The sequence below is a fragment of the Setaria viridis genome, chromosome 7 (assembly GCF_005286985.2).
Source record: "Setaria viridis chromosome 7, Setaria_viridis_v4.0, whole genome shotgun sequence".
Lineage (NCBI taxonomy): Eukaryota > Viridiplantae > Streptophyta > Magnoliopsida > Poales > Poaceae > Setaria > Setaria viridis.
In genome coordinates, this window is record NC_048269.2 from 10,305,595 (window position 1) to 10,377,683 (window position 72,089).

General features: G+C 41.1%; 1 protein-coding gene, 3 long non-coding RNA genes and 2 pseudogenes across 5 annotated transcripts; all 6 read right to left on the bottom strand.

The window, feature by feature from the left end:
- Window positions 1–1,380: 1,380 nt before the first annotated feature.
- On the bottom strand, window positions 1,381–17,374 carry LOC117864575 (uncharacterized; annotated as a pseudogene).
- A 393-nt stretch (window positions 17,375–17,767) lies between these two features.
- Window positions 17,768–21,391, bottom strand: LOC140223417 (uncharacterized; annotated as a pseudogene).
- A 14,030-nt stretch (window positions 21,392–35,421) lies between these two features.
- Window positions 35,422–37,175, bottom strand: LOC117863128 (uncharacterized). Of its 2 annotated transcripts, XR_004642143.2 has the most exons (3): window positions 36,564–37,175; window positions 36,358–36,482; window positions 35,422–35,708 (listed from the first exon to the last, which is right to left on the bottom strand). It is a non-coding gene; the product is annotated as an uncharacterized lncRNA (long non-coding RNA). The 2 variants fall into 2 exon arrangements; XR_004642142.2 differs by lacking the exon at window positions 35,422–35,708 and having other exon boundaries at window positions 36,123–36,482.
- A 5,528-nt stretch (window positions 37,176–42,703) lies between these two features.
- LOC117865159 (uncharacterized) lies at window positions 42,704–43,620 on the bottom strand. The gene is made up of 2 exons (XR_004642462.2): window positions 43,319–43,620; window positions 42,704–43,241 (listed from the first exon to the last, which is right to left on the bottom strand). It is a non-coding gene; the product is annotated as an uncharacterized lncRNA (long non-coding RNA).
- A 6,546-nt stretch (window positions 43,621–50,166) lies between these two features.
- On the bottom strand, window positions 50,167–51,781 carry LOC117862716 (defensin Tk-AMP-D1.1-like). The gene is made up of 2 exons (XM_072295256.1): window positions 51,587–51,781; window positions 50,167–50,373 (listed from the first exon to the last, which is right to left on the bottom strand). The coding sequence occupies exons 1-2, from the start codon at window positions 51,705–51,707 to the stop codon at window positions 50,210–50,212; spliced, it is 285 nt and encodes a 94-aa protein (XP_072151357.1). The 5' UTR covers window positions 51,708–51,781; the 3' UTR covers window positions 50,167–50,209.
- An 884-nt stretch (window positions 51,782–52,665) lies between these two features.
- LOC117865365 (uncharacterized) lies at window positions 52,666–54,247 on the bottom strand. Its single transcript, XR_004642524.2, has 2 exons — window positions 54,117–54,247; window positions 52,666–53,295 (listed from the first exon to the last, which is right to left on the bottom strand). It is a non-coding gene; the product is annotated as an uncharacterized lncRNA (long non-coding RNA).
- Window positions 54,248–72,089: the final 17,842 nt, after the last annotated feature.

A 72,089-nucleotide genomic window follows, 5' to 3' on the forward strand; every position in this document is an offset into this window, starting at 1 on the left:
GGGTATGGGCCGATCGGACGTCTGGGGAAAGTGTACACCTCTGCACAGAGTATGATGTATTCGAATAGCCAAGACTCACGGTCACGAGCTCACTAAGTTAAAGCCCGCATGATTACCTCTGAAACTCTTTGGATGGGAATTAGTGTTTTGGAAATGACGGACGAAGGTCGTGGACTGGATTCCATAGTTAATACCTTGGGACTGGTAGGGGAGGTAAGGACAACAACATTCATTTAATAACATAATTATAACCTTTTTAGAGAGTCTTTGCAAAATTTACATTTTGTAATCCACTTTGCATATGTAGGATGCTTTAGGCATAGGTTCTACCCCTCAACCTTACTCCTTGTCCACCTCCCAAAGTGCATATAATTACCTAGTAATTTTTGGGATTTGCTGAGAACCAACCATAAGTGTACTCAGCCTTGCTTTCATCATGCAGGTATAGATCTCCGGGTGTTCAGACCATCTTGTTACTGGATGGGCACCACTTCGCTGCGCTAAGGTGAAAACCTTTCTTTTATTAAAATATACACCTTTTATTGCTTAAAATACTGAACTATGATGATAACTGTATTAGCCTATTGATCCAGGGACTAATATAGGTGATCAATGGGACTCCCGGAGGGAGGTCCCCACACTACAAGAAATCTGTTAATCTATGACGAACCAAATCTGTCACAGATTGCTGAAAAATCGTCATAAAGCAGCATCTATGACGATTTTTTATAACGTCATGTATTGAGTGTCACAGATTAACGCAGGTGACGTTTTTTTCGCTCCCTTCATTTTCGTCACAGATTAGCACAATCTATAACGATTTTAAACTATCACAAACCACCCTCAGGCCCGTGTAGCCCAGCCCAGGCCCAATGTTTTGTGACAAAAAATGAATGTCACAGATTGTTGCCACGTGGCAGCCAACGTGGCTGTGACTAGTGACGTGGACGTGTGATGTGGACGATGATGTGGATGATGATGTGGGCAATGACGTGGACGTTGATGTGGACATGTGACGTGGATGATGATGTGGCATTCACAGTGACGTGGCAGATGACGTGGACGCTAACGTGGCAGATGACGTGGACGCTGACGTGGCATTCACGGCCCATTTTAGAACTGGGCCACTCAATTGGGCCATTTTTCAGCCCACAAATTCAATCTAAGCCCATATATCACAATGATCATTTCAGCCCATAATACATAGCAAATTATATCAACCCATCAACCAAAATATAATAGGTAGCATACAGTTTGCTTCCTGAAACAGTTATCATGAACAGAAGGTACCAAAAACAGCATACAACTCAGCATACAGTTTGCATAAACAGTTAGAATAAACAGCAGCTACCAAAAACCAAAAATCAATAGCACCAACAGTTAGCTTGGTCGATTTTGACCCAGAATAAGCTGAAGCTTGGCCTCCAACTCAGCTTGCTTCTTGCTCATCTCCTCTTTGTCCCTTATCCTTGTCTGCTCAGTTTCATGCAGTTGCTTTGACAATTCTTCCATTTGTGCGTGCTGGTTGCTGACAATTGATTGAAGTTCAGCATTTTCCCTCTTCTTCATTTCCAGTTGTGCACTCAACCTTGGTCGCTTAATCTGCATTCCCACATTGCGAAGGAACACACTCTTTTTGTTGTTCTGCTCAAGCACTGTAACACACTAAAAAAAAAATCAAAGGCCCAGCCAGCCCAACCCTTTTCCCTGGCCCGTTGCCCCCCCTCCCATCTTATCCAGACCGGTCCTCTCTTCCTTCTCACGTTTCTTCCTCCTTCCCTGCTCTCCCATGGCTTCCCCTCCCTAAATCCCCTCTCTACAGCAGCAAACCCTTGGGGGGAACTAGCAAAACGGATCGAGGACAACAAGAGGAGCAAGAAAGGTGCATCTTCCATGTAGATCGGTCCTTTCCCCATATCTTCCCGCTGCCCTAGGGTTTGGGGAACGACCAAGGTGAGGTGAATCCACTTTAGATCTGCTAATTGATGTTTTTAGGAGGTTCTTGGTCCTGAGGATTAGTGGATTTGTTGGGGAAAACACGGTTTGAAGGTCGATTTAAGGTGTGCTGTCCTGTAGCTCGGGCAGTGCTGATGTCCTTGTAGTTTTGGCGACCTAAACGATTTCTCCTCCAAAAGTGGATCATACAAAAGTTGTAGAGAATTTTGAGATGTAACTGCTGTCCAAGTTTCATATTTTTTGGTGGAGTATACCTTCAGTTATTGAATATTGTTTGGACGCTGTTTCTGAATGTCCAGATTTTTGACAGCAGATGTTCAGAGATGTATTAGATGATCTTAAGGATGGAATTTGTGGAAACCCATAATAACAAAGTTTTAGGTTTCTCAGAGATATATGTCCTGACAAAAGTTTAGAATTTTTGGACAAGGGGTTTGGGAGATATGAATTTTTGTATGCTGCTGCCCGAAATTTCAGACAGATTCTGTACTTCACATTCAACTGCAGTTTTACCCCTCTTTGGATTATGCTAAAAATAAAGGATCTGAACAAAGTTGTAAGATTTCTCCCTTAGTTTTCTAAGATGTATTTGCTTGCTGTCATATCTTTTGTAATTCTAAAGATACAAAAAAGTGAAGCAGCACTGCTGCCGTTAACCTAGGTGATGTTTACCATCGTCGCTTGTTTGACGGGTTGGGCTATATGGGTGCTTTACTTGCTGTGTGCACATGGTTGTTTGAGGATATGTTCTGATCTTATTGTGTCAAAACAGGTGGTAACGCTCCGGATCACGCTTAGAGCGGCTATCTCCTTCTTTGGGAGGCAAGTAACGTAGCGGTGGTTGCTACAAGCTTTAATTTGCTATTTTTCCTACCTCCACCTTAAATTTCAGAATGATAACTTATCCAATATCATCCATTCAATTACAAGTTTATGCACATCTTACTGTTGTTATTACATATGCCTTATTCTTTACTTTATAACTTGGTAATGGCTCTTGTTAGCATAATTATGATGAGGTTTATGTTGTCAAATGAGGAGAGACTTATCTGGTATATGCGGTGTATACTCTCTTTATGCGATCTGTCTTGGCATTGCATTTCATTGCATCACAATGCATGGCATATGGAGTTAATTCGCCGCTTGATAGCCGCGACCGTACCGGTACAGCATCGTTTATTGGGCATAACGGTGCAGCTTCATACTTTGTTGAGTATGAAGGCAGGAGACATGGCATTTGCATTGCATTTGCATTTAGGGTGCTATCGGTTTTCTATGGTATTTATTTGGCAGTGGTGGTGAGAAGTGATTTTTCTCCAAGGTTTGATGACGAATTGGTTTTATTTATGTATGAGGGTGTTGGAGTTATTATTATTATTATTCATTGAGGAGATACACTTACTGATAATAGTTAAACCATGGTCTAATGAACTTGTAGTTTAAATAGCTTGTTAAAGCTAGTTACTTGCTGAGATTTTATATCTCACCCCTATTTTTTTGTTATCCTCTCAGGTACTTGATGGATGGATGCTTTGCTTGGGGGTTGGGAAGTAGCAGCACGTCACACACTTCTCTTTAATCAAAATCCTCTAGTGTGATACTGTAATATTTAAGTCCTTCTCTATGAGAGTCTATTTGTTGCTTAATGATGGTTAAGCTTTGTTAAACCTTGCCTTAATCGTTTGAATATCATGTTAGGATCTTTTATTTATGCTAGTATGCTTTTTCTATTTTCATATCTTATTGTTTCTTGCTTCCGCGGTGTTCCTGATTTAGGGAAGGTGCTGTCAAAAATCTATCCCTTTTGTCCGGTGTGGCTTAGTAGCATCCTAAGGTGGCGTTTGTTTTTTCTTGGGGTGTTACAGTTGGTAATCAGAGCTTAGGTTAATTTAATCCTAGGAAAAATAAAGTCTAATTTGACACACTTGCACTTGTAGGTTGGGTACGGGTACATTGGTGTGTATGGATTATTTTATCTTTATGCATACTTTAAATTGTTGGAGCTTGATATTTGTGTTGTTTGTGTCTTATGGTGGCTGCAGTTATGCCGCCTAAGAAGCAAGGTCGGGCACGACCAGCGAGCGGTGCCCAAGCTGATGGCACTAGTCAAGCAGAATTACTTGCCGCAATGCGTGAGATGCAAAATGAGATGAGGACTTTGAGGCAGGCTGCTCGTGCGGGTGCAGCACAACCTAATCCTACTACCTCTACTCAGGAAGTTGCTGCCCCAGTTGGCCCTGAGAGTGGTGTCTCGCTGAGAGAGTGGGTTGGCATGAAGCTGGATAGTTTTGATGGCAGTGGTACTCCTATTCAGGCTGCTGATTGGTTGTCATATGTGGAGGATAAGATGGAAGCTTTTGAGGTGTCAGCTCATGATCGTGTTCGTTATGGGGCACAATTACTAAAGGGTGAGGCACAGATTTGGTGGAAGGGTGTGCAGTCAGCTCGCACGGCTGCGCATGGTTCTTTAACTTGGCCTGAGTTTGTTAGGCAGTTTGAGAGGAGGTTTTACCCAGTGACCTTCCTGGACAAGATGAAAATTGAGCTAAATAACTATGTGCAGGAAAGGAAGACAGTGGCTGAGTATGAGGTGGGGTTCAACCAGATTGTTCGCTTTGTTCCACATGTGGCCCATGATGATGCAGAGAAAGCAAGGCAATTTCGTCAAGGCCTTAAGCCTTCAATTCACCATGTGTTGGGTGCCTTTGAAGTCACAGACTTTCGCTCCATGGTAGAGAAAGCCTTGGGAGTTGAGATGCAGCTTCAGGTCACAGCTGATCTAAATAAGTCTTTGAGTGGTGACCAGTCTCGTGGTCAGGGTGACAAGAAGGTCCATTCTAGTGGTCATGTTCATAGGAAGGGCAAGTTTCAGCGTCACCAGCCGTACCGTGGTGGTTCGGCTCAGTCTCGTACTCCAGGAGGGAGTACTCCTCAGTATCGTGCCATTCCCAAACCTGGCACGGGGATGGTGTGCTTCAAATGTGGAGATGCGCATCGTCTTCGAGAGTGCCGATGGTCCGGCAAGTGCTCTATTTGTGGTCAAGATCACAAGGACGTGGTTTGTAGGAAGAATCCTGATGCCAAGCTTCGTTGGGAGCTAGTGTCTTCTTCAGCTCCCAATGGTGCATTCCATATGATGGCGGCTGCATCTTCTACTCCTCACCTACCTGCACCGCCACCGCAGCAGCACCTACTTGCACCGCCACCGCAGCAGTACCTACCTGCCCCTACACCTCAGTACTTCCTAGCGCCACCGGTGACTCCATCGGCTGCCCCTACACTTCAGACTGGGGCTTACTGGATGCCCCATGCTACTCCTTCAGCACCCATGGTTCCATGGGCTCCCACTCCGACGGGTCCTACTTCGGGTGCCTCTTCTTCGTCTGGCGTTCCAGGGGCATATGTTATGCCTGCCACTAACGCTAGAGATCGTGGTGACGTGGTAACAGGTATCATCTCAGTTGATTCTTATGATGCTCATGCTCTTTTTGATTCTGGAGCTAGTTTCTCTTTCATCTCAGAGGCTTTTGTTGGTCGTTTGGGTCTTTTTGTTGAAAGGATTGGGGAGGCTATCGTTGTTAGTTCTGCTAGAGGGCTTGTTTCGAGTTCTATAGTTTGTCCAGGCTGTGTTGTCACTCTTGCGGATGAGGATTTTATTGCTAACTTAGTGGTGATTCCGTTGGAGCCTTTTGATGTGATTCTTGGCATGGACTGGCTCTCCCAGTATAAGGCCGTTATCTCTTGTTTCTGGAAAACAATCACTTTGCAAGCACCATCAGGACGAGAGATGATCTTTCAAGGGAGTGGTTTGAAGTACTCTATCTCCTTGTTGTGTCAGTTATTTCCTAATCGATGGACACAAAAAACTGGTATTCTTTTTGTGATGATTGGTGATCAGGAGGTTCCCTTGCGAGTGGATGATATTCTAGTGGTTTGTCGCTATCCAGATGTTTTCCCAGATGAGCTCCCAGGTTTGCCTCCTGAAAGAGAGGCTATTTTCCACATAAAGTTGGTTCCTGGAACGCAACCTATATATAAGACACCATACAAGATGGCTCCTGTGGAGCAGGTGGAGTTAAAGAAGCAATTGGATGAACTTCTTGCTAAAGGGTTTATCCGACCAAGCACGTCACCTTGGGCTGCCCCAGTCTTGTTCGTAGAAAAGAAGGATGGCACTAAAAGACTTTGTGTTGATTATCGAGCACTTAATCAAGTAACAATCAAGAACAAGTACCCTTTGCCTCGTATTGATGCTCTCTTTGATCAATTGAGAGGTGCCAAGGTATTCTCTAAGATTGACTTGCAATCTGGTTACCATCAACTACGTATCAAGGAAGAGGATATTGAGAAGACGGCTTTTAATACCAGGTATGGGCATTATGAGTATGTGGTTATGTCTTTTGGACTAACAAATGCCCCTGCTGTTTTTATGGAGGCCATGAACAGGATGTGCATGAGTACTTGGATGTTTTTGTTGTGGTATTCATCGATGATATCTTAGTTTACTCCAAGTCAGAGGAGGAGCATAAGGTTCATCTCAGTCTTGTCTTGGATGCACTCCGGAAGAACAAGTTCTATGCAAAGTTGAAGAAATGTGCATTTTGGCTTTCTGAAGTGAGCTTCCTTGGTCATGTCATTAATCAACATGGCATTAAGGTGGATACTAAAAACGTTGCCTCAGTGGTGGAATGGCAAAGACCGACCAATGTAACAGAAGTTCGGAGCTTTCTTGGGCTTGCAGGTTATTATCGGCGTTTCGTGCAGGGTTTCTCAATTGTTGCTAAGCCAATGACTAATCTCACTAAGAAGGGTGTTCCATTCATATGGACTAAAGAGTGTGAGGCCAGTTTCCAAACTCTAAAGAATAAGTTAGTGAATGCTCCTATATTGACATTACCTGAGAGCGGCAAACGCTTCACTTTGTATACAGATGCTTCTCGAATCGGGCTTGGTTGTGTGCTTATGCAAGAAGGTAAAGTGATTGCTTATGCATCAAGGCAATTGAAGAAGCATGAGCAAAATTACCCCACACATGATTTAGAGTTGGCTGCAGTTATTTTTGCTCTAAAGATTTGGAGGCATTATCTTTATGGAGAGTCATGTGATATATTTACAGATCACCAAAGTCTCAAATATATTTTCACACAAAAAGAACTCAACTTGAGGCAACGGAGATGGTTAGAATTGATTAAGGACTATGATCTCACTATCCAGTACCATCCAGGAAAGGCAAATGTGGTGGCAGATGCTCTTAGTAGGACAGGTGTTCCTAAGACAGTGATGTCCTTGATTGTTGATATGGATCGCATGGGGGTTTCGTTTTGTTATGCGGGCGTTGCACATCAAGAGACTCAAATGCTTATTCAGTCTCCCATAGTTGATCAGGTGCGTGAGGCTCAACAACATGATCGTTTGCTTCAAGAGGTTCGAAAGAGAATTTTAGGGGGTAGACCACGGGAGTTCACCATAGATGAACATGGTGCTATTCGCTTTAGAGGGCGTCTTTGTGTGCCACAAAATTCTGATGTGAAGATGGATATACTTAGGGAGGCACATCGAACACCTTACACAATTCACCCTGGTGAGACCAAGATGTATCGGGATTTAAAGAAAAATTTTTGGTGGAAAAGGATGAAAGTTGATGTTGCCAAATATGTAGCATCTTGTGGAATTTGTCAGCAAGTTAAGGCAGAACATAAAAAGCCTGCGGGTTTATTACGGCCTTTGGAGATCCCTAAGTGGAAATGGGAACATATCACCATGGACTTCGTGGTCGGGTTACCTCGCTCACCTCGAGGGAGAGATGCCATATGGGTTATTGTGGATAGACTCACTAAGTCTGCACATTTCATTCCTATGAAGTCAACTAGTTCAGCACCAGATTTGGTTCCCTTATACATGAGAGAAGTGCTAAGGCTTCATGGTGTGCCAAAGTCCATTGTTTCTGATCGAGATCCCAAGTTTGTGTCTAACTTTTGGCGAAGCTTGCATAGTGCATTGGGCACAAATTTGACTCTTAGCACTGCTTTCCACCCTCAGACTGATGGTCAGTCGGAGAGGACTATTCAGACCTTAGAGGACATGCTTCGTGCTTGTGTTCTTTCATGGAAAGGTAGTTGGGAGGATCATCTATCTTTGGCAGAGTTCGCTTATAATAACAGCTATCAAGCTAGTATCAAGATGGCTCCATTTGAGGCTTTGTATGGTAGAAAGTGTATTTCTCCCATATGCTGGGAAACTTTGGGTGAGAGATCTTTGATTGGTCCAGATTGGGTCCGAGAGACATCTGAAAAGGTGCGGGAGATACGACAGAATCTGTTGGCTGCTCAGAGCCGGCAGAAGAGTTATGCTGATGTGAGGAGGCGAGATCTAGAGTTTGCAGTGGGTGACCATGTTCTTCTTAGGGTATCGCCAACCAAAGGTGTTGTGAGGTTTGGCACCACAGGAAAGCTTAGCCCAAGGTACATTGGTCCGTTTGTGATCACAGCCCGTGTTGGCAGTTTGGCATATCGCTTGCAGCTTCCAGAATCATTGAAGCAAGTGCACAATGTTTTCCATGTATCTATGTTAAGAAAATATTTGAGGGATCCTGAGCACAAGATTGATTTGGAGCCACTTATTGTGGAGCCAAATCTAATTGTGGAATGTCACCCAGAACGTATCTTAGACTCATCCGAGCGAGTCATGAGAAAGAGGACCATCAAATATGTCAAGGTTCTATGGAGTAATCAGTCTGAGCGTGAAGCGACTTGGGAGCTCGAGGACCAAATGCGCAAGAAGTACCCACAACTCTTTGAGAGCGGTAAGTTTTAATTTATCAAGTTGGTATACCTTTGAGTAGTTAAATTCGGGGACGAATTCTTTAAAGGAGGGGAGAATGTAACACACTAAAAAAAAATCAAAGGCCCAGCCAGCCCAACCCTTTTCCCTGGCCCGTTGCCCCCCCTCCCATCTTATCCAGACCGGTCCTCTCTTCCTTCTCACGTTTCTTCCTCCTTCCCTGCTCTCCCATGGCTTCCCCTCCCTAAATCCCCTCTCTACAGCAGCAAACCCTTGGGGGGAACTAGCAAAACGGATCGAGGACAACAAGAGGAGCAAGAAAGGTGCATCTTCCATGTAGATCGGTCCTTTCCCCATATCTTCCCGCTGCCCTAGGGTTTGGGGAACGACCAAGGTGAGGTGAATCCACTTTAGATCTGCTAATTGATGTTTTTAGGAGGTTCTTGGTCCTGAGGATTAGTGGATTTGTTGGGGAAAACACGGTTTGAAGGTCGATTTAAGGTGTGCTGTCCTGTAGCTCGGGCAGTGCTGATGTCCTTGTAGTTTTGGCGACCTAAACGATTTCTCCTCCAAAAGTGGATCATACAAAAGTTGTAGAGAATTTTGAGATGTAACTGCTGTCCAAGTTTCATATTTTTTGGTGGAGTATACCTTCAGTTATTGAATATTGTTTGGACGCTGTTTCTGAATGTCCAGATTTTTGACAGCAGATGTTCAGAGATGTATTAGATGATCTTAAGGATGGAATTTGTGGAAACCCATAATAACAAAGTTTTAGGTTTCTCAGAGATATATGTCCTGACAAAAGTTTAGAATTTTTGGACAAGGGGTTTGGGAGATATGAATTTTTGTATGCTGCTGCCCGAAATTTCAGACAGATTCTGTACTTCACATTCAACTGCAGTTTTACCCCTCTTTGGATTATGCTAAAAATAAAGGATCTGAACAAAGTTGTAAGATTTCTCCCTTAGTTTTCTAAGATGTATTTGCTTGCTGTCATATCTTTTGTAATTCTAAAGATACAAAAAAGTGAAGCAGCACTGCTGCCGTTAACCTAGGTGATGTTTACCATCGTCGCTTGTTTGACGGGTTGGGCTATATGGGTGCTTTACTTGCTGTGTGCACATGGTTGTTTGAGGATATGTTCTGATCTTATTGTGTCAAAACAGGTGGTAACGCTCCGGATCACGCTTAGAGCGGCTATCTCCTTCTTTGGGAGGCAAGTAACGTAGCGGTGGTTGCTACAAGCTTTAATTTGCTATTTTTCCTACCTCCACCTTAAATTTCAGAATGATAACTTATCCAATATCATCCATTCAATTACAAGTTTATGCACATCTTACTGTTGTTATTACATATGCCTTATTCTTTACTTTATAACTTGGTAATGGCTCTTGTTAGCATAATTATGATGAGGTTTATGTTGTCAAATGAGGAGAGACTTATCTGGTATATGCGGTGTATACTCTCTTTATGCGATCTGTCTTGGCATTGCATTTCATTGCATCACAATGCATGGCATATGGAGTTAATTCGCCGCTTGATAGCCGCGACCGTACCGGTACAGCATCGTTTATTGGGCATAACGGTGCAGCTTCATACTTTGTTGAGTATGAAGGCAGGAGACATGGCATTTGCATTGCATTTGCATTTAGGGTGCTATCGGTTTTCTATGGTATTTATTTGGCAGTGGTGGTGAGAAGTGATTTTTCTCCAAGGTTTGATGACGAATTGGTTTTATTTATGTATGAGGGTGTTGGAGTTATTATTATTATTATTCATTGAGGAGATACACTTACTGATAATAGTTAAACCATGGTCTAATGAACTTGTAGTTTAAATAGCTTGTTAAAGCTAGTTACTTGCTGAGATTTTATATCTCACCCCTATTTTTTTGTTATCCTCTCAGGTACTTGATGGATGGATGCTTTGCTTGGGGGTTGGGAAGTAGCAGCACGTCACACACTTCTCTTTAATCAAAATCCTCTAGTGTGATACTGTAATATTTAAGTCCTTCTCTATGAGAGTCTATTTGTTGCTTAATGATGGTTAAGCTTTGTTAAACCTTGCCTTAATCGTTTGAATATCATGTTAGGATCTTTTATTTATGCTAGTATGCTTTTTCTATTTTCATATCTTATTGTTTCTTGCTTCCGCGGTGTTCCTGATTTAGGGAAGGTGCTGTCAAAAATCTGTCCCTTTTGTCCGGTGTGGCTTAGTAGCATCCTAAGGTGGCGTTTGTTTTTTCTTGGGGTGTTACAAGCACACCAGCTACAACTTGAGCCGCAGATTTGGGTTCTTCACCTTCTTTAGGTTGTGCAGCCAGTTGGTTTTCCATTTCAGTCTAGCAAGCAAGCAGCTAACATGATTCAGGATCATGGGGCAGTTTAAAATATCCAAATAAATATGGCACCATTAGGGAGCAGACTTACAATAACCGATTGCACAGAAGGCATAAAGCCTTTCCTTTTCTTGCTGAAGTGGCACGCTTTGAACAAATCGAACGCATCAGGTTCCTTATCCTCGTACTCATCTCCCTGCAAAATTTAGTGTATGTGCTTCAGGATGTGTATAATGAATAATGCACTACAGCAATGTAAAACATGAATAATGCATATGGCAAACAAATGTAGTTGTTCAAGACATCTGCCAGCATCAACTCAAATCCATGATGAACATAGGAATATACCTATATCAAATATGAGCACAAAACAAAAGGTAGTACAGAAGCATAGCATCAACATGAATAGCCAAAGTTGAGATAGCCATCTATTCTTCAAAATCAGTACTTACTGCTACTGAACTGAATTTAACATCATTAGCAGAGATAATTTGGTAGCTTGCATGCAATGATATAAATAGAACAGGAGAGCTTACTGCTACGGAACTAAACTTAACACAATTAGTAGAAATTCCACAACTCACGGAAGGTAACCAAATGAACAATCCTGATGTAGATTCACCATGCAGTCACCATATCAAATCAGCAAGAAAACTCACCGTGTCTCAACATCCGCCCATGTGGCCACACGCCCATGTGCCTCAAACAGGTTAGTACAAGAGTTAATACTATGCATATGAAGCAATGGAATTTATTGGATTTCAGCAGTGGAAATTATTCTGCCCACAAGGCAAGCAGTATGGGGTCAGTTCTTAATGGAGATTAGATGCAGGGTATGTGTTAAGTGCAATTAGTCGATGTCACATGTACCTCCTTGTGCCAACCTAGAACTACATAGCAGCACACTAAGAGATGCTGCTACCAGACAAGTAAGACTAGTTTACTCCATTTTGTATAACCACAAAGCAATCAAGTCAATTATATACTAGTCAATGGTTCAAGAACTTGTTTAGACACACTGATGTTTCACAAGCCCAGTTTCTAGTAAAATAAGTGAATGGTCTTGCCACATCAAGCAAGAATGTACGCATATCATTATGGAAAATAATCTGTAGCAAGAACTAATAATATGCAGTTATACAAACTGATCTATGCAGTTACTACCAAGAACTAATAATATGCAGCAAGAACTAATGATCTACAACAAGTACTAATAAACTGCAGCAAGAACATCATTTGCTAAAATATGATAGAGCAGCATGACAGAATGGATATGCAGTTAACATTATTGAATGTTTAGGCAATACACCACACCCTGAGAGGAGGGGGGTGACCTTTCATGTATAGATGCCAATAGGCTGATAGTACAACAGGAAGCTGTATAGGCTAGAAGTACAAAAGAGAGTGGGAGAGTACAACTGTACATATCTAATAAATATGATAGAACATCGACATGGCAAACTTACCATATTTTCTACAAAAACCGGGTAGCTACGGGAGCCAGTTGTTTGATGTAAGGAAACGTTGCCTCGGTTGTCTTTGTTCTTCTGACATGCCTCAATCCATTCTTCATTACTTGTTGATTTCACAGGAGAAGTCTTTGGAACCAAATGCAGTGGAAAAGGATCAAAATATTGTTGCTTCAGCTTGTGTCGTTGTTGGCGAACTGCAGACTTCATCATTTCAAGGCAACCGTGTTTAACCACATCATCATTTGTGTCAATGTTGAACTTTGCCTATTCAGATAGAAGAACATATATAAGAAATCTAATATCTGATAAAATGAATAGCTTTCAAGACATTTATGACCAGATCGTATAGGATCAAACCATGTAAGGAGCAAATCAAATCTGTAAATGGCAATAAAATTACTATACAACATCTGTTTATGCTTATAATAATGCATATTTTCATGTACTAGGTAGCAGGGTAGTATGCATGCATGGTTCAAAACAGGAAGATGGGGAAAGGCCTTGGAGAATTTACTTACACGAAGTATTCCCAAAAAAGTATCAATCACTGCAGAGCGTCTCTTGTACTCCTTCCAGTGCGTGAGCACAGGCACATGGTTCCTGACTGCAATGTTGCATTCACTTGCAAACTTTGCAGCAATAAGAGGTACCAGGGGCCTGATATTCCCTTCAGGTATGACAATTGGCAGCTTGCCCCGATGAGATCGGTTCATCCTATGGAGACCATGTCCCATATTAACTCCTCGCTTCCTTCGCTCCTATTGTCCTGGTTGTAAATGGCCATTGAAAATGCAATTAGCATACACCAACCAAAGTTGTAATGCAATATCGAATATGGCAAACCATGGTAGACAAACAAACACCTTCATTGGTCCTTGGGTTGCCAGCAATAGGTTGGGCAATGACATCAGTTGTGTCAGCCATGGTGTTGTTGTCATCATACAAGTCAAAACCATCTAAAAATGGTAGGCAGTAAGAACACATTCACCATGCAATCAAAGGCATTTGAATGATAGTTAGAAAGGCTCACCTTCATTGGGCAAATTGTTGTGACCATCACCTGGCAGAATGACATCAGCTCCATCATCTAAAAAATAGTAGGAAGTAAGAGTGCATTCATCAGAAAATCGAAGGTAATAGGATGAAAAAACATGGTAGTAGAACTAGCCTTGAGCATCAGCTTGCAGAATGGCATCAGCTCCATCATCTAAAAAATAGCAGGAAGTAAGAGTGCATTCAACAGGAAATCAAAGGTAATAGGATGAAAAACATGGTAGTAGAACTAACCTTGAGCATCAACTTGCAGAATGGCAGCAGCTGGTTCAACAGCTTGGCTCACATCAGGGTGTGATGGAGGTGGCACATGGTTGTCACTTGGTGCAAGACTAGCCTGTGGAGGTGGCACATGGATGTCACTTGGTGCAAGACTTGCATCAGGCTGGGAAATGCGTCTATTTGACTTTGGCTTTGTAGTAGTTGGGGCAACTGATGCATAAACTCTCTTACGAGAGTGAAACGTGACTCTAGTAGGTGGTGCATCTGATCCCTGGTAGAAATGGAAGCCTAGATTAGTGAATAGAATTTCTAGATAATTATATTGCATTACCAAAAAGATAGCAATATAAGCCCTGACAGGATGGAAGAATTATCACCTTAGCAATGTCATCATCAAACAAATCTTGTTCATAGTCAGATCCAGAATCTTCTCTATTTCTCCATTTTGTCTTGTTATTGTCTTGAGAATTTGTTGTTTTGCTTACATGAATGGGATTGTAAGGAAGAAGACCAAGTTGCTCTAGCCTTTCACTGTTCCTCATGCATTGTCGGAAGCGCAACTCTTCATACGGATGGAGTGGTGCTAGGAATATGTAATGTAACAAGAGATTAAAAATGATCAGTAGAAACAATAAGCATTGACACTAAAATATCAGTACAAACAAAACTTGCTGAGCAAACACTCTTAGAGAAAAAGGGAAAGCTAATGCTGCCAAATTCCAACTAGATTAAGTGCTATAACAAGAGCCTATCCACGTAAGAACAACTCACTTAAGGATAATCTTCAGCCATTTACTACACACAAGAAGCGACTAACAAACACGTGCAGTAAGGTTCTTAACAGAATAATAGATAACCATAACTTAAACTTGGACATGAGCATTCAGAGATTACTAGTTGTACTGCAGAAAGAAGAATTAGGAATGCCCGCACCATGTCACAGATAGCACTACTAAGCAACCAATGTGGACATGAGCACATATACCTGGCATCCCAAGTCCTTTTGTTTTCTTGGGCTAACCCTTCATCGGCATGGTTGGGTGGCGGCTAGGGCTTGGCTTGCAACGGCGTAGTGGCGGATGTGGTGGCAGCTAGGGTTTGGCTAGGGTTTAGCTAGGAGTCGTGTCCGCCGCGCCCATGGAGGTGAATGGAGGAGATGGGGCGAGGCGGTCGGCGGTCGGTAGAGGAGGAGATGGGGGCGCGGCGGCGGCGGCCGAGGAGATGCGGTCGGCGGTGGGAGAGAGAAATTGGGAGAGGTCTGGTGGTAGCCTGGTGGGTGGAGGTGTGGGATTAGATTTAGGGCGCGGGTGGTAGGAGGAGGAGATTACCGAGATACCCTAAAAAATGTGGTGGGATTTTTGGAGGAGGAGGGTACTAGCGTTAATTGGCTCTGCGAAAAAATTTGGGCTGGCGCCATTGGGCCGAAGAAGGAGGCGGGGTGGCCAACTGAATTCAGCCCAGCGCCTTATGTGAAGCAATTTTTTTAAAATTCAAAAAAGGTACTTTTGTGAACCAACTTGTACATAAACTATATTAAATACGATGAATACATTTTTCTCATGTAGTAGGCAACATATAAAGTTATCATGTAGGAGTTCAATAAATTTCTAAGTAGATTTGGTATTTTCTATCAATTAATTGACTTTCAATGTTTTTATTGAAAGTAATTATAAGTTGAACTATGTCCCTCCAATAAGATTTCAAAAATTGCACAAACAATTTTTTTAGGTTCATAAATTCCATTACAGACCATGTATTGGAGATGGAGAAAAATTATGTTGTCTTCTAGAGACAATTCAAAATTTTATCTCCAAGTTAGCATGTAATAATTACAATAATATCTAAATTTGTTCTAAAAATTCTACAAATTGATGTGGCATCATATTTTTGGTTTATAATTAAGCTTGTAAAAAATTAACTATTTTGACAAAGTTGGAGCAAACATTGTTCACAAACGGAGACATCTCTCACATAGTTCATAGTAACTCAAGTTAAACTTTAAGATTTAAGTAGCACTTTACATGTTCGAACTTGTATTCACCTCAAAATTGGATAGAACATTATATTTACCATGAAATTAGTAAATATTAAGTTATGTTACCAATTGTTATGCAAAAAACATGTTTTATCTACTTTATTTGGTGGAAGAAAAGGAGCTATATAAAAACGATACATAAAATATCAATTTCGTAATGTAGTATGCAAACAAATGAGACTACATGAAATTTCATGATTTTACAAAAATTTAGAAAAAAAAACCAACAAATTTGAAGTTACTATGACCGAGAAATACTAGTTACAAGTTCTAAGTATAGATTAAAAAGAAAAACCTACTGCGGGGAGCAACCTCAGCGCGCCACATAGTCTAGGTTGAAGCAACTCAACCAACCCGGTGCCGCCACATGGTCGCGAGATGTCCACTAGAAATTTTGTATATAAAATAAACCATCTTCATTTCAACGCAAGTGTAGTAGTGGTCCAGTGGTACTTCCTGCACTCTTCCTTGACTGAGGTCGCGGGTTTGATCCCTGCGGTCTGCTTCTTTTTGGAAATAAAAAAAAAATCCTGCTCCATCGCGGAGCCGAACTGTGGCCTGCCCTGTCCCAAGAGCACAACCATTGAGCTAATCACGTGTATTCATTTGTTAGGGATCTAAAATTTAGTTTTCACTAATAACGAGTCCATTTGGGCCAAGTTAGTAAACATACTGCTTTCAGACTTTAGTACGTATGAAATTGTTGTCAACATCCGCTGATTCTGAAGTTCATGAATTCAGCAAGAACATGTTGAAAACATACTGCTTTTAGTAAACATCATCACAGCATTATAAGAAATTGTTGTCAGAACATGCAAATCAGCCCCAGACATGAGCATAAAATAAAAATATTTAGCCTCCAGAATCTGAACACATTTTTCGCATCAAGGTAGCTTGACCACTTGGCCGTAACAAAAATATTGAGCCCCACGTCATGACGCCTCCCTAAATTGCTAACCCTACCGGCATCGACGCACAATGCAGACAAGGCATCGCAGAGCTTCACCTCCAATCCTCCACGGCTCCACATTCTGTAGGATGCAAACAAGTCAGTGATCAACCAGCAAAATTTAAACAATAACCAAACTTGTGAGTCGAGGAGGTGAGAAACAAAAGGACATTTAGTGAGAGAGGATTGTTTGGGTAGCTGCATAGTTCTCTTAAAATTTAAACACTTTTCTGAAAAGCACACTCATGGCAAAAATAATAAATTATGAAACGCATTCTGTCTCCACAGCTGGTAGTAACAAATTATTATTGTGTCCATTACATCAATGATGTAATCATGATCAGTAAAGGAACTTGTTGGCAAAGATACACTCAAGATCCTAAAAAAATAAACATTGTTGAACTACTAGCCATTTGACGACATTAATCAGAATGAGATACAGGACATCAAGTAACTTTTCATCGACATTAAATAAAACCAGAGGATCATTACCTTTCTTGATTATTCTCATTGATGTTTGGACCATACTCCAACTTCTCCAACTTTGTATCTAGGTCATTCTCCATTTTGCCACACTAATTGCTGGATGCGATGATTCTATATTGTTTGCTAGCTTCTCAGATCTCTCAGCTTTGACATGAACATCACGGCAACAATAATAAAACCTGTGAGCTGAGAAATGACAACACAAAAGGACATTCAGTGAGAATAATCCAGAAATATAAAATAATTGTCCAACAATAACAAATGATCAAGTGCAGAAAATGCCCAATTTATCCAGAAATATAAGAAAATAATTGTCTTGGACTAACTGCTTATCTAAAATACACATTCATCGGAAACAGTAAGTTAAGGACAGCATTGCTTCTTTAGAAGTGTTGCATAAAGTTATGTGCAACACTAACAAATACTCAATAGAATAGAATTAGTTATGGAGATGAACAGAAGCTTGCAAAAAAGTGACAAGAATCCTCACCACTGTCAATTTAAAAACCTAGCACAACCCTTTGGTAGCAGTTATTCGTCATCACTGTCAACATCAATTGTAGCACCTCCTTCATCATCGCTACAATACTCGAAAAGTGTGTCATCTTCTTCCTCTTCACCATCAGTGTGATGCCCTTCTTTGTGGCTTTCTTGAACCAACCGAGCAATTTCAGCAGCTTCAAAGATAGGGCCTTGTTCATCATTTCTATTCAAAGGAATATCATATGACATGTCTATCACTGATTCTCTCCTTCCATCCTCATCACAGCATTCGTCCTCTTGATATGCAGCAACATTATATTGTGCGGACTCGGTTTCCCTTATAAAGATGCCTATGGTCATATGTCTGCACAACTTGCCAATTTTTACCCAACTTGGTGTCTGCCAAATAGAAGACCTTCCTAGCTTGAGTGGCCAAGATTAAAGAATCATCCTTATACCATAGACTTCCAACATTGATGCTTTTAAAGAAGCCATCATATTGAAGTTCAGTCCTCTTCCCATCAAGTTTAAACCAATCACATTTAAACAAAACTACTGTCCTCTCATCAGAATGATATTCTAACTGAATTATCTCTCTCAAGGTTCCAAAAAAAAGAATGAACTGACCATTATGTGTACCTTCTGTCATTACTCCACTGTTCTGTGTTTTCTTATTCTTGTCACGATCAACAGTGTTAAACCTCACACCATTCACTATGCATGAGGTGTATTTCTTGACTCTGAAATCAGGACCACATACCAAGGAAAAGATATCGTCATCCACCTCTTCTTCATGAGTATCCCGCCACCTAATGATCTGGCACATGCAACACATACACATTAGAATTTCAGGAAAAAAAGCGAGAAATATGTGGATGTAAACTAACATGATTCCTAACCAAGCTTGAAATCTTAGTTGAATTATTCTTTCAATGTTAGGCACTCCTTCCCTCTCTAATTCATCTCTAAACATTCTGAAAAAAAAATAGAAGTTACCATATGTGCAACACAAAGGTGGCAAAAAAAATAAGACAATAATTACAACTTACTTAACATATTTCTCAACTTGACTACAGTTGTTAAGCACATACCACACCATTTGATCAAAGTTATTTTCATCATATTTCAGTTCAGATGCGGAAGTAAAACGAACTCCATGCCCAAAAACATCAACACTGTATGCCTCTTCATCAGAAAAACCTAAATTCCTTGGTTCCCGATTAAATCTTGTTTCAACATCATCCATGTATTTAGAGCAAAATGTCAGGCATTCATCAGCAATATATGCCTCGGCAATTGAGCCTTCTGGCCATGCCCTATTCCTCACATAGCGCTTCAAAGTGTACAACCGCCTTTCAATTGGGTACATCCAACCATATTGCACAGGACCTCGGAGTAATGCCTCATCAGGTAAATGGACAGCAAGGTGCATCATGACATCAAAGAAAGCAGGGGGAAAAAATTTCTCAAGCTTCACCAAAATAATAGGGATCTCTTTCTTCATTTCAGCCAATACATCCTTGTTAAGTGTTCTGCTGCATAATTCCCTAAAAACTTCCCTAACTCCGCTATTGCTTCATAAATGTCCTTGTCCGAAAATCCTCTCATGGCATCAGGTAAGATTCTTTGCAAAAGAATGTGAAAATCATGTGTTTTTAACCCTTGTACCTTGGTTCCATTAGCATTTACACATCTTGAGATATTGGAAGCAAATCCATCTGGAAACTTCACCTCATGTAAAAATTTACAAAAGGCCTCCTTTTGTTTTGTGGACAAGGTATATCGAGCACGAGGCATCTCACCATCCTCTCTAAATTGCAGCTCCTCTCTAATTCCCAAATCTTTCAGATCAAGTCTGGCTTTAGCTGTATCCTTTGTCTTCCCAGCTATGTTCAGAATTGTCCCAATGAGGGCCTCACATATGTTTTTCTCAATATGCATAACATCAAGATTATGTCTCAACTTCAAATTTTTCCAATATGGTAACTTCCATAAACTAACCATCCGGCTCCAAATTCGCCACACATGACCCCCTTCCATGTCAGAACGCTGCCTCTTCCCACATTCTTGTTGCTTCCCAGGTCTAACATCTTTAACTTTCTCCAATTCAGCTAGAAACTCTTCTATAGAGAATTGACTTGGTTGGTCATTGCTTTCATGAAGTCTAGCAAACTCATTGTTTCTCCGCAAACGATGTCCTTTTGAAGGAATCGAAAATGCCCAATATACCCAATTTTGCTCCTTAGTCTGTATGAAAGAGGGTGGTTGTCACAATGAGTACATGCAAAATAGCCTTTTGTGGTACGCCCTGAAAGAGTACTCAAAGCTGGGTAGTCATGGATGCACCATAGAACTGCAGCATGAAGGCTAAATGTTTGACGAGTATTAGCATCATAAGTACGCACACCCTTCCAAAGCTCAAGTAAATCTTCTATAAGAGGCTCTAAAAATACATCAAAGTCCTTCCCAGGTGATTTAGGTCCTGGAATAAGCAAAGCCATCATGAAGTTTGACTCCTGCATGCATGCCCAGGGTGGAAGGTTGTATGGCACAACAAGTACAGGCCACATGTTGTATCTTGAGTTCTGTTCTGAAAAAGGATTGAACCCATCAGTAGCAAGTCCAAGTCTAAGGTTTCTTGCATCTTTCACAAAATCTGGATATACTCGGTCGAAATGTTGCCATGCCTCGCCGTCAGCTGGGTGGCTCATTTCCTTCTCACTAGGCTGCCTTTTTAACTTGTGCCATTGTGCTTCTTCTGATGCTTCTTTGGTTGCAAACATCCTTTTTAACCTAGGTGCCAATGGAAAATGCCGCAACACTTTCTGTGGTATCTTCTTCCTTTCTGGGTCTTTCCATCTTGAGAGACCACAAACAGGGCAATTGTCATACTTGGCATATTTCTTTCTGAATAGCACACAATTATTGTAGCACACATGTATTGATTCATATCCGAGACCTAATTCTTTTAGAAGACTCTTTGCATCATTATATGATTTTGGGAGTGTATTGCATTCCGGGAATGCCTCAGCCAATAGCTTCATTACTGCAGAAAAAGCAGAATTGCTTATCCTATATAATGACTTCATATGAAGCAGCCTTACCACAAAAGAGAACCTTGAAGATTTGGTAAAACCAGGATAAAGTTGACGCTTTGCCTCTCTCATGGCCATTTTAAAAAATGAATCTTATTCCTGAGGTTCTGCATTACCTTCCTGAATTTCTCCATCATGTCTTGTTTGTTCTTCTGCAGTGTGTAGGCCTCCTAAAACCGCTTCTAAAGGATCAACACCATAGTTGTCATCCTCTGTCAGTTCTACATCATGTACAGAACAATCATCTACATCATGCACATGAATAGGATCATCAATAACATCTACATTCAAGTTCTCTCCATGATGAATCCATCGAGTATAAGTATTGTCCATTCCATTCATCAATATGTGCTTCTTCACTCCAGCCTGACATAGGTATTTCTGATTAAGGCATCTACCACATGGGCATAGAATTTCAACATTGTCACTGAATTTTCCATGAATGAAGCTCATAAATTCTTTCACACCAGCAATGTAGTTAGGGGAAAATAATTTTTTATGCACCCAAGATCGATCCATCTGTTCAACCATAGCACAACAACCAAAATGAACAAGTCGATCTACACCAATTCAAAAGCAACACTCAACACAGCTTACAAAAAAATTACAGATACCTTTGTCAAGGCCGTTGTTGAGGTGGGGGAAAGGGATGCCTCGAACCAGCAGGGTCGCAAGCCTGTGATGCCGTCGCTGTCGTGCTCCCGAGGCCGTTCATGCTAAGACGGCAATGGCGGGCAGCGGCCATGTGGAATGAGGCGGCAGCAATGGCGGGGACTGGTGCCGCGGATGGCGTGCCAATGGTGGGCGGCGGGAAGGGGACGGAGTGGACGGTGGCGACCCTGCTGGTGGATGGTGGACGATGGCAATGGTGGGATGATGGGGACGGAGTCCACGGCGGCGCAGCAGCAGGTGGAGACGGTCGGTAGATATCAGATCTCGATCCAATCGATTTTCCAAGTCGTGTGTAGTTTAACCAATGAGACAAATAGTATATATAAGTGAATTTCATCTATTGAACACAAGAGAACAAGTAGCTCAGTGGTTAGGCCAGCTGTCCACTTCCATGAGGTCGCAGGTTTAAGCCTCTTTGGTCCGCACCTTTTTTTTGGTTTTTAAACAATATAGTGGCCGACGTGGCCCATGAGCAGCAGCGGCCGTCGTGGCCCGACGTGGCGGAGCGTCCGCACCTTTTTTTTTGGATTTAAATTAAAGTGGCCGATGTGGCCCAAGAGCAGCAGCGGCCCAAGCCGAGCAGCAGCACAGCAGCAGGCCCAAGAGCAGCAGTGGCCCGACGTGGCCGAGCGGCCCAAGAGCTGTTAGATGACGTGGACTCAAATACAAGCACTTCTTAACAAACCAGAAACAGTCATAACATCACATGTAGCTTAACGGTGAACATGTGTGCCTCTCTCACATGAGATCTTAGGTTCTAATCCATTCTACGACACTTATTTCCTTTTCTTTTTCCCTATTTTCAGATTCAAATATTATATTTGCTTTTCTTTTTCCGGTTACCCTCATTTTTTTTCCAAAAATTAGTGTCATGACAATTCTAAATTGAATTGATAATCACGATGAATTTATTATAATGTTACTGATTTTGGACCACTTCGTGACGAATTTATTATTACGTCACAGATTTTGGGCCGCTTCGTGACGAAATTGAAAAAACATTACTGTATTACGGGCCTCATATCCACTATGACAGATTCATGACAGGAAATTGAAAATCATCACAGATTGTGTACAGTTAGTGACGTTCTCTGAAATCGTCACAGAAAATTCATCATAGATTAACAGGTTTCTTGTAGTGCCACACATAGGGACTTCTTTCTCTTGAATATGCATCAACTGTCCAATTTCTTCTAAGAGCAGTGTAATTCACAATATCAATTTCGTCATCATCTGCATTACTTTCTTCCATCTCCTCATCACTATCATCACCTACCACTGAAGATTTAGCCTCCAATTTATTTGGATTAGGATTGTAATCTGCATCATTTGGGTCATCATCATCCTTTCTTGCCCTTAGATGAACTTCCCACTTTAGGCTTGCGAGTAAAAGTCTTGACAACCCGGCAAAGTGCATCCCTGTCATAAACATGTCACGTGTATAAGCAATGATTGAATCAAATAGATAAGTGAACCTCCAAGTGCTAGTGTCAAGGCTGTAGGTGCCAATGACCGGTGGACCATCCGCTAGGGAGGGGCAGATGATCTGTCACTTACTGTGCAGCCGCGAACAACAATAGTAGCTTCCCAAAATTAAGCCCATGAATCTTGGGTTTTAGACCAAATTGATCAACCAAATTTTGAATATATCATCTCCTCAACACTAGTAATCCATTCCACCAACCAATTTCATAAATTCATGGATGAATCTTAGATCACATCATCAAACCCTAGCCATGTTCTTGCTTGAAATCCAACAAAATAGGGAGGGTATTCAATGAAATACCAAGAGGACATGATAGAGAAGCATGCGGAGAGTCCGGGGAACACGCCAAATCTCTCCCCCAAGAGGAGGTGCTTTTCATGGTTGAGCTGATGATAGAGAGAGTTGAGAGCTCTTTTGGTCAGGTGGAGAGGAAAGGGATGGGTGAGGCAACAAATAAAGGTCAGCTGGCCTGGGCCCATGCTTGACCAACAAGCGCGGACGGTCTGCCTCTCAGGGGCGGATGGTCCTTCATTAGAGTTTCGGCAACCACCAATCACGAAATGTTTCTGTCCACTTTTACATTATCACTTGCAGATGATCCACTTAACAAAGTTTCTCCCAAACGATTTCTGCCCAAATTCTATCCAGAACAGTCATGTGTTCAAAAAAATTACTGCAGACGGTCTACCTTTGACTATCTAGCATGACCCGAGAACTGTTACTTTGAGATGATTTTTGAGATTCAACTTGGGATCATTGCTCATGGTTGTTCTCTACACTTCCAGTAGCATCAATAAATCAATCAAAACTATAGTAGGAGTGTCTTGAACCAAAATTCATTGAAATTTTGCATGACAAAGGATAGAATCAAAAATAGCTGAAAAATGAACCTAAAATACTAGTAAGGTATGCTCATGAATGCAATATACACAAGCAAACACATGTACTAAGTTTCAAGCCACATTCGAGAAGTCAATGACATTAAGCTCACTCCTCAACTTGCAAAACTGTTGCTCATCCAAAGGCTTGGTGAATATGTCCACCAATGATCATTTGTACTAATTCTATCGATCTTGATATCTCCCTTGCTCACATGATCTCTAAGAAAATGATGTTGAATATCAATATGCTTAGTTCTAGAATGTTGAACCGGATTGTTATCAATCTTCACGGCACTTTCATTATCACATAAGAGAGGTATTTCCTTAAAATCCACACCAAATGAAGAAGAGTTTGCTTCATCCATAATAATTGAGCACAACAACTACCCGTCGAGATATATTCCGCTTCAACAGTGGAAAGAACCACTAAATTTTGTTTCTTTGAAGACCATGAAACAAGTGACTTTCCAAGAAGTTGACAACCATCGGAAGTGCTCTTCCTATCAACCTTGCAACTGGCATAACCAAAGTCCGTATAACCAATTAATTCAAAGTGAGCACCCTTTGGATACCAAAGATCAATATTTTGAGAAAACTTCAAATATCTCACATGCACACTCATGCTTAACGGTAGTCAAATGGCATTCTTTGGGTGTAGCTTGAAACCTTGCACACATGCACACACTAAACATGATATCGGGCCTAGATGCGGTAAGATAAAGCAAACTACCAATCATGGATCTATAAAGCTTTAAATCTACCGGTTTACCTCCCATATCAAGATCAAGAGGTCCATTTGTTGCCATTAGTGTCTGGATTGGCTTTGCATCTTCGATACCAAATTTCTTCAATAAATCCTTCACATATTTAGATTGGCAAATGAATGTGCCTTCCCTCAATTGCTTGATTTGAAGACCAAGAAATAAACTCAATTCATCAATCATAGACATTTCAAATTCCTTAGACATCATCTCACCAAATTCCTCACAAAAACTTTCATTAGTAGATCCAAAAATGATATCATCAACATAAATTTGACAAACAAAGATATCTTTGCCCATTTTCGTAGTGAACAATGTAGTGTCAACTTTTCCAATTTTGAAGCCCTTAGAAATGAGAAAGTCTCTAAGCCTCTCATATCAAGCATGATGAGCTTGCTTTAAACCATAGAGAGCTTTAGAGAGCTTATACACATGATTTGGCTTCTTAGGATCCTCAAAACCGGGAGGTTGTTCAACATACACTAGTTCACTAATTCTACCATTCAAGAAGGTACTTTTCACATCCATTTGATAAACTTTTATATTATGTGAGCATTCATAAGCTAACAAAATTCTTATAGCTTCTAATCTAGCAACAGGAGCAAAAGCTTCACTGAAATCCAAACCTTCAACTTGAGTGTAGCCTTGTGCAACCAATCTTGCTTTGTTTCTCACAACAATACCATATTTATTTTGCTTATTTTGGAAGACGCATTTTATACCAATAACATTGTAATTCTTGGGCCTCTCAACTAATTCCCAAACTTGATTCCGGGTGAAATTATTTAATTCTTCATGCATAGCATTCACTCAATCCGGATCTTGAAGTGCTTCATCTACACGGTTAGGCTTAGAGAGGATACAAAAAAATAGTGTTGACAAAAAGAAACAACACGAGATCAAGTTTGAGCATCCTTACTAATGTCACCCATAATTTGATCAATGTGTTGATCCTTTGCAATACTATGATGAATTCTTGGTTGAACAACCGGCTCTTGAGTTGATGTAGATGGTTGAGTAGTAGAAGTATTCACCAACCAACCAATTGAACATTTTCTTAAGAAGTATCATCATTGCTTACTTCACCAACTTGTTGGTCTTGATCATTTGTGGTAGAAGTAGATGGGTTTACTCTAATCGAAATAGATGGACCATCATCCTTATCTTCTTCTCTTGGTTTGATATCCCCAATAGACATAGTCTTGATAGCCTTGCTCAAACCTTCATTTCTTACATCATTTAAGTTTTCTTTCTCTTCTTGAGAGCCATTAGTTTCTTCAAATTCAACATCATAGGCTTCCTCAACAAACCCTTTTGACTTGTTGTACACTCTATAAGCCTTGCTACAAGATGAATATCCAAGAAGAAATCCTTCATCACACTTGCTTTGAAACTTGGACAGCCGAGTACCCTTTCTTAGAATATAGCATTTGCAACCAAAAATCCAAAAAATGAGATATTTGGCTTTCTTCCAATAAGAATCTCATAAGGTGTCTTGTTGAAGAATCTATGATAATATAGCCTATTTGATGCATGACAAGCGATGTTGATTGCTTCAGCCTAAAAAGAATCTGAGACATTATATTCCAAAAGAATTGACCTTTCCGTGTCAAAGTCCTATTCTAACTCTCAAATAGACCATTTTGCTCCAATGTATAGTTACTTGAGAATTCATGCTTGATGCCGTTCTCATTACAAAATTCCTCAACTCTAGTGTTATTGAACTCATTACCATTGTCACTTATAACTTTATTCAATTTAAAATCAAACTCATTTTTAGCCCTTGTCACAAATTTCTTGAATATATCACAAGTATCAGCCTTATCATGAGAAAAAATATGCAGGTGTGTCTTGAATAATTATCCACAATGACAAGATAATAGCAATGTCCACCAATACTTCTATACGTAGTTGGGCCAAATAAATCCATGTGCAATAATTCCAAAGGTGTTGTGGTTGACATAACACTTTTTGATGAATGAGAATTTGCAACTTTTTTCCAGCTTGACAAGCACTACATAATTTGTCTTTCTCAAATTTCACATCTTTCAAGGCAACAACTAGATCATGTTTCAATAATCGATTGAGTTGTTTCATTCCAACATAAGCAAGTCTTCTATGCCATAACCAACCCATGGATGATTTAGAGAATAAGCAAGTTGTCAACTTGGCATGGCTAGATGAAAAATCCACAAGATATAAACTCTCATGCCTAAAACCCTTGAAAAATGCAATTATTTCCATATATACTAGTAACTTCAAATTTATCACTAGTAAAAATGCACTTATAGCCAAGATCACAAAGTTGAGCAATCGACAATAAATTGAACTTGAGGGAACTAACCAATAGAACATTTGTGACTAAGTGATCATTTGAGATAGAAATTAGCACATTTGTGAGAGTGTGATCATTTGAGATAGAAATTTTACCCAATCCTTTCACTTCACCCTTGCCATTATTACCAAAAGTAATGTTGTCATAACCGGATGCTTAATCATCAAGAGAAGAAAACATTTTTGCTTCACCAGTCATACGTTGACAGCAACCACTATCAACTACCCAATGTCTTCCTCGAGCCTTGTAGTCCACCTACAAAAGAAGATTAAGCTCTTTTAGGTACCCAAACTTGTTTGGGTCCCTGGATGTTAGTGACCAAGACCTTTGGCACCCAAATGGCATTCTTTTTAGCACCAAATGTAGGCAACCCAACATATTTTGCACAAATACTACTGTTAGCATTTTTCTTAAGAACATATCTAGAGTCAGAGGATATGGCCTTCTTCTTCTTACAATATTTCTCAATATGACCAACACTCTTACATTTTTCACAATATTTGCCCTCACTCTTTACAAAGATGGTCTTCTTAGAGACAAAAGCTTTCTTCCCTTTCTTAGGAACATAGCCAAGACCTTAATTGTTCAAAGTGAACTTTTGGCTTGTCCAAATGTGTTTGAATTGAGCTATACTATCATAGCACCTTTTCAAATCCTTAACAAAAAAATTCACTTCCTTTTTAAACATTTCATTTTCCATGATGAGAGAAGAATCAAAATAAAAGCCACCACTCATGCAAGATATATCACTTGAGCTACAACCTGGGTTAGATGAATTAGGTGCACAAGATTCATCATTTAGAATATCACATCCAACACCCATGCTCACTTCACCTTTGACCTTATGTGCAAGAGAAGAGTTCTAAGCTTCCTCAACCTTCTCATGAGTTTCTTTTAGATTCTCATGAGAGGTCTTTAGCCTCTAATAGGAAACTTGAGGAGATTGGTATTTCATCTTCAAGTCCCTCAACCTTTCTTTTTCTTTGCACATATAGTCATCGGTATCATTGAGCATTCTCACAAGATCATCATAAGTAAGTTATTTATCAAATTCATCATCTTGTGATACCTTTGTGTCACCTTTTGCCATAAGACAAAAGGGCGTAGAGAAGAGTCATGGTGCTTCCTTGATGGCGATGCCGGCAATTCCCTTTGAAGGCTTCTCATCATCATCATCCGAGTTGGAGCAAGCATCGGAATCCCATTCAACATAGTAGGCTTGACCATTACTCTTCTTGTAAAATTTCCTCTTTTTATTGTCATCACCTTTCTTGTTCTTCTTCTTCTTGTTTGGGCAATTCATCGCAATATGACCAATTTCATCACACTCAAAACACTTCTTATCTTCAAATGGATTCTTCTTTGATGATTGGCCCTTCTTATCATAATTCTTGTTCTTCATGATTCTTTTGAGCCTTCTAACAAAAAGAGCCATTTCTTCATCAGAGTCATCATCATTACCATTTTCATCATTAATGTTCTCTATTGATGATTGAGCCTTGAATGCAATACTTTTCTTCCCATCATCTATTGCTAGGCCATGAGCTTTCCTTTGTGATTGCTTGAAAATGTCATGAGTGAGGACTTCACCTAGCACTGGAGGATAACCTGTGGAGTGCTCATCAATGCCATGATGCCACGGACTGTCCCAAACTCCCTTCTGGAACCGCTCATCTACGAAAGGTCACTGACATTTGGGTCCGAGTCCCAAGTGGTCCAACGTGCCATAACCCATGTCTCATGGCTGTTTTCAAAAAGTTCCGTCTCCCGCTACCGAACACAAAGGCGGGATCTGAAATTTTAAATTTCCTGCTCCTGCTCCAGTTCCTCCCCCGTTCCATTGATCCTTTCTGCTGAAAGTTATGGGTACCTTAGACCATTTTAGTGGTGTGGGAGCTGCTGGCTCAATGGCCATAATCTCTCTGAGTACTAGTTTGTTGGACTGCTTGGACGCGGTACTCGGGATTCTGCCAAAAATGACGTTAACTATTTTAGAGGCGGTCTGGAATTCTCCTTCGCCTTCATCATCCTTATTGATTTTCCTTTACCCTTGTTTTTCTTCTGACCAAAGTCTTTGGGAGGAGGTGGTGCAGGTAGTTCTTGCATTACTCGGCGCATGTTGTAGCAATCTATCACCGAGTGTTTGCTGTTTGGATGTCATGAGCATTGTTTCTTGAGTAACTCGGTGAAGGTGGGCCCGTCATCGTGTTTGCGTGACCCTTCCTTCCCTGAGTTGGTCATAGTAGCGACAGTGTTGTTGGGTTTGCGCTTGCGGTTCAGATTACCCGAGTAGTTGTTTCGAGTATCAGTGTTTCGGTTTTTGTCTTGTTCATGACTATTGTTATTGTTGTCATGACCGCGGTTTCAATGGGACCCGAATCTCTCACATTCTTTATCTTCTTCGTTTGCCCATTGTTGTACCATGATTTTGAGATCTTTGACGGTGGCTGGACGACGTCTGCCAAAGTCTTGGTATGTTCGACGATCATAGAGGCCATTTTGAAAGCACTCGATGACATCTGTTTCTAAGATGTCAACTATTGTAGCCTTCTTTTCGAAGAAACAGCATAGATAGTCACAGAGTGTCTCGCCATCTTTCTGTTTAACTTAGCTTAGATCAATTTTATTGCCTGGGCGAGACATGGAGCCCGCGTACTTGTTGGTAAAAGCTTTTGTCAAATCTTCCCAAGAGTTAATGGCGCAGGTTCCATGTATATGGGGAAGTGAATGACCTCTATATCTTCGTTGCCTCCAGCTGCTTGAATTGCTAGTGAGTAGCACCGTAGCCATTGAACTAGGTCTTGCTTGCCATCGTACTTGGTGATCCCTGTTGGCTTGAATTTCTCGGGTAGTCTAGTCCTCATTACCCGTGTGGTGAAGGTAGGGAAATGGTTATAGTTATCGACTTCGCGTTCGCGTTCACGGTGACGGTTGCTATTGATTACTTCTCTTAGATCACTGAAAATTGATGCTTCGCGATCTGTTCTGTGATGGCGAGGGCTTTTTGTGGAATTGGTGCAGCTGGCATCTCTAGCGTCCCTATTTCATATTGGGGCCTCTCGTTCATCTCTATTTTGCCTCTGGCTATGTTGCCTTGGCTGGTTGACTACTTCGTTGCTTTTTCTTTGAGCCTCACGATGGCCACCATGGACCGCGATGTCTCTGTTGCTGTCTTGATGGGTCGAGTTGCGAGGAATAGATGGGATTGGAGATTCTTTGTCGAGTAGTTTGTAAGCTTGCTCTGCGAGTTGTGCAATTAACCCGTTGCCCCGCTACGTGAGTCGTGCTGTTAACTCATTGTCTCTGTCATGAGGTATGAGAGTTGATATGAGATTGATTAAGGCAATTGCTGCGAGTGGAGTGTTGTGCTCTCAAGCTTGCACTGCATCGAATGCTCGTTCAAGGTTCACAATAGGGATGTTTGTAGCTAGTAGTCGGTGACGATCCACTCGAACAGCATTGCGTGCTCTTCTTTGATTTGTTTGTTCAGAGGTTTCATCTTGTGGGGTGTTAGCCGATGACTCGTCTTCTGAAATATCATCGGGTTGTGTAACCCGTTGAGGAGTTCTCTGGAAACTGGCACCCGCATCATTGTTTTGTGATGTGATGACAAAGATTTCCCTATCCGGGTAGTAGCTTCCAGAGCTTGACATTGCAATCTCTATGGTGCTTCATTCCTTGTAGGTTGAAGTGAGCAGAGTGCCCTCTTGATACGGGAGGTTGTCTATGTGAGCGACAAGGCGTGACTCGTAATCTTGAGCCAAGAGAGATGGCTTCATACCAGGCCAATAAACGAATCTTCCGATGGAGTTGAAGTAATTACCAAGCCTTGAGCTGGGCCTGATAAAGGAACCTCTTGGACGTAGTCCTAATCGTAGTCGCAGTCCTTGACTGACTCGAGTTGGGATTGGATTCGAGTAAGAAAACCTTGGTGGACTACGACTGCGTTGCGGAGTCCGTGCGGGAATGAACTTTGACTTGAAGTCGACCTATGGGGTAACTTGGGCGTCAACCTATGCGGACTAGTCCGAGTCAAGGTCGAGTCCAAACTGTAGTTGATCTCATTGTGGTAGACGTTGAAATTTTGGATTTTCTTGGTGGGATTCTTTGTTTCTTGAAGAAAATTCTCATCGAGGCGTTTCTTTTCCTAGTCACTGATGATGTAGCGTTCAAAGGATCCAGCGTCATCAGCGATGCAAAGCCAGGAGCCGAAGACGAAGGTTGCACCCACCTCAAATGAGAAAATGGGCTTGATGGTGACTGGTGCCATCGAACTCGCGTGGAGAAACTCAGTGACTCCCCCTACTTGGCGCGCCAGCTGTCTGTGTTTTAGACTGGCAACCTGCCTAAGGGGTATCCTAGGTGGTCTTTTGTGCGGTGGGTGTTGTCAAGAATCAAGGAGTTGATGGTGACGCAAGGAGCACGATTTAGATAGGTTCGGGCCACTAGATCGCGTAATACACTACGTCCTATGTGTTGGTTGTATTGAACTTGTTCTTCGTCGTTTGGAGGGGATCCCTGCCCACCCTTATATAGTCGGGAGAGCAGGGTTACAAGGTGGAGTCCTAGTTAAACACGTTTACAGAGTCCTACTCTAACTCCGTAGAGTAACCCTCTTCGTACCCGACTAATCTTCGGGGAAACCATGAAGCCTACGCGCCCTGCAAAGTAGTCTTCATATCCGAGTAGCTTTCGGTTACGTCCCCTTTGAGTGGGTCCGTAAGTCTTCTGGCAAGCCCAGGGGTGCCTAGCCGACACCAAGCCTCCCACATCCCTCCTGGTAATTCCAAAATCAGCCCCCTCTCCTCTTCCCACTGAATAGCCCTAGTAGATCTGTGGCAACAGCATCAAGCGCAGTCTTGGCAGCATCGTCAAGCTAGACAGGCAACAGGCTACCTAAGCGACTTTTGGCGGGCTACCTCGGTGATGAGCGACAGGCTTCCTCGATGACAGGCTTCAAGCTGCAAGATGGTTGGAGGCCATCGCTCCATCGGCTTCCCAGAGGCTACAACCAGTGGTTGCCGTGCTCGAGTATGTGCGAAGAAGATCGATGAAGCGGTGCATGCCAAGGCTTCTCCATCGAGGTGGCATTGGCACCACCTCCTCTCCATGTTTATTAGGCCAACGATCTCCTCCCCATACTACTAAATTCGATTATTAGATTGCTTCCCATGCCCTTTGGCTTTCAGTATTGTAGATGGTTTGGGAAATGTGGATCTGCCATACACTATTGTGAGAGTCAAATTATTTTTATGCCAAGTCAAATTATTTATGTGGTTTGTAGAACTTAATAGATAAAATTATCAGATTGCCTCCCCATGCTCTTTGGCTTTCACTATAGTAGTTAGATTGGGAAATGTGGATCTGTTGTACCCTATTGGTAGAGTTGGTGAAAAATTATAGCTCCACCAGATCCGTTTATCTTTCATATTTTTCAATAATTATTTTTGTGCCAAGTCAAATTATTTATTTGGTTTGTAGAACTTAGTAGATGAAATTATTTCAGTTTGCGAATGATCTCAACCTTTGCCACATGTTCTTGTGCTTGTTTATTTGTCCGCTCTTAATTTATACTTAAACAAATGCATCAACTGAAGTTTGGCTGTATCCTGTTCAGTCCAACTCCAGGGTTACAAACTAAACACATGATGATTATTGACGCTCCTTCTTTCCTTAGGTTAAATCAATTACAAGATCACAATCTGACTTCAGATCCACTATTGCTAGCTGGAAGTTCTCAAATCAATGGTGCTTCCTGCAAAACAAGAACATGATGTGGCAGCGGAGTACTGAAGAAGCCCTACCAAATCCTTATGCGGCAATATTGATGAGGAGCAAGTTGATGCCAACAAACAGGATGGGGTATAACGTCGACAATGGTTTGTTTCTCACCAGTAAGAGTTATGTACCTTAAAGAAGATGAAGAATCAGAATCAACTCTCAAATTGTAGTCAGCCGAGATTGAGAACTTGGAGTAGGTAGCACAAGATACTGAAGCACTCCTTCGTAAATTCCTAACCTCTTAAGACCAATGCTCTACTTTGTCTCTTGAGCTTATAACCTGGATGCAGCTTTGTTTATCTTTGTTCTTTGTGAGATAGTTATCTTGTAATAGTTTATGATCTGTGATGAACAATATGGTAGTGCTTGTTTCTATAGGGAACAACAATTTGTTTTCTTGTATACATAAATATGTGTTGTGTTTATTATTTTGCCAACCGGATCAGAATTCCAATAAAATCAATTATTTTTTAGGCCAGTTAGTTAAATTTATGTCTGCCTTAAGTGGGCTTAGCCCGCATATAATTGGGCCAAAAGTGTATTTCATTCATAATTTTGGAACTAAAAGGGCCGCAAACAATATGCATAACTTTTGGGCTTGATCTAACAACAAATGGGCTACCGGAATCAATTTTGAGCTATTGGAACAACATTGGTCTGTGGGGATAAATTTGGATTCGACCCAACGCCAAATTTATTTTATGACCAAATATTTTGTCACAATTGTCATGCCACATCGGATGGCACATCAGGTTCTGTCCGTCGTGGCGAAATAGTAGGAGCCAATTTATGACATTTTTGTTGATGGTTTCATAGGCGTCATAGATCCAATGACACACCGAAATAAGGAACGTCAGTAGTTGCGGTTTATGATGCTCGATTAATGACGGAGGGTTTTCATCACTCGAGCGTCATAAATCACGGTTTATGATGAAAAAATACGTTTATGACACTTTTTGGTTTGTCATAGACTGAAAGATTTCTTGTAGTGCTATCACGAATACGAACCCACATATGCAAGATACATAAATCTACTGCAGTAACATAACATTGTATAACTAAAACTGCATTTGGTGGTACGTAGATTATGAGTCGAACAAGAGCGTGCGGAAGCAAAATTAAGTGTGATTTTGCTACGGCACTCTGAAATGATTGTGGATCGTTGATCTAGATGACTTTTTATCATATATCACGTCCTATATATGTTTTTCATTTTAGGAAGTTTAGTTGTGACGTCAATGTTTATTTGTTGTAATATGTTTTTTTAATGCACATGATGGATCCCAATGGTGTTTGATTACTCGCTGCAAGTGATGGTGTGAACACGTGTGTAATGGTTTTTAACATGACAATTAGATCTATTTAGCCTAATGGAGATCGAAAATTTCATGACCTGCATTGGATTTGTGTGAGGTGTCCTCCTCATTCCGTGCATGAGGAGAAAAAGGTAAGGAACGAGTGTTGAAGTTAAGCGTGATTATTACTGGGATTTTCTTTTCGTCTTTTCCTAATTATTTTAATTTCTTAACTGTTTTAGCTATTCTAAAAATCGACGGATGTGGTTTCTTTGAACCTTTACCTCCTAGAAAGTACCCGGAGTACTTTTGCAAACCCTAAATTAAATATGTGCTTCCTCTGTATGCACTAAATTTTACTGGAAAAGTGGATAACACCCGTAAAAACAGTACTCTCTTGGTCTTTTGCATCATACGGGATCTAATGTCGCTAATTGATCATGTTCATTTTCTAACTTTTGCATGCAATTCAACCTGAACAATCGAAAAATAAAAGCCAACACAAGAAAACAGTGCCATTCAGGAAAACCTATCCATGGGAGAGTAAGATGGTGGCGAAGCTAAACCAAGAGACAGCAACTTATTGTCTCATGGGACATGGTGTAGTATGAATAATGAATGTGCAAAGATGCACGAAATACAAATATTGCAATATACACGTAGTTTACAGAAATCCTTAATGTATCAGATCGGCTTATCAAAATAATGTCACATAAAACATATATATTCACCGTTATTGTAGAGCATAAACACCTGTTTGTTTATTCGTTCTAGTCCAATATACATGTTACAAGTGTAACATCCCGGATTTTTTCCAAAACCTGAAGGCTACCCAAAAAACATAAAAAAAATACAAGTATAGAATTTATTGAAAATTTTGAGAGAGTTTCCACCGTAAATTGGGCATCCGAAACAAGCCAACCACAGGTAAACCACATTGACAGCTATAAGCAATAAGTAAGCATCACAACCCTTCCCTAAAATCAAATCAAAAGATGAGATCAGCCTCAAATCAAAAGACGAGATCAGCCCTAGGACGACTAACCATCAACCAACGATAAAGGAATCCAATTTAACTAGTTACAGTGCTAATAAGTGAAGAGAATTAATTAAGCACGAATAAAAGGTGTGTGCTCTGGATGAATGCTACTCCCACTCCCATGCATGCTCGCGGTCACTTGGTACTAAAAACCAAATAAACACAAGGGTGATTAAAATACTTAGCAAGTACAATTAGAACTGCAAAGAACATAAATTAATCCAGAAATAGCGAACGGGTGAATAAGCATGAAAAGTAGTTTCCGTTTGAAACGAACACAACCTGAAACATCTTTAACATTTACTGGTAAAGCCGAGCAAGTGAGGCCAGCACTTACTCACAGGAACATGAATATAAGAACCAAATTACACATCCAGATCCATCGGAACATGAACTGAATATAAATGGACAACTTGAAATTTGAATCATGAAACAGATAAAATCATGAACATGAATTTCATAGACACTGGATCAAAGAACAATAGCTGAGGAAAATAGTCGACAAGCAAGACAAAGGTTCGTCATGCACTTGTCTTAACCTTAACGAAACTTGACGCCTCTCGCTTAGCTCTAGAACTCTCCAAACCTGTGGAGCAAAATCGCACTTAGGAACTAGTGATCGCAAGTCTATTTAATCGAAGAAATCACTTGCCCAAACTCTAAATCGCCACTTCTTAAATATTAAATTTCGACTAAATTACTGCGTCGCTCACTGTTTTGATCATAACTTTTGATCGTCTTAACCAAATGCAGCAAGTAAATACATCTGATCATAACTTTTGATCGTCTTAACCAAATGCAGCAAGTAAATACATCTTGGATATCTACACAAAATTTCCAACAACTTTCGTATGGGTGACCAAGACGATTTCTGACCCTACGTCGAAAACCCCTGAACAGATTTCTGTGCGAAACATCACAGCTGAGACAGCAGCACGGTTTTGCGCATAACTCGTAGACCGCTAATCAGATTCGAGTGAAACCAGCGCCATTGGAAAGATAACAACAAAAACTACAACTTTTGTTATTGGACTAGGTTGAGGTTCCTCACCAATTAATTCCAGAAATTCATCGAAGAAATCAGCTTAATTCATCTAACATAACTAAAATTGAACTTCGGGCTAAATTGAATCTCCAACAAAATTCCCTGCTCCTAGGTTCTGATTGGAGGTCAGGATCTCAGCATAGTCTCACTAATTAGCGAAGGGCTCGGATGAGATTAGAGAAATTCTAACCTCCTCTTCTCCCCCTTCAATTCTCTCCCGCTCCTCTTTGCTGCCTCTACGTTCCTGGAAGTTTACAACAGCAGGCCACATCCAGCAGCAGCACAACCCTCTTCCCTAATTCCTTGGCTCCGTGCCTACAAGCAGCCACACCCCGCAGCTCAGCAAAACACACGAAGGTAGCCCCGTGCAGGACAAGGAAGAGGAATCAAGGGCACCTGAGAACAGCTGTTGTTGCCGGTAGTAGATCCCTGATTGAGGCAGCCTAGCGACAGCAGCTGCAGCCCAGGAGCAGAGGCGGCGCTGGGAAGGGGACGACCGGTTGCGAGAATTGGAAGTGGCGACGGCGGAAGGATTGGCCGAGCCTGATGCCGAACGGGACATCCTACAAGATATCACACGGTCCAAATTTGATGGGCTCACCATGGGCCTTTCTAATATCCAAATAGGGCATGTGAGTAGTCAAATGGATTCATTTTGACGAGCTCTATGCATCCACGGTCTCCGATCATCTATCCGGACTGCAGTTTTAAAAGTCAAATTTTTGGCTCACTTACCCAGTCAACACTTTATATTTTATTTAATTTTGGGATGTTACAAGAAGCATGAGGAAAACCTTGGGAATCCAATGCTTGAGATGGATGTATAGTACAAGGAAAATACTGTCACACATACAGTAGACATCTTGTATTATATGTTTTGTTACGCACCTTTCCACAAAAGAAAAGAGTTTATTTGCACACCCCCACACAAGTTCAACTTACGATTAAAGTTGCAATATAGTTGGTTCCTTCATAGACAATTCTAGTTATTTGCTAATGTGTCCTTCATCACGGTTTGATCTGATTGTTGTGGATGATTCTTCGGTACTGATCCACTGAGAGGTCATGGTGGGAATCTGTAGTAGAGGCGGTGGTCGGGGTATAAGCTGCACCAGTGCCAGCCATATCAGTGTTCGTGCTTTCAGTGTTGCTGTAAACACCATTAGTGTTGCCAGATGCCAGTCCTGACAAACTGCTAGCTGTTGGACTCACTCCGCTAGTGGCTAGCTTGCGTTCTTCTTTTAGACCTTTGCCAGAAAGTGCTGCATGGCTCATGTATGCTGCACCCTCCACAGCATTGAAGGAGAGCAGAACCACCATGCCTAGTGCGGCTATAAGAATGTCGTGTCCCTTCGTCATTTCTTTCACTGAATACACATATACGTAAATTTCATAAGAACAATCTAATCGCATGTTGTTGAAGACTTGAAGTCAAGGGAATAAGTACTTTTAAGATAAACTGTCTTCCTAATATACAAAGTAAACCGTGCTACAAAGAATAGCGGACAGAGAACAAAACTAGACGGTAGATGATTATGAGCATTTGCATTTCTATTGAAATATTGGATCCAATAGTGCAATGCATTGACACGTGTTAATCAACAAATATAAGTAAGGAAATGATGTTATCAAGGCTTCTCCAGAGAAAATCGAACATCATAATATTGCAACTGACAAATAAAAAACCTAAAGATGATTTTTTTTGTGAGTCATAAAGGGGAAAATTTAAGTATGTTGGTACACTTTAATTAAATTATTGCCAGTCAAGTTGGGTTATTTAATTTGTATACCAGTTATAAAAAAGCAGGAATTACATATATAATTGAACAAATGATTGTGTCTGCACACTCTGAATACTGTGGCAGATGATAATTGATCATCGTTATGGCCTTTGGTAAAACAGTATTAACTCATTTTTACACATTCTGAAATAGCTAGCCTATCAACGTTAACATACTCAGAGCCTAACGCACATGTGCATACTGATTTATCCCTAATTCCTTCTGCTCACTGCTCCCATGAAATATATTTTTATTTACTAATACAAGAATTGATAACTGATTCATAGCTGAATGCTTTTGACCAAAATAAGATATATGGATAAATTTTATGTTGGCAAAGTCCACCTGAAAATCATTCCAAATAAATTATCTAAAACATGTTATAACAGGCGAGAGCTTAGACAGAAGAAGAGCTTATGACAATAGCACGATATGGGACAAGGGAAGAAGATTGTGAGCCCTTACATGTTGCAAGTACCGTTGTAGCTTGAAAGTATGAATATGTACTAAGAGAGTTATGATATATATAGGAGAAAGATGGATTGACATCACATGACTATAAGAGCGCAATCTCGCAACTAGGGTAGTGGGTTTTGTGCACGCGCACTTTTCCGTAAATAAGGATCATAAAGCACCTCTCGAATATTTTGACACGTCAAACACGCGAATAAAGCGAGTGGTATAATTATGTCGCCAATAACTAGAAAATGACGGAATGGCACGCGTACCGAACGCACACTTTGGATGTCTAGAACTATCCCTTATTCATACCATTTCATATATAGATAATAATCTCTAGACATTACTCGCCTGAAAGAAGGATCAAATAATGTTGATGTCCACTAAATAGGTGATCATGATTTCCAACATAGCCTAGTAACAGATCACCAGGCCTAGATTGTACATTTTCTTATCAAATACTCATTGTATGCAACCATGATACTCAGAATTCTATTTTTATTGTTATGCCACCTTGAACACCATAACCTATCAACACTAGCTAGTCCTTTCCCATTCTAACTGATATGTATCTATATCATGTCAGTTAGCGTTTATCCATCAACATATATATGCTTTACGAAAACATCTCTAGTTAGCACAATCCATTAAGTGATGTATTCCTTTTTTCTTGCAGCTATGAGTCAGCTACGGAGAATTCAGGGATATATCATGATCACCAAGATAATTCCATGATGGCTTAATTCTAATTAAGAATCATGATGTACACTGGTTTAATGAGCAACTTCATATAATCTTTAGTGCTGTTAAGATGTAACTGCTAACATGAAAATTATTAATCACATTAAATAAATTTCAGTTGAACAATCTACACAGAAACAATTGAAAATAACATGCTAGATAACCGTGGCCTAACTATCAGCACTAAATATGATGTGAATCGTGCACGCACAGAGCTGCATTCTATAGCTTTCTGCTGCATACATAGCTTGATCATGCAGATTGCAGTAGAGGAAAAAACATGTCTACAAGCTTGACAGCATTGTCGACTACTTGCGGCTTTCATCAATCTGCGGCAGCTTCATTGCCCCTATACATGTAGGGATTCGTGAGACTTGAAGTAGACCGACAGAGTTCCTTCAAAGGAGCTTTGCCTGCATAAGCAGCAGATCGATCAGAACTTTAGTTCTATTCTTCAGACAACCTTGCCAGTGCCTGTACAAGCCGTAGATCTCGTTGAATGATTCCAGAGACAGAATGATTGATTATAATAAGATCACCACTGTGTCTGAAGCATGCAGATAAATACTGCAGCCACCGTGTGGATTAGAAGATGTATCCAACTAGCTCGAATTCTGCAATTTTTTTTCTAATTGACTTCATGTCATTCATGGATTCCAGCTAAGTTAGAGATTCCTACCAGGTAGAAAGAAAAGGCAGTATAGCTAGCTCATGAGATAAAATTATCCCACTGTTCATGGGCAATCGAGTACACACCTTGCCTCTAGCATTTTTTTTGTTTTACCAATTGCAATTATGGTTACCTTTATTGTTTGTCACTTGGTAGTCGGCACCATATGCAACATGATTCCCTCTAAATTTGTAGCTGTTCAAGCTGTAGTCTGAGCTTTTACTAATACCAACAAGACATCATGGTTTTCACAAACCTAGCTATTGCTACGATTTATAGGTTCAAAAGAATTATTTTTTAACAGAAATATTCCACCTGAAGAAAGATCGACCTCTGTAATGCTTCATTTAATATGAGATTATGATGTGATTGGATAGTTTAGTACGATAGATCAAGTACTACTCTTTTCCTATTATAAACACCATCATGGCTGAAATTAATCTTGTAGTAATACATTGAACAATGTAACTACTTTGATTTGTTTTCATAGATTCACTTTACATTTTGTTCCTTTCTCAAGAATAACATCAACATGCAAATTAATGTCATTTAAAACAAGTGACACTAATATCGAAGCATGTATATATGCTAACTTACAAATTCTAATATATGAGCAAACATGCGAGTGGAACGTTTTGGTTAGATAGTGCATAGCGATAAAGACATGTAGTAGCACAGATCACATAACTTTTGATACATCTACAACACGATGAAGTGAATATTAATAATTTTGTCTACTGTAGAACTGCAAATGATATAGTGACACATTTAGCAAACTCCCCCTTTTCTCGATGGAATAAAAGAGATGTATCATGTTTATATCTTATTTGGCATGAATATGTTGGATTTCAATACATGACAAAAATTGAGCGTGCTTTAAAAACTATTTTTTTATTTGCCTCCTAAAACTTTGATTTACTGACTAAAAAGATCCCTCATGAGGAAATTATCAGATGTTGCATGCCTCTAGTGCATAACATTATAACGTTGAAACCATATATGATACAAATGAAGTGAATCAGTAGATTAGTTTTCCATTCACCCTTAAAGGATTGACATACAAGATCCTCATTTTAAAATTTGCTTGGCATGACCGCACATGTCCTAAATGTTTAAATATCCTAGAGTAGAATTGGATACCAATGCCACACAGAGGGTTATAACTGCCGGCTCCAAACCCTACATCACCAATGGTTTGGGGCACTGTTGGATTTAAGTCACCGTCGGACCATGAACCGGCGGTGATGTGGGTTTATCACCGCTGGCTTGAGCCACGAACCGATGATGGTAACTTTTTGAAAAAATGTGTAAAAAAATGTGACAATGGTAAAAAAAAATTTCCACCCAAGCGACCACCGCACCATCAAGACAACACATAATCCAATGCCCTCAATTTTTTTAAATTCAATACGTGAAGGGCACATCCACGGTGATTCGAACGTATAATATACGAAATATGCTCATGCGCAGTCCGTAGAATTCAAACTCGCGCGTAGCCTCCTTAGTCCTTACCATCTCATGTATGTCGGGGATAGATCCCCAGTACCTGCAAGGAAGGAAGAAGACGGATTCCTACTAGGATTCCTCTATAATCCTACTAAAACCTCATACCATGTAATCCTGCTAGAACTCCTCCTTGTAACCGACTAGTAATCTTACCCCTGAAGTATATAAAGGAGGGCAGGGATCTCTAGATCAGTAGGTGAAGACCTCATAAGGAAATCAAGTTGAAAACCTTCCCCCCTTTTTCTATTTTTCAATTTTCAGGCAGCACCTCCCCCGACCAACTGTGTGCTGTTGGGAGGAGGAAGAAGACCTTCGTGGCCTTTTTGTCACTCATTTCCAGGGGTGGGTCTGATGCTATAGTAACCCCTCTCATTTTGTATGAGCAGGTCACCTTTCATGCCGCCCTAAAAAAATCGGACGCCCCTACAAATTGTTTTTCTAGTAGTGATGGATTCGTGCGTGGACAATACTAGCTAGATGGCAAACTGAATAAACAGGGATTACTTAGGATGAGGAGTCATCTAAGGATGAGGAGGACACATCATCATTGCTAGTAGAAGCAGGCAGGTTGCTACAACCCATGGATGATGCCATGGCTCTAGCCAGCCTCCTGATGACGCTTAGGAGCCCATGCTAGTCTTAGACCTTATGCAGACACCTTTACGACCGATGTGTCCTCCACCGTGACAAGGATCCATAGTCGTCACCTCCTTTTCTTCATCATCGACCTTGTCCTCCGACTTTTGAGATGATAATTTGAAGAAATCTTGGTTCACCCCATATTGTAGTTTCCAATCCCATATTAGCAAGGATAGATTCACCCGGGTATACAACTTATTAAACATTGCAAAGAAAGATTGACCTATCTTTTAGCCAGTTTTTGTTCTAGGGTAGTAAGAGAATTTCCCAAACAGAGGCACATCATGTTAATTTTCTCTCTCTAGAACTAATAATTGTGCCGGTTTGAATGGATGAGGGTTTATGTAGAAGTGCACATGTATGCATATACCAAATAAGGTAAAATGACTTGTTTGTTGGGATGATTTTTGAATCTCAGAATGACTTATTTTTTTGGGATGGAGGGAGTAGATTTTTTATGCTCATCTAATAAAATTTACTCAACATTTGAATATGAGAAATTAAATAGCATTCATGTTGGATATTTTAAATTCAATATTGGATGGACCCTGCACAGAAATGAACTGCTCCCTTGGGACCATTTAGTCTTCCTTTAGTTTTCCTGGTTGTCTTAATATGGTAGGTCACAAATTATCTAGAAACAAAAAAAAGAGAAACCAGTAAAGCTTACCATGAAAATTTATATCAAAATCAGGAAGAACTTCATCAAAGGATTTATCTGATGAGAGGCACTTGTTAGCTAGCACACAAGACATCTTTATTGATTTAATATGCTCATGACTATTACATGACTATTACATGACATTTGATGGAGCCCTAGAGATTATTTAGATGGATATAAAATCCGATGACACAAGGGCCATCAAACCTGCTGATATATATGCATGGAAGACGTACATTTAAGGACTTTAGGAAACACAGCCATTAATATAAGACCAAAGCTACGGTATATATAGATCATATAGCAGTCATGGACGACGTGCATTTCTTATGAAGTCGTTGTACCAAGTGACAGAAACTGTGCGGCTTGAATCAGTGGAAACAGCAGCTGAATTAATACTGGTTTCTGCCATCAGCTTCCTTCCTAGAGTCATGTCCCCTGCAAAGCTAGTTCCATCACTGCTTGCATAAGACTTTGAGAGCAAGGTGGTTTCTTCATCCTTAATTCCTTGAGAACTTGCATGACCAAAGTAGGGAATTGTGAACATCATGTTCATCAAAATGAGCAGTGCCACTGTAGTGGACTTCATCTGTGGAATATATGTTGGATACAATTATCTGACATAACAAATGAAGATTAGTTTGAGTTTTATTGAAGAACCTGACGGTGCTCACAAAAGAACAGAAGGACTCACCCGGGTTATCCTGATTAATTGAAGGCTTGTGTTGGTGATAACCAAGGTCACACTTGGGCGTGCTATATATAGCCATATTGATAGAAATGCACCTGTCTAGATGATGAGGACACTCATGAAATTAAGCAATTGGGGTGGTGGGCCAGGCAGCCAACTATTATTTGATAATAGGTTTTGGCACATTATGTCCAGAAAATAGCAACCAGTCACTACATGAGAAATAGGATATTTGGTAACGTCCGAAGATAAGCAAAGGTAAGCCACGTTAGCAAAGATGGGTTACTTGTAACACCCCAGCCCAATGTACCGTAGTAGCTGAAGTTGTTGGTCTATGTAGCCTAATCGTAGTACTTATAGTTTGTGGGTTTAGTACCACCTTGGAAGCTTAGGGGTTGAGGGTCAAATTATAATCCCGTTACCTTTAACCATCTTAGGGGTTGAGGGTCAAATTATAATCCCTGTCGCTCCAAACTTAGCACCTCCGGATTATTAACCCTTTTACATGAAGCGACGACAATAGTGTAAGAGTGGTGTTATGCGTACGTGGGCTCGTTCCACGTGAGGAGTTGGGCTGTAAGCAGATTTTGGAGCAGGGTGTTATATTACTAATGACTTATCAAAGGTAACTGGCAAAATTCCCGTTACCTTTAACCATCTTAACTATCCAGCTTATAGGTACTAGTACTCTTGAGCGATATTATCGGGCGTTGAATGCGTACCGTTACCTATATAGCACAATCAGTAACAGACTTGATCTTTGCCCGTTACAATCTGATGAATTCAGTGGTAATGGGCAAAGAATATTGCCCGTTACCTATGTTCTGTGCCCCCCTAGGTAGAAGCAGCCTTATTCCTTCCCACGTACTGCTAAAATGGCCATGGTGAGAATGGGATGCTAGGTTGGGTGATATTAATTAGGCTAAAAGGGAAGAGTAAATTGGGGCGTTTTATATGTGTTTAGGTCCACAAAGAATGCTTAGATTTTTAATTATTGGTTTTCAGACTTAAGAAACTTTATGAATTGAAATGAGTTTGAAATTTTAGTTAGAGAGGTGCCGAAACATCAGGAACTCTGTAAAGTTTCCTTGGGAACTATTCAATTTCTTAAAATAGTGTTTATCTACATATGAAAATACTTAATTACGAACTTTATCTAAAAAAATATAACAGCGTGACCTTGCTCGTCGTATTTGAAACTTGGTTTAGTTTATACCAGCTTTAATTTTCTTATCTTTATTATAAACTTGGGTGACCGCGTGCCCTAACATTTAGCAAAAAGTTAATGGAACGCTGCAGAGCTTTGTCTTTCTGCGTTACTTTACTGTGGCGAACAATAACTGAAAAGCATATAGGATATGACAGGCTATGCAGTGTCTCTGTAATTTATGTTTGAGATGACCTACGTAAACAAAATAGCAGACAACTGAACACCAGACCCATTTCCCCAAGGCAAGCTGACAGGCACAAAGTGAATTATGTCATAGCAACAAGAGACCAGAGAGTAACGAAGGGTGTGTATGTATATGCTGATTGCTGAACATCTGACGCTGCATTCTAGAGACAAGAATGACATAGTTGTCAGTACGCCGGCCATTGTTTCAGTGTGCACAGGACAGTTACATGATTACATCTGGAATTCAGTGATAAAAGGTAAAGTGCAGAGTCCATGGTAAACGTACTGCTGTCGTTTCCATTTCTCACCTAGCTTTTCTCTCTTCTTTTCTTCCAGGATCAGCTGAATAATATATTACCGCAAAGAAATCACATCACTACATTTCCAGCGGTGCATGGAAACCCTCTCCAGGGTATGTAACTGCAAATCAGGATTCAAGTATACCCATGAAATTAGAGAGGGACAACAATAGGACATGCATAGGTGTACAGGAAGTAGTTGATCACGATCACCTCGTCCTTGTCCTAGCAGCAACAACCTCGTGCCACTGTAGACTACTGAAAAACTGAGCATTAGTCCTAGCCCATAGTACCGGTTAGCTTTTGACCCGCTACTAATGTGAGCATTAGTTCCGGGTCTACCCAGGAGCCCCTGTGACCCCCTTTAGTACCAGGTGGAGGCTCCACCCGGTACTAATGTGCCTGAGGGCCTTTAATACTGGACCACCCGGTACTAATGGGTGACCTTTAGTACGGTACCAAAGGAGCTCCACTCTCCTTATCCGTTCCCCCTCCCTCCCTCTCTCACTCTCGGCCCACGTGCTGGCCTTCTCCCTCTCTCAGCTCATTCCCTCCCTCCCTCACCCGGTGGGTGGAAGGCACGGCGGCCGGCCCATCTTTTAGCACGGGGAGGCGAGGAGGCATGGCAGCGGGAGGGCGGCAGGGCCGAGCAAGGAGGGTGGCACGGGGGGGGGGAGTGCAGCAGGAGGGTGGCGGGGGCTGGGCGGGAGGGCTGGCGGGAGGATGGCCTCGGGCCGACGGGGCTCACGCTCGGGCTCGGGCGGGGTGATTTTTTAATACCCCTTTAGTACCGATTATTTGAACTAGTATTAAAGCCCCCCTAGTATCGAAGTAGCAATACCGGTTGCACAACATGTACTAAAGGAGGGTTAGGAAACGGTATTGAAGGAGCTTTCCCTAGTAGTGATAGCAATAGCAGCAGCATCTCCATAGAGTCCACACGTACGGAAGTGGAATGATATGCGCCGGTGTGCTAGCACCACACGCTTGGCTAGGGTTTCAGGCTCAGGCCTAGTGGAGGTGGTGGGTAGGGTTTCTAGCATGTGTAATGACTCGCCCCTAGCCCCCACGCCACATATTTTAGAATACGCTAATGGGCTTTCACATTGCACGCCCATTAATACCCTAATCCCTCATGCATGAACATCCATTGGGCCATTAATCTGAATTGTTTATGATTGGCTCTTGGGCATATCACCAACAATAACATCATAGCGTTTGACTTGCTAGAACCATAAACCATTATGTCCAAACCCTAGTTAGACTGCCCATCTTCCATAGTTGGACCGACATCATTGTGCATAACTGATGCATATTGCCACAAACTCTTGATTTCATTGTGAAGCTGTTTAACTTAGCTAAACTCGCTTGGCTGTTCAGACCGACACTGAGATGGTTAGATCACCGAACACCCCTTGCTTACTTCTCATTGTTACATGTTCTTGTTCCATCCCATGCCGCTATGATTGCATGACAAGAGTATATCCCACCATCCTATCCTACCCTCTTAAATCCAGTGAAAAGTTTATTCATATATTTTTTCTAAAACTTGGCAGCTGACACATGAGACAATGGAAGAGCTTTATAAAAACATCAAATCAGGAATTTGAAAGAGAGGAAGATTTTACACATTTTTGTGCATCTCCCCTGGCTTGGAAGTATATATGGGCAATAATTACACGAGAAAGATTGGTTGTTGTTTCCCAATAATAAGACTATCATCTCGCAACTATGATAGTCGTTTTTGTGCATGCGCACTTCGCCATGAAAAAGAATCATAAAGCACTCATTGAATATTTTGATATGTCGGACACACAAACAAAGTGAATGGTATAATTATGTCACCAATAACAAGAAAATGACTGAATGGCACGCATAGCGAATTTGGATGATGTCTAGAAGTACATAGAAACTATTTCAGTCATATGACTGTGTATAAGCTTGTTTGGTACTAGTCCCTCCATTTCAAATGAAGGCGTGGTTTGAATCAGCATGGTCACAAAAGCTCTTTGATTCTTAGTTTGTTTTGTATTTCAATGTTTGTAGAGAAAATCATAACAAAAATAAAGTACAATGAAATGTGAATACACTGATACGTTTTTCATACAACGAAAACTATACCATGCGTGGATAAAATTGTTGGTTGAGTGTTAAGACGTTTGACTCTTAATTTCAAGCTTGCCTTAGAATATGACATGTGATACTAGTTAAATTCTTTATTAGATATTATTTGCTCGAAGAATCATGAGCCAAAGATTGTGCAATTTGTTAGATTCCTTCAGTCAAGTTAGTATATAGGCCAACCATGCCCCAATAAATCTATTTTCCTTGTTCTTCCTTAACACTAAAACACATTTTCATTAATCATTAGTCCTTATTCTATCTGATATATAGTTATATCTAAAACTTAGGAAGTTATCATAGTCCACAAAATAATACTTTCACTTCCACTTTATGAGGGGAGATGTGGAGAATTCAGGGATATATCATGAACACTAAGAAGGTTCCAAGGTTAATTATGGATAGTCTTAGAATAATAGGAACAAAGATAGGTTAGAAGATGTTGCATTAAGATGCCAAACTATTAATGACATCAATCTGTTTTTAGCTCCATAAGCTACACAGCCTGTATATACGCCTATCTGCTGCATGCATAGCTTGATCATGAAGTATTATAGAACATTAATTTGTTTGATATGCTCGGTACATTGAAGATATATTGCAGGCTGTCATCAATTTGGTAGAAAATATGGAAATAATGTCAGGAAAATTAGAAAATTTATAAGTAGTGCTAGAAAATGTACATTATCGCCATACATTATTTTAATAGTGCTAGAAAATAGATGAATCGGGCTGCAAAATATTGAAATAGTGCATGAAAAAGAAAATTGTTAAAGCCTAATAAATCTTTGAATAATTCATTGTAAATATTTCTGTATTCATTTATTGCTACACAATTCACAAGTTACGCTAGAAAATGTACATTATTGCCCTAAATTATTTTAGTAGTCTTAAAAATTTGATAAATACTACAAGGAATTATAGAAAAAGAGCATAAAAAATTAGAAAATTTTTGATGCCTAGTTATTCTTAAAATAATTCCAGGTAAATGATTTGTAGTCAATTATGCATAGCAACACTTGGAATTGTTTCTTTTCTAAAATTATATAGTTACAATGGGACTATTAGCTTAGAGGACGACCAGTACTAAAGGGACCCCCTTTGGTACCGAACTACCAATACCGGTTGCGAAATTGGTACTAAAGGGGGGGTTCCCAACCGATACAGAAGGCCATTTCTCGAGTAGTGGTAGCGCTACCACCTCCCACGCTGCCCCCGCCACCGCTCCACCGCTGGACCATCACACGCCATGATAGCCCTATTGCTACTAGTAGAGAGAGAGGCGGCGCGCTAGGATGAGCCCTAGCTGGATAAGAGACAGAGAGTGAAGCACACCAGGGAGAGAGAGGTGGACCTTCACCACACCGCCCTGCTGCCTAGCCACCGCTCCTCTGCTGCGTCGTTGCACGCCTCTATGGCCCCAATATGTGTCATCGCCTCCGCTGGGCCTTTGCGGTTCCCCACCGCTGCAGCCCCGTTATCCGTCACCACACCTCGCGTTGCCACCACTCCTCGCCATAGGCAGGAGGTGAGGGGTGAGTGGAGAGGGGAGAAGAGGAGCGGTGATGGGATCTCTGCCGGTGAGGGACAAAAGTGGAGAAGGGAGGAATAGATGAGTGAGGGATATGGGTACCCCATGGGTCCCCATCGACCAGAATACTGGCTGGCCCTAGCAAGTGGGTCCGCCAGACCAGAACGTGCGGGCCAAGGACGTGAAGATACTTGGAGCGCAAGTCAAGGAGGCCGGACGATTCAAATCAGCCCAGATAATATGGGATACTTGTTGTAATCCAACTCAGATTGCTTTCCATGTAACAACCGACAAGGATTAGATTCAAACCGACCTGTAACCCTAGGTTGTCAGCCTATATAAGGCTTCCGAGGATGCCTCCCGAGGGCATCCCATTGCATCTCAACTCTCCACATACTATACCAGCAATACAATCCAGCAAAATACTAGATGTAGGGTATTACTCTTCGGAAGCCCGAACTTGTCTAAACCCTCGTGTTCTCATGATTACCTTCGAGTTCTTGATCTCGCAATTCTCCCTGCCTACAAATCTACCACTTGGGTAACCCCCTGGTGGACTGCCGAGCTACTAAATCCGATTACGAGGGATGAGAAGTATGAGCGCAAGGGGAGATGAGTGGATATGGTGGATGAATTAATTCAACAAGAGTTTCGAGTCCGCAGTCGAACTGTTCACCGATGGGTTTTATAACTAACCGGTGGTGACAATCATTACCATTGGTTCGCAGGGGAACTTGCGGTGATATATGTTTTCACTGCTGGTTCCAACATCCATGATGTGATTCTACTCAAGAACCAGCAGTGAAACCGCTTTTAACATAACCGGCGATGATAGGCCGTTGATGATAGCTCATTCTGTTGAACACGCTTTAGTTAGGGCCCAGCTGCTAGGTATACAAGAAAAAGGAAAGAGAGGAGAGGAGAAGGGAGGAACTTCTACATGTGAGGGGTTCGCACTAATTATTGCATATCGCTCCCACCTGCTAGGTATACGAGAGAGTTAGAGTAAAAGAGATTTTAATTCTGATCGGCCTTAGAAATGAGTTATAGCACAGTGCTTTGGGTCCAGTTTTACTCTACCGCTTCAAAGATCCCCCAAATAACATTATGCAAGAGAGAACCACTCAAGTAGAAACTCCATTTTTTGAAAAGGAAAATTGTTCGGGTTTCTGCGACCGCACACAGCTAAATTTTTACATAAGCTGATCACAAAGAGAAGTGAAATGAGCTCGCAAATAGAAAGAGAAATTATAAGCACCTAATATTTCTTCTCTATGTTTATATAATTAAATATATTGTAAACAGGAATACAAGAATCGATGTTACAATGAAAACCCAGTGTGCTAGTCATACTGACAGGAAATTAATTAGCTGAATTTGGTGCTTGGACCTTTACTACTCATCAAAGGAAGTACATATTTGCCAGTTTTACTTTTGAACGAAGCAAAACATAAGTCTTTCAATAAGCTGAAGACTTATTGAAGGTGTGCCCTACATGCAAGACGCAGGCATCAGCATAGCAATTAACAGGCACGCGTCCACTTGATCTAGCACTCCTTAATGCAGACGCAGCGACGGCGGAACGTGCTGCACCGGGCAGAGGTAAAACCTTCACCACGGCACACGTTTTGGCAGTTGTCTACCTTCATGCATAGCCCAACGAATTTGTCGCTATCCTTCTCGCATTCCCTCGCCTGTACCGGCGCCATACCTAAACACAGAGAAGCACAAAAGAAGGGTTATCAGTATCATATGCATTGTATAGACACATACGTGAAATGTAAAAGAAAGTCTACTGCCGACAACAGAATCTTTCATCAATGCTACGTATACCGTGCTTCTCTATCAAAATATTAGCGTGGAGTTTGGGAATTAAAAACCAAACCTGAAACTAATCTAAATTTACATTGTGAATGCCAAAGGTTATTTATATATAGTCTACTAAATATATGTATTTTTGAAAAACAAAATGCATTTCCAAAATTGTAATGGATTATTAAATTTAGTTGCACAACAATTGGATATATCTATATTTTAGACAACCTAAATCTCAGTCTACCAACATTCAGTTCTGCACATAAACTAAGGTTTGCCTTATAAACCAAAGCTGTAAAATAAGGACATATGACATCATATTGAGTAAAATAATTTAACCAAAAAGGTATGTAATGCCAAAATTATTTAGAAATTCAAGTGATTGACACATAAAAAAACCTGCAGCTATCGCGACTACAAAAAAGTGCATATAGATAATCGCTGCAAACAGTATCATTATCAAAATGTGTTACTTAATCAAATACGAGGATCTGATGATGTTCCAAGAGGCTATAGTTACTAGAACACGAATCCTGACGGAAAGGTACATACGGTTGGGACTTTCTAGAAAAGCAAACATACTAAATGAGCACATGCACACCATATAGCCTACAACCATCAAGATGTGGTACGGTGCTAAATGTGAGGAGCCCATTACAGGCCAAATTAAAGTACCCACCAGTCAGCCTTCACATATATATTTTTTTTAGAACCTATACAGCATCTACCACTACAAATCCCTCTAAACTGTAAAAATATTGACTATTAAATATTCTCAAAGTGCATTCTTCATTGGTTCAGAATTATGTAAGTCTTCATTGGCGTGCCATTATAGTAAATAGGCTTTTCATGATTTTACCTCATGCAATGTGTAACACATTCAAAATCTACCTACAACCCATCTCCGCACATGGAACGACCACATCCAAGCACCTCAACGAGGATTATAAGCTAGCCCTAGCATTAAACCACCACCACAACAACATCAGCGGGCAAACATGGGCCAACACAACAGTACTAACAGGCTTTAATGGGATGTGGTATTACACACTATTCCTGTTAGCTACATAAAGTGAATAAAATCAAGAGCGCACACAAACAAAGTGCACCAGTAGTACATGATATACCCTTCTTTAAGAACATACCGGCGGTCGCAACGAGCAGAAGCAGGAGGACAACGGCCGGGAAGAACTTGCGTGGCGACTCCATTATATTACAGAGTGTTTCCATAGGAAAGTACTCTTTAGGAATTTGTTGAACAAAATTTATCGAATGCCTGTTCAGAAGTCAGAACTGCAGGGGCATGGCTTCCCGCTTACATACACATAGGCGCAAGGCACCGCCACCACAGGAAGTTGTCAACTCTCCCTATATATAACCAGCTAATTATATCAGTAGTGGTGGAGATTAAACTAAAATTTAGGGAGTGTGAACTTTAAAACATAAATTGATTTGAAGGTCAATAGTTAAATAGTCCAAATATTACGACATATCCAAAACAGCATCCTAGTAAATTGGACGTCAATAATTGTTGTCTACGCCAACATATTTTGTGGCGTTCAGACTTAAACGTGGGTTGGACACTGGATACGCAAATGACAAATATGACTGCAGCTGGTTCCTATATATCACGAACACAAACACGCATATATATAGGATATAGACATATCTACTGCAGTATGACAACAGTGTATAACTAAAACTTCATTTGGTGGTATGTAAATTCTGAAGTGCATACAGTTGAACAAGAGAGTACCCAAAGAAAAATTAACATGTGCTTCCCATGTATGCAACTAAATTTTATTGGAGAAGTGGAACACCCGTAAAAATAATACTCTCGTGCTCTTTTGCTTCCCGTGGGAGCTAATAGTGTCACTAATTGCTCATGTACATTTTGTAACTTTTGGATGAAATCCAACCTGTACACCAGAAAACAAAGCAACAGAAGAAAACCAGTTTTATTCAAGAAAACCTATCCATTGAGAGCAAGATGGTGGTGGAGCTAAATCAAGATACGTCAGCAAACTATTGAGGATTTCGAGGGACATGAATGGTATAGTATGAAAGAAGAATGTGCAAAGATGCATGAATCTACAGTTATTGTAATATATGTGTGTACTGCACAGAAATCCTTAATGCATCAGAATTATCAAAATAGATTCACATAGACATAAATTGACAATTAGTGTAGAGCATTGACACCTGCTTTATTTATTCTTGTCCAATATACATATTACATGCATGAACATAGGAAAACGTTGAGAATCCAATGCTCGAGGTGGATGTATAGTACAAGGAAAATACTGTCACACATACAATAGACAGCTTGTAGTACAAGTTTGGTTACACACCTCCACACAAGTTCAACTTACGATTATAGTTGCAAACTACAGATAGTTGGTTCACTCATAAATAATTCTCTAGTTACTCGCTGGAGCCTGCTCTGATGTATGAGTCCTTCATCACGGTTTGATCTGATTGTTGTGGATGATTCTTCGGTACTGATCCGCTGAAAGATCATGGTGAGAATCTGCAGTAGTGGCGGTCATCGGGGTATAAGCTGCACCAGCACCTGACATATCACTGTTTGTGCTTTCAGAGTTGCTGTTAGCACCATTAGTGTTGCTAGATGCCAGTCCTGACACATTGCTAGATAATGGACTCGCTCCAATAGTGGCTAGCTTGCGTTCTTCTTTTAGACCTTTGCGAGAAAGTGCTGCATGGCTCATGTATGCTCCACCCTCCACAGCATTGAAGGAGAGCAGAGCTACCATGCTTACTGCTATAAGAATGTCATGTGCCTTCGCCATTTCTTTCACTGAATACACATATACATAAATTCAATAAGAATAACTGGAATGCATGCAGTTGAAGACTACAAGTCAAGTGAATAAGTACTTTGAGATAAACTGTCTTCCTAGTACACAAAGGAAACTGTGCCGCAAGAATAGCTGACAGCAAATAAAACTAGATACTAGAGGACCATAAACATTTGTATTGAAATATTGATATCGATAGTATGATGCATTGACCAGTGGGGCATATTAATTAACAGATATACAAGTAAGGAAATAATGTTACCAAGCCTTCTCCAGATAATATCAAGTATCATATTATTTTAACTGATAATAAAAAACTAAAGATGAATTTTTTGTGAGTCATAAAGGGATAACTTAAGTATATTAGTACACTATAATTAAATTATTGCCAGTCTAATTGGGCTGTTTAATTTATCTACCAGTTCAAAAAAGAAGGAAAGATACATATTGAACTCATGATTGCAGCTGCACAGTCTGAATACTGTGGCAGATGATGATCGACCATCGTTAGACCTTTTGTAAAACGGTATTAACTCATTTAGACACTCTGAAATAGCAAACAGATTAAAATACTCTGAGCACACTACTATATATGCGCAAATTTATCTACCTTTGTGTCAATCAAGAACAAGATTTAAATTAAAATAGCTACCATGCACATGTGCATGCTGAATTATCATAGTTAAAGTCCACTAGAAAAGCAATCCAAATAAATTATCTAAAATTTGTTATACAGCTGAGAGCATAGACAGGAGAGGAGCTTATGACAATAGCATGATAATATGATATCAAACAAGGGAAGAAGATTGTGAGCTCTTACGTTGCAAGTACCGTGCGTAGCATGGAAGTATGCATATGTACAAAAGAAAGTTTTGATATATATAGGAGAAAGATGTATTGGCATTATGTGACTATAAGAGTATCATCTCGCAAATAGGGTAGTGGGCTTTGTGTATGGGCACTTTTCCACAAATAAGGAACATAGAACACCCTCGAATATTTTGACACGTCGACCACGTGAATAAAGCGAATGGTATAATTATGTCGCCAATAGCTTGAAAATGACGGAATGGCACGTATACCGAACACGCACTTTGGATATCTACAATGCACTTTGGATGTCTAGATCTATCCATTATTAATATCATTTTATATATATAGAGAAGTATTCCCTAGACATTACTCGCCTCAATAAAGATCAAATAATATTGATGTCCACCAAATAGGTGATCATGATTTCCAACACAGCCTAGCAATCTATTACTAGGCCTAGATCGCGCATTTTCTTATCAAATAGTCATTATATGCAACCATGATCCTAATAATTCTATTTTCAATGTGCGCGTGTGTGCGTGTCTGTGTATTCCATCTTAGTTAATGATTATCCATCAACATATACATACTTTATGAAAGTATATCTAGTTAGCGCGGTCCATTAAGTAGTATATTCCTTTCTTCTATTTAATTTGGCTACATAGAAATGATGTAACATTTGACTAAAAAAATATTATACTCATATTTGCAGGTTATTTCCAGGGCAACTTAGTTGATACGTTTTGGAGTATCCTGCAAAAGAATAACAACAGAGTACTCCTCAAGTGGGCTTATCATACCCCGAAGATTATGGCTATGGAGATCTTCGCCAAGCACTTGTGGTTATCCTTTAAGAGGCATAGCGCTTAATTAGTCGCATCCTTGCTTGGTTCGCTTTTCAAGAGCTTTTCGTTAAAACTGTTGCATGCAGGATTGTAATAAGGATTGGTTGTGTGCAAAACTTTTGCAGATAGCGGAATAAAAATTCCATTTTCTAAAAAAATCATGATTAACAAGATAATTTTATTATGCCTAACTTAATTATGGATCATGATGCAGACTGGTTTAATTGATCATGCAGATTGCAATATTCGAAAAACATGTCTGCAAGCTTGACAGCATTGCCGACAACTTACAGGCTTTCATCAATCCGCAGCAGCTTGATTGCCCCTGTACATGTTGGGATTCGTGAGACTTGAAATAGACCAACAGAGTACCTTCAAAATAGCTAGGCCTGCAGAAAGAAGAAAATCGATCAGAAACTTTAGTTTTATTCTTCAGACAACCTTGCCAGTGATGGCAAATTATGATCACCTATTTGCTGATGTGCACGACCTGAAGTCGTAGATTTTGTTGAATGGTTCCATAGACAGATTATAATAAGCTCACCGCTGTGTCTGACACCATCGTGGATTAGAAGATGTATCCAACTAGCACGATTTCTCCAATTGTCTAATTTGGCTTCATGTCATTCCAGGATTCCAGCAAAGTTAGGATGCGTACCACAGCTAGAAACAATAGGTAATACAGCTAGCTTTTGAGATAAAATTATATCACTGTCCATGGGCAATCGCTGCCTACCACACCTTGCCTCTAGCATTTCTTTTGATAACAAACTGCAATTATGGTTACCTTTATTGTTTGCCACTCAGTAGTCGGCACCATATGCTTATCTATTACCATGATTCCCTCTAAATTTCTAGCTGTTCAAGCTATAGTCCATGAGCTTTTTACTAATACCAACAAGACATAATGGTTCTCACAAACCTAGCTATTGCTATGATGTATAGGTTCAAAAGAATTAATTTTTAAAAAGAAATATTCCTCCTGATGAAAGTTCGACCTCTGTAACTGCTTCATTGAATATGAGAGAATGATGTGATTCGATAGTCTAGCACGATTGGTCAAGTACTAGGCTACGTCTTTCCCTATTATAAACATCATCATAGATGAGATTCATCAGCTTTCAAAATAATGATTGAAATTAATCTTTGAGTAATACATCGAACATTGTATCTACTTTGATTTGTTTCCATACGTTCAGTTGCATTTGTTCCTTTCTCAAGAATAACATCTATATGCAAATTATTTTCATTTAAGACAAAATACACAAAGATTGAAGAATGTATGTTTAACTTACAGATTCTAATATATGTGCAAACATGTCAATGGAACTTTTTGGTTATATATATAGTGTATACTCTGAGTAGTACTTAATAAGTCTATGCTAATAATAAAGACATGCGGCAGAATAATACGTATCAAAGTCTTCTTCAACATCGTTCTCTGGTGATGTTGCCGATCCACAGAGGTGGCTGATGAGTCCTTGTTTCAGTGTACACTTAAACTGCAAATCTACTTGGTTTTTCAGTCATCTAAGTGCCACTGTTTAACTATTCTCCATAAACATACCTATCATTCACTTAACAAGAGAAGTGACATTGCAATAAGAACTTCCCATAAAATTTTACCATTGCTATATCATATTATTCAGATGAAAAAAGGTTTTCAAAAAATTTGAAAATAATTAGCTTTACTTGTCATTCATGAAGATAACTATATTGCACCTCAAGTGTAGTGCACTCCGGTCATGCGCATTATCTGAGCCATAGTACTCATGAAGCGATAGGAAGCGTAGTAGCACACATCACAAAACTTTGATGCATAGGCACCATGATGAAGTGAACATTAATAATTTTGTCTCCAACAGAACTGAAAATGATTTATTGACACATTTAGCAAACTAAATTATTATCGATGGAACAAAAGAGATATATCATGTTTATATATTCTTTAGCATTAATATTTTTATAGATGAGAACAATTCATCATGCTTCAGAAAACATAACTGTCTCTATTGTCTCCTAAAAGTTACATGCACTGAATACGTACAAAGATCTCTCATGAAGAAGATATCAAATGGAAATATGTAAGGGAAAAGAAAAACAACAAACAAGTGTTTCAAATTTCCATAAATTCCGATGTTGTGATTTGATCCATGTGAACCTCATATAAATTCCCGTTCAGACTCACTCCCATTAAAATGCAATCTTATGGACTGCAAATCCTTTGTTAGGTTTCTAGTCTCATACATGTTCTGCAAGTTCTGTCCTCATTCTACTCTAGGATATTTCAATATTTCGGGCATATGCAATTATGCTAAACTAAACTCCTTAAGAAAACGAAAATGAGGATCTTGCATCTCAATCTTGCTACTGATCCACTTAATTTCCACGATCTAACGTTATTTAGTCTAGAAGGCACGGAACATTTGAATCTGACATTCTGAACAGCCCCTTTAGTGTCGTGGTTGCTATTAACTTTATCATTTTTCAGATACAATGAACTATATTGATTTACAAGCTAGGTCATCTATGCTCATCTAATAAGTTTACTCAATTTTTAATATGAGAAATTAAATGGATACGTGTTGGATATTTTAAATTCAACATTGGATGTATCATTATGTATTTTACCCTGCACAGAAATGAACTGCCCACCATGGGATCATTTAATCTGGCTTCAGTTTTCCTGATTGTCTGAATAACCAAATAATGTAAAATGACTTTTCATTGGGATGAATTTTGAATATCAGAATGACTTAGTTTTTATGATGGAGGGAGTTCAATTTTTTGAATAGGAGAAATTAAATTAAATAGGATTTGCGTTGGATATTTTAAATTCAACATTCTTGGATGGACCCTCTACATAGAAACGAACATCCCCCTTTGGGACCATTTAATCTTGCTTTAGTTTTTATGGTTGTGATTGTCTTAATAAGGTAGGTCATAAATATCTAGAAACAAAAAATTAAAGGAGAAATCAGTTAAGACTAACCTAAAAATTAATATCAAAATCAGAAAGAACTTTCTCAAAGCATTTATCCGATGAGAGCCACTTATTAGCTAGCACACAAGGCATTTTTATTGATTTATGAGCATATGCTCATGACAATTACATGGCATTTGATGGAGCCCTAGAGATTATTTAGATGGATATAAAATCCGATGACAGAAGGGCCATCAAACCTGCTGATATAACATATTGCATAGGATGTCATGCATATGCACGGAAGAACATACATTTAAGAAATTTAGGAAATACAGCCGTTAATATAAGACTAAAGCTAAGGTGTATATATGGATCATATAGGGGCAAATGCATGTACATCAATCATGGACGACGTGCGTGACCTATCATGAAGTAGTTGTACCAATCACTAGTAGAGAACTCGCCTTTAGTCCTGGCTGGTAGGATGCATATCTCCCGAAAATCCATCAGGGATAAACCAACCGGGACAAAAGGGGGGTCTTTAGTCCCGGGTCCTTCAACCTGGAGTAAAGGTCACCCTTTAGTCCCGGTTGGTGAGGTGCGGGACAGGCCCTTTACTCCCGGTTGGTAAAAGCAACTGGGAGTAAAGGGTGCCCCATTAGTCCCGGTTGGGTTTCCCAACCGGGAGTAAAGGGTTACCTTTAGTCCGGTTAGATTTTACAACCGGGACTAAAGTCCTACTTAAATTTTCATGCATGGCGCCTGAAATTTTCATACATCACGTACGTAATACCGCAGCCCTTTTGTTAACCTGGAGTAGTTGAGATTTTTTTATAATGAAATCAACTAGTATTTAAACGAATGAAATTTGTAATTATACAATTACTATATATATACACAATTCATATACACAATTCAACTAGTATAATGAAATCAACTATATATACAAATCGATCTTAGCGTGTATTATATATACAAATCAAACTATATATCTACAATCTTCCCGTCGAGGTGTTGCTCGGAGCGTCTAATTGTCGTCCATCGTAATAAAATTCTCCTTGTGGATTTACTACCTCGTCCATTAGGAATCCAATGAGACCTTCACATATTGCCGCTACTCTTTCTTTCTTCAAGAGTCCTTGTTGAATATTTAACATCTATAATTTGGAAATTTGTGAATGTTACACGAACAATTAAATATAAGGAGCTAGAAAATAATTAACTAGTAATAGTTTTATTTTACGTACTTTAAAGTTGTGCGGCGTCATCTTTAGTCCCTTGGGTCCTATAAAACTGTGCATGTGCTCACAGATGTAGTAGCCACATAGATTATTCCCGGGTTCCAGCACTTCAGTGCAGAAAAAATAAGTTATGAAATATTCGTGTTATACAATGTACTAAATGTGCAGACTTCATATGTACCAGGAAGTCTGTGTTCCATGTAAGTTTTTCTTTGAATAGACCTTTGTGTGTTCTTATGAATTGTTTCCATGTGCTGCGGATTAGAATAATGAATGGTATAGTGTAACAGGGATCAAATTCAAGAAACAAATTTTTGCATAGAGATAAAGGTTCAGAATTATTACAAACCTAGCATGTCTTGGTACTCCACCGGATCTTTCCTCAACGAATCGAAGACAGTGATGTGGCTTCTTTCAAGTTCAATTATAATGAAGATCCAGTGGAAGCTGCGTACGTAAAATGTTCATGCATATTAGAGCTAACTAATTAATCAGGTAAGGAAAAAGACAATGAAAGTATACGGTATACACATACTTACTTGAAGTTGTATGGAAGTAGTATGAAATCCTTGATTTTTTGTTTATCTAGGAAATTGTATACTTCCACCAAGGTTTTTCCGGTGATAATTATATCTATTTTTGGTTAACTACGGATGGATCCATGAAGCCATAGGTACGCCTCTCGTTGGCACGTCTGAATTAGCATAATACATAAAATGGAAGATGAAGTTAGTACGGTGACGCACGCAAAAAAATAATGATATTAGGCAAAATTTAAATGTAGATAAACGGACACTTACAGAACCCAAGCGCTGATCAGAGAGACGTCCAGGGTATCATAATGGTACACATCGTATATATCCTGGAAGTCTAGCCACATAACTTTCTCGCCTTCGCCGTAAAAATCTATCGGTTTTACCTTAAGGCCCAACATCTCCCTCGAGTCGGCGGACACCTTCATGTACCATTCATGGAATTTGTACATCTTTGTTGATAGTTTCCGTACCAACTCAGGCCTTACTAGAGATTTGCCTAGCTCAAAAGTCCATCTCGGTTCAACTGGCGGTGCAGCTGGTGGCTCAACTTGCCCTAAAACATTCATTAAGTCCCATACCGTTTTCTTCCATGAATTTCAATACTTGTGCTATTTGATCCAAGGGCATTGCTGCTACCTTTTGAGCGTCTTTTTTTGATAAATGCTCGAGGTCAGGGATAGCACCACTGGAAGATGACTTTCCTTTCCTTTTATCCCTCTCATCAGCAAGTAAAGCCCGTTCATAGTTTGGTAGTAGTGGTATCCTTTTCTTGGCTCCTTCTTCCATCCTGATAAAAAAGTTTAAATCTCTTCGATTTACTGGCAATGGCTCCATCTCCCTTGCTTTTTTTTCTTCGGCTTGTTTCTTGAACCACGCACTGGCCTCTGCTTGGATTTCTACCCACTGTTCTGCATGACTCATTGCCTCCCAGCGTTCCTTACGAGTCACTTCAGGCTCCTTTGTTTTCTTTGCTTGGGAGGCGGTGCTCGTGACTTCTTTAGTGGTGCTGCAGGTTCCTTCATCGGGGCTGCTCTTAGTCCTAGCGATGGTGATTGGGGAGGGGTGTTGTTATTGTCGTCATCGCTCCCACCACCAGGATGTGGTGGAGATGGAGACCTTGATAGAGCTGGAAGCGACGGTCCTGGAGCAGGTTGTGTAGGAGATGACGGTCTCGAGCTATGAGGAGAAGGTCGATGCTGGGGATCTACGGGGAGCGGTCTTGAGCTCTGAGGAGATGGCTCCGTGCCAGAAATGATGATGTAGCGTTTACGCCATAGAATGATCCCATGAAGCGTATCTGCCAGTGTCATTTCCCCGTCGCCTCCCGGGAGGTCAAGCTTTAGGCCTTCATATTGGCTATCAACAACCTGCTCTATGCGGACGCTGGCGTAGCCAGGTGGAATCTCCATGCCATGGCTGCTCTGCCCTACGAGGATTGGTAACGCACTCTCGTACACCACCTGTACATATAGCAGAAGTAAACAAGTTATTAAACTCCGATCCTGAGGTGTGGATCATTTGAGAAGATTGCATAAATATTATGTATAAGTATACCTAAATAGTGAGGTTCCCAACTGGTGCATGCAGCTCCCATGAGGTGCGTTGCGTGATGGCATCCACGGGGAATCGTTGCTCCTCCACCGGTAACCTGGGCGTCTACGCATCGGGGACCCTGTAGAAGCACAACTACTCAAGAGGCGTTGAGAAGAGCTGGCGTAGTTTGGATTCGGCAATGCTCCAGATTGGGCCAACTCCGCAACTGCGTGGGCCACTCAACGATTAATTTCCTCCAACATTCTTTCTTCTTGTGCCTGCACTTTGGATTCTACCATCTGCTGCTAGCTCTCCTCAATCTGTTCCTTTCTTCGCTTGTGGGTTCTGTACGATGCACTGTCACCTCAGAAAGCAAACTTCCACGGAATGACCCGAACCCTCGACAACGTCCTGGGTGCTCAGGATTACTGAGGGCCAATGTGAGCTCATCATTCTCTCGATCCACCTTCAACCTCCTAGCCTTAGAATCTTTAATGTTCTTCATAAGACTTTCGGCCTTCTCACGTATTGTCTCATTGAATATCAACGTCCCATCCTCTTGGCTCAGGGAGCCTCCATGAGCGTAATACCAATTTTTCGATCATTCGGGCCATTCAATAGTTGCAGGTACGATTCCCCGTCCGATTAGATCTTGTTCCATCTTCTTCCATTTGGGAATTGCTGTGCCATAACCACCTCGCCCTAGATGATGATGGTACCCCTTCTGACCAGAACTTGTAGTGTTGGTCTAGATCTTTTTCACACCATCTTCACTCCTCTTATATTCAACAAATGCCTCCCAGTGGTCCCTCAACTTTGGCCACACATTGAAATCTGGAGTTCGGCCCTTCTTAATGTAGTTGGCATCTAGCATCTTCTTCAATGTCTGGAATTGTGTAGCCATCTCCTTCAGCATCCACTCTTTCACATCCTTTTCAATATATCCTTCGGGAAATGTGAAATGTCTCTTGACATCTTCCCACAGCATATTCTTTTGTGTCTCCGGGAGCACGTATGGATTAGTGCTTTTGCCCTTCCATTCTCTGATGCTGATAGGCATGTTGTCCCTTACGATTGCCCCAATCTGACTCACGTACTTCTTTGCTACTTTTTTGGGAGCAATCGGCCTGCCCTCTTTTGTCACTTCGGTGATGACAAGCCTCCCTTCCATCACCTTTGTACGACCTCGGGTCTTCTACCCTTTCGTCGATCCAGAGGGCTAACAGTTCAAGATTCGTTAATTAGTACGTAGTATAAACGGTGGTGTCAAACAATAGAAATTATATATACCTCGCCGGAACCTTCCGCCACAGCAAGGTGTTGTTGGGGCTCAGGCTCTTCATTCCCATCGCCGAACATGTTGAGGAACATGTCCGCCTGGGTGCCCTCTTCAGCAGCAATAATCTGCTCCATGAGATAGCTTGCGGTCTTGTCATCTGCCATTTCAACTACTGATTGAAACATACATGGAATCATACATGACAGTCATGAATCATAGAACTGGATCATGAAATAGGAACATCACACGAAATGAAACGTACATGAAATCGCCTTAGTTACATGTACGTAAGGGTATATACATGAAATCATACAATAACATGAATCCCACAAAGTACGAGATGTTTATACAAATTTCAACTAATTAGAAGTACTTTGTAAGAATTTCTACCAAATTTCTACTAATTTCTACATATTTATTGGAATTTCAACAAAATTTCTACTAATGCCTGATAATTTTACAATAACATGAATCCCACAAAGTCCAGAATGTTTATACAAATTTCAACAAATTAGTAGTACTTTGTAAGAATTTCTACCAAATTTCTACTAATTTCTACATATTTATTGGAATTTCTATAAAATTTCTACTAATGCCTAATAATTTTACAATAACATGAATCCCACAGAGTCCGAAATGTTTATAAAAATTTCAACAAATTAGTAGTACTTTGTAAGAATTTCTACTAAATTTCTACTAATTTCTACTAATTTGAATGAATTTCTACAAAATTTATCAACTAATTTTCTACTGATTTTCTAACTAATCTACAAATATCTATTGATTTTCTAACTAATCTACTAATATCTATTCAATTTCTAACTAAAAAATAAAAAAGGCCCTTACTGGCTTGCGTCAGCAAGAGCTGTTCGTTCCTGGCGCCAGTGCCGGCGGACCTCGCGCGGTGCCTAGTTGGGTGACGAGGTGGCTGGAGCGGCAGGACGGCGGTGGCCGGGGCGGCGGGACGGTTGAGGCGGGGATGGAGCGAGATGGCCGCAGCAACAACGGGCGGAGGTGGCCGCCGACGAGGGACGGGGCAGCGCGCGCGACAGAGGCGGCGACAAGGCGCCGCGACGGACGAGGGCGTGATGGCGACAGAGAATGTGGTGTTGACCGAGGCGGCGATGAGACCTCGCGATGGAGGCGGCTGGCGGCGATGAGGTCAAGGGGGCGTGATGGAGGAGGATCAGAGGCGGGCCGGGGCAATGGAGGAGGAGGCGGTCCGGGTGCGGGTGAGGCGGTTAGGTGGCGGGACGATGATGGCTGGGGCGATGGGCGATGAGGACGATGGCGGCCGGCGAGGGAGGTGGATGGGTGGCGATGGAACAGGTGGAAGGGCGCAGGATCTTGGCGGCGGTGAAAATTTCGCTAAGTGTCGTAACTGGCGTCGGGTGAGGGTAGAAGAGGCTACAGTGCCTTTTATCCCCCCTTTTATCCCGGTTCGTAATTGAACCCGGAACTAAAGGCCCTTTTGTCCCGGGTACCAACACCAATCAGGACAAAAGGGCCCCCCTTTTATCCCGATTGCTAACTGGAACCGGGATAAAAGGGTACGTCCCCGACGGGAAACGAAAACTACCCTTTTATCCCGGTTGCAGTTGTCAACCGGGATAAAAGGGGTGCCTTTTGTCCCGGTTGGTGTTGACACCCGAGACAAAAGGGACGGCCTTTGATCCTGGTTGCTTTTGTCAAGAGGGATAAAAGGTCCTTTTGTCCCAGTTTCTATTGGCACCCGGGACAAAAGGCCCTTTTCCCACACTTTCATCTCCCGCCTGTTTTTTGGAAAAGGATTTTATTTATGTTTTCACTGCATTTCAGTATGCAAAAACAAAAAACTTCACATATTTTGAACATGCAAAAATATATTTAATTAGCAAGTATATTGACAATAAGTGTGAATTAGTCATTAATTCTATACCAGTTCGTTTAGCATCTAAAATAATTATTTTACTACATCGCTATGATCGAGAAATTATTCAATTAAATAATTTCAACGCGCAAAAAAAATCCATGTATGTATGTGGTTAGCATTGTTCATGTTTATGTAATAAATCTTCACCTCAACAAATTTAAGAACACATGAAATCATTCATAGGTTAAATTAAAAATTGTATCAAGTACTTCACAAAGGTCAAGTGAATTTAGCACATTATAATACAACGTTGTAATGATGACATGTAAGCCAAGCATCGGATTTCGTATGACTTTTGGAAACTACCATCTGCTTGTGCTACTCGATATACAGATACATAAAAGATGATTGTTGCAGAACAGTGTAGTGTGCATTGTCGAACAAATCAGTATCATTGCTCAAACTTGATTTCCTTTCGAGAGTGCCCATTCCCCAGAGCCTCCCCTCGTGGCGTGAAGTTGGAACCCCAATTGAGTCAATAAAATCAACACAAAACTCGATCACCTCCTCTGTTCCATATCCCTTGGCGATGCTTCCTTCTGGACAGGCACGATTAAGAATATAGTTTTTTAGGACTGCCATGAACCTCTCGAAAGGCCACATATTGTGCAGGTATACAGGTCCGAGAATACCAATCTCTTTTACTAGGTGAACCAGTAACTGCGTCATAATATTGAAGAAGAATGGTGGAAATACCAACTCAAAACTGACAAGACATTGCATCACATCGTTCTGTAGCTTTGATAGCTTGGATGGATCGATTGCCTTCTGCGAAATTGCATTGAGAAACGCGCATAGCATTACGAGCGACAACCGGACATTTTCTGGTAGAACACCCCTCAGTGCAACTGGAAGCAACTGGGTTATCAACATGTGGCAGTCATGGGCCTTGAGATTTGTAAACTTCTTTTGTTTCATATTTATTATTCCCTTTATATTTGAGGGGTACCCAGACGGGACCTTCATACTATTCAAGCATTCAAACAGGGTATCCTTCTCTTCCTTGCTGAGAGTGTAACTGGCAGAACATAAGTAGTGTTGTCCATTATCTTTTTTTTTCCAGATGTACGTCATCTCATTGCCCCATGGCTTTCAGGTTCTGTCGTGCTTCCAACTTATGTTTTTGAGGTCCCATAAACATCCATGAAGCCTAGCACGTTCACGGAAAGATTTTTCGTCAGGTGCATCACGTCTATTGCGTTGCGAACCTCTAGGATTTTCCAATAAGGTAGCTCCCAAAATATTGACTTTTTCTTCCACATGGGTGCACATCCGTTATCGTCGTTCGGAATAGGTTGGCTACCATGACCCTTTCCAAAGACTATATTTACATCCTTTATCATCTTGAAGACACGCTTTCCATTATGGTGTGCAGGTTTTTTACGATGGTCTGGTGCCTCTTTGAAATACATCCCGCTCTTTCTCAGCTGGTGGTGAGCAGAGAGAAATCGACGATGACCCATATAGACGACCTTCTTACAGTGTTTCAAATACATGCTATCTGTATCGTCTAAACAGTGGGTGCAGGCCCGATATCCCTTATTTGTCTATCCCGAAAGGTAACTCAATGCAGGCCAATCATTGATGGTTATCAACAACAATGCTCATAGATTAAAGATCTCTTATCTATCCTCATCCCACACATGTATACCTTCTTCCTTCCAGAGCTATAAAAGGTCATCAACCAACGGTCTTAGGTACACATCAATGTTGTTGCCGGGTTGTTTTGAGGCTTGGATAAGCGCCGACATCATAATGAACTTCCGCTTCATGCACAGCCAAGGAGGAAGGTTGAACATACATAGGGTCACAGGTCAAGTACTATGGCCACTACTCAACTCACCGAATGGATTGAATCCATCGGTACTTAAACCAAACCTTATGTTCCTTGCTTCACTTTCAAAGTCCGAGAATGCTCTATCAATTGATCTCCACTGGGCCCCGTCTGCGAGGTGTCTCAGCATCTCATCTTCCATACGTTCTTCTTTGTGCCATCGCATCAACTTAGCATTCACCTTGTTCCTGAACAAGCACTTCAAGCGTGGTATTATAGGGGAAATACCAAATCACCTTCGCGGGAACTCTCTTCTTGGGAGACTGCCCCTCGACATCACCAAGATCATCTCGCCTGATCTTATACCGCAGCGCTTCGCAGACGGGACAAGCATCCATTTTCTCGTATTCATCACCACGATAGAGGATACAGTCATTAGGGCATGCGTGTATCTTCTGAACATCCAATCCAAGAGGGCAAATAATCTGTTTAGCTTCATATGTTGTGGACGGTAATTCATTATTCTCGGGAAGAATCTTCTTGACAATGTTTAACATCCCCTGAAATACCTTATTGGACACACCATTTTTTGCCTTCCATTGCACAAATTCTAGTGTCATACCTAGTTTTTTATGGCCCTGCTGGCAATGTGGGTACAACAATTTTTGGTGATCATCTATCATGCGCTACAACTTTGCTGCGTTCTTCTCAGTTTTGCAATCTCTATGTGCATCTCGTAGCACCTGACCAAGATCATCTGTAGGGCCATTTTTAGCAAACTCATCTTCATCAGCCTCGCACATTCTAGTATCTGCAAAAGCTTGGCCTGCAACCCAGTCCAGAATGTTGCCATCCTCCTCATCCTCCTCGCCGTCTTCCATTACAACCCCTCTTTCACTGTGCTTGGTTCAAACCAAATAGTTAGGCATGAAACCGTATCTAAACAAGTGGCTGTGAATAGTCCCTCAGGAATCCTTTGAATAGTCCTTCTTGTTATTGTATTGAAAGCATGGACAACATACGAACCCATTATCTGGCTTGTTCGCTTTGGCCACTTCGTGAAAATAATGGAAGCCATCAATAAACACCTTGCTTCGTCTGTCTGCATTATACTTCCATTGCCAGTCCATCTGCATCGTATTATGCATGAAAATGGATTACACTTGAAAATGGATTGAGCGTGAAAATTGATTACACTTGAAAATGGATTACACGTGAAAATTGATTACACTTGAAAATGGATTCACGATTGAAAGCATGTCAAACATTGTAGTGCAAATAATGCTGAAAGTTTAGATATAGATACAAATACACATATTTAAATTAATGATCCAAACAACATGATACAATATAACAAGCCATCCACTAGTTATTCTCTAGGAGGACTTTAAGCAACCTTGGGCGGTGAAGACGAAGGTTCCGCTAACCTAGCCTCATCCTGTGGTTTATTTGTGCCACTTAAAACGGTATTACTAAGTGGATGTGAAACACCCGGGACTGAGGGTGGAGCATAACGACCACCAAAAGGAGGTTCCTGACCCCGCGGCAATAGCTTCTTCATGACGTTTCTGCAAATAACGAAGCATTACTTTTTCCAACGCGCTCATTTTCTTCAGCTTATCCTGAGGGCCAACTATGATTTTCCCGTTGCCGAAAGAGGAACAAAGATCACCGACACCATCGCCACTTCCTCCAGTACCAGAAGCCATCTATGTACAAAAATTCTTACCTTACCACTGCAGAACTTGTTGAACTTGAAGACCGTGATCATCTCGGTGAGCATGTTCTCAACTAGGCGGCACCGTACTTCATCATGGAAGAGGTTCGATTTTAGGAGAAAGGGGACACAGTCTTCCACAATGTCTGTTGCCGCTCTTTCTCGTAAAATTGAACCTCCTCCTTGACGTCCGTTGCTGCTCCACTGAGAACATGCTTACCGAGATGACCACGGTATGCCTGCAGAACTTGTTGCACTTGAAGACCGTGATCATCTGACGAGCATGTTCTCAACTGGGCGGCACCGTACTTCATCATGAAAGAGGTTCAATTCTACGAAAAAGGGGACACGGTCACGATGTCCGTATCCACACTTTCTTGTAGAATTGAACCTCCTTGACATACGTTGCTACTCGGCGGAGAACATTCTCGCCGAGATGAACACGGTATGCAAGTTCAACAAGTATGGATTTGAAAAATCATATTGAATTTGATAAGATAAACCGTCAAGACAAGGTAGCATCATTTTTAAACCACTACAAGTATACATACTATATATGACACATCAATCTCCCTCACATTCTAGCTCAAAATACCTCTCCATTTTCTACTTCATCACATTCTAGCAAATAAACTTTCCATCTCCAAAGCATAAATCAAAGCGTAACACGAGGATGAAGTAGCAAACCTTCACAACACTTGTGTTGGATGAGTGAAATTCCCACGAAATTGAGGAAAAAAAATTCGGGCAGCACCTCCCTTGCTTCGGCACCACCGGAGAGTAGGTGAAGCTCAGCTCTCTGTCCTTGTGGTGGACTGGCTCGGGCTGGAGGAGGAAGAAAGGCCTCTATCTTGGTATATAATGGGGATGAGTTTTTATCTCGGTTAAAACCTCCAACCGAGATAAAAAGAAACACCTTTTGTCCCGGTTGAAAGTTTACTCCCGCTTGGAGGCTCCAACCGGGACAAAAGGGTTTTTGTCCCGGTTGGAGCCTCCAACCGGGAGTAAACTATTTGTCCCGGTTGGTAACACCAACCGGGTCAAAAGGGTAAACCCACCGACGCCTCGGAACTGGCCATTACAACCGGGAGTCCCGGTAGCAAATACCAATCGGGAGTAAATCTTCCCTCCATTTTTTACCTACCGTGGCGCACCCCCTTTTCTCCTAGATCTACTTTAAACCGGGACAAAAGTGGGAGCATCGAAAGTCAGTTATCTACTAGTGAATTGACAGAAACCGTACGGCTTGAATCAGTGGACACAGCAACTGAATTAATACTGGTTTCTGCACTCAGCTTCCTTCCATAAGAATTTGAAAGCAAGGTGATTTCTTCAGCCTTAATTCCATGAGAACTTGCATTACCAAAGTAGGCAATTGTGAACATCATGGTCATCAAAAGCAGTGCCATTGTAGCGGACTTCATCTGTGCCATATATGTTGGATGCATGTACTCGTGATGTAATTCTCTGACATAGCAAATGAAAATTAGTTTGAGTTCTATTGGAGAACCTGATGGAGCTCACAAAAAAAGAGAAAAGGACTCACCCGAGTTGAAGGCTTGTATTGGTGATAACCAAGGACACACTTGGGTAGGCTATATATAACCATTTGATAGAATTGCACCTACAATTGTGGTGGTGGGCCGTGCTGCTTGATAATAGGTTTTTGCGCATTATGTCCAAACAACAACAACCAATGATAATTTATTTATGTCCGATTATAAAGTCAATTTTATCCTTATACACTTCACTACTGGAGAACTGAGCATTCGTCCCAAGGCTCACTACCAGTTGCATTTTGACCTAGTATTAATGGGCCTCTTGGCTAGTCCTCGACGAGACCTCCGTGAACCCCTTTAGTACAGAGTGGAGGCTTCACCCGGTACTAAAGGTTGTACATTAGTACCGGTTAAAGCCACCACCCGGTACTAATGTGCCTGAGGGCCTTTAGTACCAGGTGGAGGCTTCACCCGGTACTAATGTGCAACTTTTAGTACCGGCTGAAACCTCCACATGGTACTAAAGGTCCCTCACCATCTTATCCGATCCCTTCTCCCTTCTCCATTTATTCCAGGCGCGTTCTCTTCCTCCCCCGTTCCTTCTTCCTTCTCTTCCTCCCCTCTCCCTTCTCTTCCTTCTCTCCCTCCTGGTGGCACACGAGCCGCAGGGCGCCAAGGCCTCCCGAGCACCACCGACCACCATGGGCGGCCCATCTGCGCGCGCGGGGAGGCAACGAGGGCGGGCAGGGCCATGGGAGGGCGGTGGCGGCCGCGGGCGGGAGGGTGGCTGGGCCGGAGGGCAGCGGGCGGCGGGGGGGGGGCGGAGGCGGGGTGGAGGGAGGAGGTGGGAGGGCGGGGCGGCAGGGCCAGGCAGGGGCGGGTGGCGGGGCGGAGGGTGGAGGGTGGCGGGGGCAGTAGGGCCGGGTAGAGGTGGGTGGGAGGCCGGCGGGGGAATTTCATTTTTTTTATTTTTAATATCCATTTAGTATCGGTTATTTCAACCGGTACCAAGACCTCCCCTTTAGTACCAAACTAGTAATACCGGTTGAGAAATCGGTACTAAAGGGGGTTCCCAACTGGTACAGAAGGTGCTTGGTTAGTACATGAATGATCTCTCTTTGAATCATAGATTAGGCTGAAGTATTTTCTTAAGATGAAACCAATATATGTCCATTGAGGGATGCGGTTGGGGCTAGGGCCATATATAGTAGCATCTCATTTGATAAATATTTTTTTAGAAAAACCACAATCTCAAGAGGTCTCCGTGCTATTTACCAAATATGCTTATTTCTACTAACAGAGCATAACTCAACTGTTAATGTTTGTTAATGTTTCTTTTGCTCCAACCTGTCCATTAGACTTGGAGTCCTCAACTCAGTATGGGTGCTCGCATCTTTCTAAATTTATTCTAGATTTAACTCACACTATTCTTTAAGTGGTAGGCAATGTGCATATCAACAACGAGACACCAGTAGTGACTTTGTCAATCTCATAAATTCGTCGACTCACTCTCTTGAAGGTATTCGTAGGGATAGGGCGGCATACATGTATTCATAGGGTTGCATATACATGAGTATATGTGAGTATCTGCACTTGTACTATGTTTTGAAAAAAAAGATTATTTCTACACACTGACATTTTGAGATGTGATAAACACTAACGAGGTTATTTAAATTAGTCACTAAAATGTATGGTTGCTCCCATACATGTTTAGATAGGCGTACGGCAAGGCTCGCTAATAGAAGGAGAGGCAGAAATTTTTTTAAGATGTATGTATCGTTGGTTCTGCCATAAAACTTTATGCGACATCCCACAAACCAACAGACAGTTCAACAACTATATGTGATTACATCTATCCCATACGGGTCATCATGCATGACGCACAGATCACCACTGCAACAAAACTGAGCATTCGTCCAATGCGTGGTCCAGTACTAACGCGCCGAATTAGTACCGGGTCTTAATTTTCGATCCTTGGAGGCCTTTTAGTACCGATCAAAACACCACCCGGTACTAATACTCCTGGACCATTTAGTATCGAGCAATAACACTAGTATCTCGTGAACAACCATTTACACTAGTAGAGAACTGAAGTTCCATCCACCCCTTTTTCCGGTTAATATTTGGCCCATGATTAAAAGTGGCGTGCCACCAAAGGCCAGCGCGGGGGAGCTTTAGTCCTAGTTGTAAATACCAACGGGGACTAAAGGCCCCCTTAGTCTCGGTTGTAACGGTCGGAAAAATCCCATCGACGCTGCCCCCCTTTTGTCCTGGTTGGAAGCAACAACGGGACAAAAGCCTCACCCTTTTGTCCCTGTTAGAGTTACTAACCGGGACAAAAGGATTACTCCCAGTTAGTAATTCCTTCCGAGACAAAAGGGTGAGGCTTTTGTCCTGGTTGGGACTTCCAACCGGGAGTAAACTACCAACCGGGATAAAAGCCTCACCCTTACCAACCGGGACAAAAGCCTCACCCTTTTGTCCCAGCTGGGGGCGTCGCGTGGCTTGAGGCAGCGCTCCACTTCCCGAGCTCTACTCCTCTCCACTTATCTCCTCATCCTCATTCTCTTCCCAGACTTCTTTTCCTCTCCTCATCCTCATCCTCCTTCCAAACTTCTTTTCCTCTCCTCATCCTCCTCCCTCTCTCGATCTCCAACGGCGCCGCTCCCCTCCTCCTCCTCTCTGTGCTGCCGCCGCCCCCTCCCCTCCCTCCTGCTT

Coding starts and splice junctions, on each gene's coding strand:
- LOC117862716 (XM_072295256.1), bottom strand. CDS start 51,707: ATGGAAACACTCTGTAATATAATGGAGTCGCCACGCAAGTTCTTCCCG. Junction 50,374..51,586: donor GGGTATATCATGTACTACTG/GTGCACTTTGTT, acceptor CTCTGTGTTTAG/GTATGGCGCCGGTACAGGCG.